Here is a 60,948-nt window from a genome sequence, read left to right on the forward strand (position 1 = left end):
TTATCGCTGTAATTCGACCGCTATTGGCTAAAATTCAAATATTCGAGCTTTTTGATTGGCTTAAATTTTTCGAAGGAAATAGTCACATATTATATCCCAAGTGCAAAAATGTTTATCGGAAATTTTTTTGCTAATGAACGAAAACATCCATAAATGAGGTATTCGGTGGCCGCATTGCTGTCGGAGACAGTGCTCCGAGGTCGCGGTCCCGGCGCTAGTGGCGCGAGGTCGGCAGGGTTCGAATCCCGGCCGGATGGGCCACCCATGGATGTTGTGTTGTGATCGTATTGTGTGTCGTCTAAAAAAGGAGAAACGAGTGGAGAGGGTGGGCGTGGGTGGCCGGGGAAAGTACCCCGGAGCCCCGCCGCACCACCTAAAAAGGAATTAGCCGACCGCAAGGTACCCGATAGAGGATAGACCAAAGGTGAAAGGGGAAGGCTGTATTAAAAAAAAATACCATCCATAAATGAGGTCAGAAGACCAATTATTAGCAAATAAGAGCACGAGACGAAGTCGATAATAATTGGTCTTCTGACCAAATAATTATTTATGGATGTTTGAGTTCATTAGCAAAAAAATTGCCATATTAAAATTTTGCACGAGGGGTATACGGCTGATTATTTCCTGAATAGAATGAAACCAAACGCATTATTTCCAATCTTTTTTATTCAAAATAATTAAAAAAAAAACAGGTACCGACATTTTTTATCAGATTATTGCACATGTGCATTTTAGAGAAATTTTATCGGGTTATTTTTTGTTTTCTCGTTTTGATTGGTCAATATTTGTCACGCAATTGGTTGCTAAACACATGAAGGAAATAATCGCTGATATTGCACTAGAGCAGAATACTCGCTGATATTCGTCCGTTGCTAGGTTATTTCTTTAATATGCATTAATACAACAACAACAACAACAAAATACTTTATTTTGCCCTACGGGCTTTCGGATTCCTGATTACAAAACATAAACATAACAATTTATTGTTCTCCCTCACTCCTCTCGTTCTCTATTCTTTCTCTCCTCTTCCTTATTCTTTCATCCATCTCCCTGCCGTCTTCGCTCCCTATTTCTCCCCATTCCCTTCTCTTTCTCTCTCCCATTTCGCCGCATGTGTTTGATCTTCTCACTATCCTCGCGTCACCTCCTGCACCTTCTCTCTCTCTTCTTCTTCCTCCCCATTCCTGTTCTCTCTCTCCTCGTCCCCACCTCTGCAACCTGCTATCATTTTCCTCTCTCACACACACTCTCTCCCCTCCCTATTGTACTTCGATTCTCTTATTTTCTCTCTCTTCTCTCTTACTTTTCTGTGTCTTTGTCCCTCTACCTTTTTATTCACCTTCTCCTTGTACATTTTCTCGCCGAGTCGTCTTCTTATTCTCTCCTTCTTCTAGCAAATTTTCTTCAATTTCTCCTGTCTCTTATCCCATCTAAACCAGTCCCCGTTTATCTGTATTTTCCTGTATCCTATTTTCACCCTTTTTCCTCTATCTCTCTCCTCTCTGGCCAACTCTCTTAACTGCTTTTGTGTTTCCCTTTCTTCTTTTGTCAAATCGTCATCTATATACATCCTCTCACCTTTTTTTTCCTTTAACTTACTCTTACTTAGCATTATGTTCTTCTTCTGCTCCCAACTTTCTATTTTTGCCAGTATCATCTTATCTTTATTTATTTTAAATGCTTCCTTTACATTCACTTTCACCCCTATCTCCCTTTCTAGCCATTTTTCCACCCCCTCTCTATATTTGCACTTATTACCCCTATTCCAGTTATTATAACATTATTCTTCCTCTCCTTCTTTTCTCTTTGTTCCATCTTTTCCTCTATCATTTCCATCCTTTTCATCCAATCTGCCTTCTCCAACTGCCCTTTTTCTTCTCTTCCTCTTGTCTCCTCTCTCACTGTCGCTAATTCTTTCCTTAGCTCCCCATTCTCCTCTCTCACTGCCGCTAATTCCTTTCTTAGTGTTTTGATCTCCTCTCTCATCTCTCTTATCATGGTTGTTTTCATTTCCGTATCCATTTCCTTGCTTTGATTTCCTTCTTCGCTTCTATTTGGTGATCTTCTCGTTCTGGAACTATTTCTGAGTGGGTTCTTGCCTTCTTTCGACGTTCTACCCTCTTCTCTTTCTCTCTTGCTGCTTTCTTTCCTTACTTCTGACGATTTCAGCATGTCCTCTCTTTCTTGCTCTCCCTCCTTCTCTCTCGCTGCCGCTAATTCCTTTCTTCGTGCTCTGCTCTCCTCTACTATTCCCGCCATATCCTCTTTTATCTCTCTGAGCACTGTTTCTATTTTCTTCTCTATTTCTTTGCTTTGATTTCTTTCTTCGCCTCTACTTGGGGATCTTTCGGTTCTGGAACTCTTTCTGAATGGGTTCAGGCCTTCTTCCGACATCCTACCCTCTTCTCTTTCTCTCTTGCTGCTTTCTTTCCTTGCTTTCGGCGATTTCGGCATGCCCTCTCTTTCTTGCCCGCTGTCTTCTGCTTATCACCTCTCACTCACTCGTTGTTGTTTACGTTTGTTATCACTGCACTTTTTCCACGTCTGCTCGCTATCGCTGCCAAACCAGGAATCCCAGGAATATGCATTAATATGATTGGTTTAAATTTTCTGAGGGCAATAGTCATTTATAATACCACGAGTAGTCCAAATTATGTCGATTATTTTTCAAACTGGTCACGAATTATCAATTGTGGTTGGGAATGAATCCACGAGTGCGTCAGCACGAGTGAGATTCGCAAGCACAATTGAATGAGTGAAACCAGTTTGAAAAATAGTCTACATAATTTGGACTACGAGTTGTATTCGGAGGACTATTCCATGAACCAAGTTTGGCAATTTGGCAGCAAATCGGAAGAAGAAATTAACGCAGAAATCGAAGAAAATGTTTCCAACAACACAAAAAAGACACGTGAGTCCATTTGGAAGCAATTCCCAAGGCATTCATTTGTTAAAAATTACCGCTGGGATCACTAGTGGTATTACCGATACAATTTCCACGAATGGTTATATTCGGTCCAATTTTTTGAAACCATGGTAATAAATGTGTAAAATTGTGTTTTTATTGGTTCATTTTTAACAAATGACAGGTGAATGGAATAGTTAAAATTATTTCATTTGATGTGTCATTTATTCAAATTGGATAAAAAATAAAGCAAATGTTTTTCGTCAGTCACCGCGTATATTTCATTTATAAATTTCTAGTATGGTTATGGGCAAAAATGATCGGTCAGTTGGGGTTGCTGGAGGGACGGACCCGACCGTTTATCTCAAGAATTAAAATAAATTAACCATATTTAACAATTTTTTGGTTTTACGTATAAAGTTTTACTGTAGTTTGTATTGAAATTTGTGTTTTTTCTGACTTACATTTTTTTTAAACATCCATCTTAAGAAACTGTCAGTGAGATAGCACTAGTGCTGATGTTTTAGATATAACATGAAACAGCCGACATATCGTTTTTTTTAAATAAGCGCCATTATTAAACTCCACCCACTTCTCAGCCATTGGTCCCCATTGTTTGGTAGATCCCTGTATGGTCCTCTCCAGTTGAGGCAATTCTGCATTTCTGCCTCGCAGTAGATATTTCGGGCATACCATGGGGAGTTGAACGTGATCCGTAGGTATTTGTTCTGCACTACCTTGTTGACGTGCGTCGCGACGGCGTGTCCCCAAACCGGCAAGGCATACAACAGCGTTAGACGAACGATGGTATTTTACATAAGAAGCTTGTTTGCCGTCGATAACCGACTCCGTTGGTTGATCATGGCGTACAGAATTTACAGCCCTCGGTCCAGGACGACTCCCAGGTATTTGGCTTCGATATTCCATGAAATGGGACATGGTTACCTCGCCTACTGGTTGTGCTGTCCCTCGACGAGAGGCCAATCTCTTGGCGAACAGGATCGTGCTGTTCTTGGCAGCGTTCCCGTCTATTCTCCAGAGCCTGTTTCCGCGTGAAGAATTCGGCACTACAGTGCCTAACTAGAATCGCACTGTCGTTCGCGTAGAGAGCCGTTGTGGAGCGGCGTCTTGTTCGATACATCTGCTGTGAAAATAGAGAACAGGAACGGTGACAGGAGCGAAACTTGGGGTACTCCTCTAGTGATCTCGATGACCTGATTTCTCGGATCTTCAATCTAGAAGATATGATTGCCATCAATCCGGTCTCGATGAGCTTGTGGAGGATTTCTTGCTGTCAGACTTTGTCTAATACCTTGGCTGCGTCCAGAAATATCGATTTGTTCAATGTTCTCTATCCTTGGAGTCAGTCATATGGTGGCAATTTCGCAGTTTGTTTCGGACTGGTTGTGCTTTGTCCTGCTCACCTCCCAGGGTAATAGTACCCCGGATAGTGAACGAAGCTGAAGTTGTTGGCCGCATCTATGTGTGCTTGAAATGCAACGTGTTTGATGATTGCGATGTCCAGGATCTCCGGTCTGCCTCTTCCCCCTGTGAAAGTCGACGAGTTCGGACTCAGGACTACCATGTCTCGTTGTTTCGCAAAGTCGACAGGTCAAGGGGACTTACCGCAAGTTTGTGGTGAATGTAGATAAATATTTCGAATAAATGATCTTGGTAGTTTTTGATGGGATATTATTCAAGGGAACTATTTAAAACCGAAACGTCATTGTGGCAGTAGATACTCGATAAAATCTGACATAAAGGCATTGTTGTCTTTTGGTTGGTTTTAACTATTCATTTACAAATGACAACAATAAAATGTTGCAAAAGCTCCCAAACAGTGGGGCACCATTATAAATTTTTATTTTTGAGAAAACCATTCATGTTGGGAAAAAATGGTATTAGGGTTTTCGACAACATTTTCCCTCACAAACTCACCCTGACATTCCTGTGAGATCATTGCCTAACACTCTGTATATATTTGCTACCAATCGTATAGCGGAGAGATAATTTGCTATTACAACAATAGTTACAAATTATTTGGGAAACAGTATAGTCCACTAAAAGTTAAACGATTTAACTTTGTTGTCAGTAGAATCGGGAATTTTAGACAATTTAGATTTTACGACATAATTAAAAGTTTTGCTTCATTAAATTGTCGCAGAAATTGTAAGGTAAGTTAACTACATTGCAGTTATTAGTTATTATTTGTATGCATAACATTTCATTCCCTAACGTATATAATTATTTTTGTTCGACACTGTCAGAATTTGAGAATTTTCTCCTGCGTGAACGGATTTTGATAAACGTCACAACTTGTCAAAACGAAACGTCAACCTGATTTTAAAGATTTTAAGCCTTTAAGGGGCTCGTCGAACAAAAAAACGTCGCATTCAACTTGTTCTTGGGTAAACGAGCGTTTTTAAAAATGGTCCACTCATGCCATAAAGAGCCCAATTTACATACGAACTCGTTAAATAATATACTAATTTATTTTCTTTGAATTTCGGACGCTTTTTCGTAAAAAATTCAAACAGAAAAAAGTTTCATTTAATAAGCTCTGTTACGTGTTAACATTAACACACGTATTTTAGATACACCCTGTATATTATAAATTAAACTTTTCTCAGGATTTTAATGTAGCGCTGCATCATTTGGAACAATGATTGCATACGTAAAGTTTCCAAAATGATCGCTCGATTTTGTTCTTGGAAAGCATTGGTCGCCCTTTTTAGCCTCTCGAACAATTTTTCATAGTGTTTTCTTTCTGGTGAAAATAAAAACAAAATCACATGGAATTGAGTCTTGACTCTAAGGTGTTCGTTCTAACGACTGATGCCTTCAAGAACTTCATTGTTTCTAGTGCACAGGGTAAGAAGATACCTTGAGCTGCAGGATCTATAAAAAATCTGATTTCTTTCATATTTACATAACGATATATAAAAGTTTCGAGAAGTATTGTGCCAAAATGTCGGTATTCAGAGAAAAAAGAAGTCATCATCTCGAGTTTGACACTTTTCAATACCTACGAGTACTTCATCTTCGCAGCATTTGGAAACATATGATTAGCACACGAGGGTCATATTGATAAATCCTTGCAAGGCACTCGTCTTAACCTAAGCCACTGGTAAAATCAATTCTATCTAACAGGGTATTAAAACAGACATGTCTTTTGTATGCCATAGTTTTTTTCTAACTACTGAAAACCTGAATCTACCATATCTAGATCAATTTACACGTGCATATGGTTAAACAGAGTAGGGAAAAACAAAATTACAATGATTAGTTTCATGTTAACAGAATACATTTTTGCCATAATCTAATCTAATCAACAAAGTGGTGCTTCAGTGCACAAATCCCGATAAAAGTCCCATACAATTCTGTAATTAATTGCTGGTTAAAGAGCCCTAATCACTGATACTTCCTCTTATCGGGGTGTCTTTCAGCCGCCAGATGGCGGCGTAACCCATTCGTCCCCGGTTTCAGCAGATGCCTGACGTCACGGCGCTCAGGTTCTCCGTCCAAAATCAATTGAAAGACGCGCGCAGATTGATTCAATAGTGACCTATATAGTGATGCCGCCATTTGTAGCTAGTTCAGTGTCTCCGTCCTTAAATTTTCACTAAAAACATCATACAAATCGGGGTAAGTCGTTCATTTCACCACAACTAATAAAAAAATCATTACACGAACACTTGCCAGTTACCGCCGGACCGGGGGCGGCACTTCCTCCGAATCAAACCGCAATCAGCCCAGAAATTTTCCTCACTTTCTAATCAAAAATTCGAAATTTGTTTGCACAATACAGTAGAACCAGATTTAAAAAAATGTGAAATTTTCGATTTCATCTTCTCAGAGATCGAATTTGGATTTTGGCGATTGCACGAGAGTGGGCAGCGCTGTATATAATTTAATTCCCCACCCCATTTATTTAAAATGAGCCTGCAATTACGGCTTCAAGGTTAAGAATGTGGACCGTAAGGTTTCACAGTAAGCCTTTAATTTGGCTCAAGATTGCCCATTATGTTAACGCTTGCATGCGATAAAAATAAAATATGACAATTCCACCTCAACCCTTAGAAGTAATCGTGCGATCTTTATTTTGCTCTCAAAAATTACTTTAAAAACACATAAATCAAGCCGAAATCGATAAGGGTCGCGTGACAGCTAAATGAAATTATGTGAAATTTTTCCGGGTATGTGTAGTTCTCTACCTAATGATATTTTAAATGTGTGATTAGTTGCGAGGGTGGGTCGATTTTTTTTCCTTATTAATATTCCAGGGGCGTCCAGGGGTTGGACCGTCCGCTGATGGTTTGGAATAAAGACTTTTTTGGCGACGATACTGTTTAGATAAATGCGATTTTACTGAATTAGGTAGGACGAGGGCGACTCTTTTTTCATTACGCATTTCTTGTCCATGCCGGATATAATTAGAAGCGTACGAGTATGTAATATATGCTTAGTGAGTTCCGTTCTCAATTTGAATAAGTGAATCTCTTGCTAATGAGGGTGGGGGTGGAATTTATTTTTTACGCTGTAGTAATAGACTTAATGATAGTATTGATAGAATTCAAAAGTTTGCTTTTTACAGTTTTGGATTGTATTACGTAGGTTTTAATGATTTTTTGTTTCTTCCTGTACAATAAGATAATGTAGATTAATACAAGTTGATATTTAAACAAAATCTAAGGATACTTTATTTAGCGCTACAAATGTAACTTTTAAATATTAAAAAGGGCTTCCACGTTAAAAACAACTTCAGTGTTTTATGAGAGTTAAACAATAATACTTTCATATTGGATTTACATTTTTCCAACATAAATATCGGGGTTCAATATTTCAGATTATTATTGTAGATAAGGAGTAAAGAGTTCTTTTCTAGTTTTTTATTACACTTTCAAAGTCTTTTGAATTTTTTCAAACATTTTAACCCTTTATTAGAAAAGTGTCACTTTATTAAAATTATGTTTTTATTTATTTTTTTCATTTTTATAGTTGACTAAATCAAAGTATATTTTTGACAACAACGCAAAGTAGGCCACTGTATTAATGATATTAAATTTGTAAAGTTCTTCATTTAAGTATTTAAACAAAGATTGGACTTATATTATATTTAAAGAGTAATATGCTTTTATGTCGTAAATGAAAATTTCGTGGAAAGTGTTATCCCAACCAACAAAGAGATCTATGTCGATACTAGTTATTCCCCATTTTTAAATTAAAGTTGAAAGACAATTTCGTCTTCACTGATTACTTCTTGCTTAGAATATTTTGTTTTAGTATTTTTTTGACAATATAATTCATGTATCACGTGATCATGAATGATCCAATGAAAACGCGTAAAGTCCTTAGTTGCATGGCTATCACAGCGATAATAAAAAACAAAAAAATTATTATCTCATTAACTTTCGTCGTTACGATTTTTGATTGAAATAAATTTGTCAGTTTGACAAATAAATGAATAATTTTGTATTTCATTCATTATATTGTCTCATCAAATATAACACGTGGTATGATTAATCAACGATGATATTAAATTCGTGAAATTTAAGCAGGACATTTCACTCGTCCTTCGGACTCGTGAAATCTCCAGCTCAATTTCACTCATAATATCATCGATAAAAATCATACCACTAGTTATATTATAGCTGAAAATGCTATTGGATGTCTTTTTTTTAATCTAAATCTCCCTTAGTAATTTTCAATAGTAGAAATTATTAATATGATGGCAGTAAAGCCATCAGTTTTCAGTTTTTCTATATTCTAATTACTTTTAATCTTACTTCACTAAGAACCTGTCGTTTATGGACTTAAAACCTCTCTTTTTCTACTTGATACCACAATATGCTACATAACGACAAAAATAAAATATATTTGAATTTTACACGACTCTTGATATACGTTCTTTTATAATCACTTTGTATAATACAAAAATTAAGACATTTGTTTTTGTTTTTCTGCGCCAGATTTAATTTTTTTAAATGTGCGTTAAAGTTGGCGGTCAAAAAATAAAACCCAATCGCTTACTGTCGAATAAATCACAATACCGAAACTGGAACTGGTCAAGTTCTGATGATCAGTATCTGCTGAGACAAATTATTTCGGGATTTGATCATTTTATTTGAGCGTTGTTAGTAGAGATAATTTTTTCATTTAGTTTTTGTAAGTTCATCGACCCCTTGAGATATCAATGTTGCATTTTATCAGGCGTTGTCTTTTGGAAAAATCCGGGAAAATGGACGATAGACAGTTATTGTTTAAGTGGTATTTATTTTTTTTTTATTTGTTTAAGTTTTATTGTAGTAGTTTATTAAGAAAGGCCGTAGTGAGGAAAAAGTACGTACGATCTAAAGAAAATAGACAAATGAAAATTTACTCATAATGTTTTTGATAGAAAAATTTTGTTCCATACGTTCTCTTTTATAATTGTTATGTATCATCGCGTTTATTATTATTTTGACTTCTAAAATATCGAAAAGATCAGACTGTCTTCATTTTAAATGCGGCACACTGCAGTTCAATTCAAGTAATCACGTACAATTCAAGGGATGTAAATGTGGGGGATCAGAGGAGTATTGGATTACTGTGATGAACTGAGTAACTTGAGGCTGGTCCGGAGCTTTCCGTTTTTAATACACTCTTGGTAAAGTCTTTACATCGCCATCATTGTGACAAAAATTCAATTTTTGGATACGCCATATTTGACCCCTCACCAAATCATGATAGATGACTCTTCCCTGTCGTGCATCACTTCAGCAGCTTCTAGAATGTTGTGTATTAAACACGGTCACTCTGCTTAACTCTTCTATTTAGGGCTGCTGTTAGCAGATGTTCTGTACTTCTTGTAAGCTTCCACCATGAAGATGAACATCCTCATAGCATTTCCTTGATGTACCTACTGTTAAATGAAAGCCTCTGACAAATTAAAACGAATTTATTTTGGGTAGATGACCAACATAACTGCATGTGAGCTTGATTACTACTCCCCGATCTTGCCTTTTCTTGATCCGAGCAGAGCGGTGTTCCTCCCGCTGCCTCCGGATCACTGACCTCGACGTCTGGCGGGACATTTGAAATTTCATCTAACACTACCTATTTCTCTATGATTTCTACATACTACAGTTTTGATAACTGAGACTGTCCTAAAACGACGTGAACGTCCTTATCTTGGCCTGTTCTTAGCTTCTTCAATTTCTTTAAAGTTGAACCAGGTGTCTACAGATTTTAAAAGTTTTTAAATTTGTATAGTAGGACTCGGAAATAAATTTAGCTTTGGTAGGAAGTTAGGAATGATGTTAATCATTTTTATACATAGACATAACTCAGGTCTACTGAAAATTTAATTAGCGAATGTAATTGTTTCGTGTTTACAAAAGTTGACAAACCCGAAATACGAGTATGTACCTAATTGCAATCACAAACGATGTCTGACTGACATGCAAAGTATGAGCGATCATATTAATAATATAAATTACGTAACGTGCCGGAAGAACCATTGACGAGAAAGTACGAGTATATTGTTACTGTTTAGAATTTAGAAATGCATTTTTTCTTTTCATTTTTTACTACGAAACAGTTGTACCACAATGATAAAATGAGAAATGTTTTGACATAAATTTATTATATAAATTATATGGAATGCAGTAAATATTAATAACTTGTTTTGCAAAGATAAAGGGAAACATATTTGGTGTAGTAGAAGTCTGATAAGGTGAAATTATGAAACGAATTCAAGAAATGTAGACATAATTCTGATAAAATATTAATGGAATATATTTAAAGGTAGTTGAAAGTTGTTTTATTATTAAGACATTGTTTGTTAACGCTCTGTTAATTTTCGCCAAGTCTTGATGTTTTTTGTCTAAATTTCCAGCATTAGCATAGCATTCCTAACTTGTAGATGCTCAAGTTAATCATTTTGGTGGCGGACATTATGAACTTACCTGAAAGTATTGTTTTAACAGCAGTATTTAAAATAATAATAAAACCCTTTTAATATTTTGCTATTTTATCTGCCAACAGATATTGGAGTTTTTTGTGTGTTCATTTAAATTTCTCTTCAAAATTGGCGTTTAAAAGTCGATTGTGAACGCACCATTCGTCAGACTGCACAATAAACACATAAACAACGCAAACAGTGAGGTTAGATTTAAACAATTGATCCGTGATCTGTAATCCGTGGTGCGTTCACAATCGACTCTTCAATTTTGATGATAAATTTAAATGAACACCCAATATAACTTTGTTATTTATTTGTATATTGTTATTATTAGTTACATTTTAGATATACAGGGTGTTATTGAAATGCGTGGACAAATTTTAACCACGAGCTGGCTTCATGTAGAACTCGGAAAAAATATTTAAAAAATCCTGTCAAAAAATAAAATGACATTTATTTTTTGAGCTACAAATTTTTTTAATTGATTTTAGTCTTCTACGTTGTCTCACAACTTCGTAGGGAAAATTTCGGCACATTTTAAAAATACACCTTGTATATCATACTTTATAAAATATACGGCAATGCAAAGTAGCCTCTAGGAAATATGCTTTAAAACAAAGAATAAACAGGGTGTATTTTTAAAATCTGCCGAAATTTTACCTACGAGGTTGTGGGACAAGTTAGAAGACTAAAAGCAATTAAAAAGTAATTGTAGCTCAAAAAATAAATGTCACATGTTTCATGGTTAAAATTTGTCCACGCATTCCAATAACACCCTGTATAATATTATAGAATAAAATAAAATTTAGACTAATTTATTTAATGTCATAATTAGACCCTAATTTATTAAAAAAAAAATTTTACAGAAATATGTCATTTCCTTTTAACTAGTTATTCGATATGAAGTTTTGTATAGTTTGTTGATATTTTTTATTAAGCAACAATTCAAAGATATGAAAAATGTATGAAGCAGGTGTAAATATGTACATATATTCAAAAAATACATTTACATAGTATATCTCCAACTATTATTGAATTCAGTTCAGAATTGTAATTATATAATAATGGAGACATTATTTTCTTGAAATATCAAAGAATTTGTTGTTGCCGTGATAACTGCCCCAAACGCAAGCTTTCTATCACATGTTTATTATACCCGGGCGATTTTAAATAAAAAAAGTAATATAATTATGTAGGTATTGGTGAAAAATTTGGCTAAATACACAAAAACTCAGAATATCTACTTTCAGTTGGTTCAGTAATAAAAAGCAGAAAATATGTAGATGGTTTCCTAATAGGGAAAACTAATTTATGTTATGACGATATGTGTCTAATCGATACTCGTATTATGTCAATTTAGGCAAGATAACGAGTTATCGCTTACCAGTAAGCTTCGAGCCCATTAAGATTTACTATCATTTGCCTATTTTCGACTTTTGAAATACATACTTTGTTGCAAAATAATTACCGAACAACGAACAATAACGATAATAATTTATTATGTTCTTTTAATTAATAAAATATGACAAAGGGAACATAATCACAATTAATGTCATACATGTTGTAGGTTATGTCTGTTTCACAATAGAGCACTTGCCACTGTGTCAAAGAACAAAGAATGACAACGACGACCAAAATTTATTGCTCGTAATTGTACACTCGAAAGACATTTTTTTAGTGACAAATTCAGAGGATCCATATAAATAAATAAATACGAGTTAATTTTAGAATAGTATATTCTAACCGAGTAACAGACTGTATTTTCTTCACGACCATGTAATAATTTTCCACGACCAGAAAGTATGAATCAAAAACAATTAAATCTGAACAATTTTTGTTTATTTCAATTAAAACTTGTCACAAAACAATTAGGACGTCACATTGATATCTGACACTGACAGTTTTGAAATCCATGGCAATCTATGTATTTCGTTGAACATAATTATGGAATATTCATTCAGTTACTTGTTATGGAATGAAAATACATGCAAAACACATAAAAAGGAAGTGTTTCAGAATAAATATCCCAATCACAAGAGTGAGAATTTTTACTTTCTATTATTAAAAATGATTTCGGAATTATTACATTCACTAACGGTCGTGGAGAAAAAGATATTCTTTTATGAAAACAAGATTTAAGTTGAATTTGCCACAATACTGGGTGTCCCAAAATTCGGGGAACAACTCAATGGGGCAATGTCAACTCATGTTAGGAAATTATGAGAAAAATAATAAAAAAAATCTAGGGCCAGTTTATAGAAAGAAAATTAAATATTTAATTCGAATTAAGTTTTAATGCGCGATTAACCCATGAATCGGAAACTTTGATTGGTTCAGTCTAGTCACGTGTTCAGTTAATCTCGCATTTGATTACGCTTAACTCAATTTCGCTTCTGTAAACTAGCCCTATGTCTTTTAGATTTGAAGATATGGGGGCTCAAAAGGTGCAGCTTTGATCTTGTTTATTTTAAATATTAAAAAAGTAATTTCTGCTCTCACGGTGCAATTGTATAATGCATTTTTTCAAAATGGAAATAGTATATTATTTAATGAGCGGGTAATGGTGGCTATTACTCATGAGGATTTTGTGACGTAATTATGCGAACCTGCGAGTAGAATACTATACTTAACACCATTGCATTAAAATTTGCGATTGGACTTCATAAACTAGTTGCTATGATATTTGCCGTGAGTTTCGAAATTATATTCAGCGAGCCGTAAGTAATGAACCCTGTTATCTAATAAAAAACAATTTAATAATTGCAATATTGATTATACAATAGTAGTAGAAAAACGATGTTATTAAATAAATTTATTATTTACATTCTCAAATGAGCCATTTTGCAACTGTTACAAAGAATTCGTTGCCTTACATTTTTGATATGGTTGCGATATCTTTTGTTTGTCACCAGAAACCATATAGCCTCCAATCTAACCAAATTTATGGCAACCTAGTAACGAATATCCCTAAATCATAGGGAGTAATTTATTTTTGACACAATTTGGACACGCTAACTTTCAGTCTATGTTTCTGGGGAATTCAAATATTATTATTACACGTTCTGCAAATGAATCTGTCCGTTTGTTGCGTAGCTTTTCGTTGGTGAAAATTTCAAGCTAAATTAGATAAACCAAGTTATCACAAATGTGGCTAAAATTAAAACCTAACCTAAAAATTTGACGTCGCTAGCTCTAATCGCACATGCCAAAGAGAGATGCATAGTGGGACGCGCTTGATACAATACGTACAAGAGTTTAATTTATATCCTGTTCACGTTGGATTGAACATCAGCGGTGCAAATCGCACACATTGGGCATTAACTTTCATATTAGTTGTCATAGTAATAGGTCAGGTCATTTGCACCACTGATGTTCCTTCCAACGTGAACAGATATTAGTTTGTTTTACATTATGTTGAAAAGAGATAGCAATATAACAGTTGTTTTCCTTATTAACTGATCCATCGGACTATAACTGAAAAAAACTTTATACAGACTGATTCACATTTTAATTAACAAAAAATATTTCAGATTTCTATAAAAAAGAATTGTCAAGTGATTGCCAATAATGCCAAGTGTTCAGATTACACAGTAAATAGAAGTATCAAGTTATAACTGAATAATGTAGTACTGGCTGCATTTAAAATTTATTAGCGTCGGAAAGTTATGTGGATCAGTCTGTATATGGTACTGCAATTGTTATAGACGTACATTACCTACTGATGTGTGTACAACAATTATAAATAAAATTTGCACGCAATTTTGATAGGTACGAGTACATATATCGAAATCTTACAGTGAGGATCCAAAAATCGTCATGTTGTATCAGCGAGTTATGTTAATTACCTTCAACCGTTTTATGAACCAAAAGACGTAAAACGAATTGTCGTAAAGTGGGTTTAGGCAGTATATAGTAAATAGTACCTGTGGAGTTTATATAAACCCTTAAAAATTTTAACTGGATTTCTTCAATATTAACTTTTTTAAAACATTTTTTTATGTGAATAGTTTTTCATTAATATGGATTAAACTTATTTAAGTATTGAATTTGCAGAATTTGTTTTTGTTAATACTTATTTATTCGAAAGGCTAATTTATTTTATGCATAATACAGAAAGGACAGGGTTATCATAAATGATTGTCCCAACGCGGTAGTGAAAATCTGTCTAGTACAGGGTCATTATAAATGATTATCCCATCGCAGTTGGCGTTGAAAACCCACACAAATTTTGGATGTACCGCCAGGCTCGCAATGTTAGACCAACTAGTAGACAGATTCCACTACCGCCAGTAGCGCCACTATCGGCGATACTAGTCTCACTCATGTATGAGGCTTGCGGCACATTCAACTACGTCACCAACGCCTACTGTGATGGGACAATCATTTATAATGATCCTGTAGTTTGTCTAACGAGATTGGCGCCACATCCACAATTTGTGTGGTCTTCAACGTTAACTGCGGACAATCATATACAGTGAGCGGCAAAAGTATGAAATAAATTCCTTAAAAATTAAACAATTTTTTTTTCAAAAAAATCTTTGGACAGGTCATTTGTTTTCGAGTGATGACGTCATTGATACTTTTTTTAAATGGAAAAATCCTATTTTTTTTCTTGATTCTGATAGCCCTTTTAATTGTCTAAATGACAGTATAGAAATTTTGTTATCTTACATAAGGAAATTTTTGAGAAAAAAAAATAAAGTAAAAAATAAATTTTATAACGAACAAAAACAAGTCAAAAAATCAAGTAGGTAAATCAAACAGTCAAATGTTACTGTCAATTTCATTCGTATGTGTTATTTGTTTTACAAAACGTTTTCGAAAATGACTCATTTAACAGAAACACAACGTATAGAAATTTTAATTTTGGTTGGGTACGGGGATAAAACTAAATAACTAAAACAGGGGGAATTTCTTCATAAACTTGTTCCTTGTCAACAAGCTGGGGGATGGCAATTCGAACATTTAATTCCATAATTTTAAGTACTTACTAACACAGTTTTTGACTTGTTTTTGTTCGTTATAAAATTGATTTTTTCCAACTTTATTATTTTTTTTTCTCAAAAATTTCCTTATGTAAGGTAACAACATTTTTATACTGGCGTTTAGCCAATTAAAAGGGCTATCAGAATCAAGAAAAAAAAATAGGATGTTTCCATTTAAAAAAACTATCGATGACGTCATAACTCGAAAACAAATGGCTGCTTGGAATTTTATTTTCTATTAAAATATTTTTTTATTTTGCTTCATTTTTAACGAATTTATTCCATACTTTTGCCGCTCACTGTATAGTAACCCTGTACATTACGAATTTCTTTCTTTATTAATTTATTAACATGTCTGGTTTCCTTACAAATACATTTTCTCTCTTTTGATGATTTTCATAACATGTGTTTTTAACATAAATCGGACCAATGGTCGGTGGTACAGAAGGTTCTGTAGCCAGCGAAATTAATGTAGGTAGAACAATGCAAAATTTTGCATAATGACAAATTCTGCTGTAAAAATTGATTTGAAGCTAAAAAAGCGTTTGGGATAAATTTTATACACGAGTTATACATTTTCTTTATCGGTTGAAAGCACATTATTCGAGTGTAAAAAAATCAAACAGAATCCAAGTTCTACGTGTTAGCTTATCTTTGTTTTTAAACTAAACAAATTATATTTACAATGAATTAACAGTATATTGTAATGCTAGTGTGGAAGGCGATTCATTGCAAAACGAGTACGAAACTTACGTGTTTTGCAATGGCCCTTTCGGTAGTGCATTACATATAAAGTGTCTCTAAAAGAACGTATATGAAGGCCTGTGGTCTCTATAATTTTATTGTGTTGAACTACGTCGAGCCGTTGAAGCTGTCAAATGTCAAATTATTAAATCGTAACGTCAGTTGTGAGTTCGACGTCTTAATTGTTTTGCTTGTGATTTTCTTCAGTTTTTCTTTATTCTAATTAGTGAATTATTTTTCATCTTACAACAGGCTTTATTATAAATCCGTAATTACATAACCTCTATTTGGTACCACAATAAAAATCAAATACATTCGAATTCCACAGGACTCTTGACATACGTACTTTTAGACACACTTTATAGTATTTTTTATTATTTTTATATATGCATCAAGTTTCTATGACTACGACAAACAATAAAAACATAAATTGTCTAGCTTGAACTTTCAATTAAAATGATTAAAATTGTTCAGTAAATGATTAATCTATTGTTACCGATGAAAGAAGGTCGTGATTTAAATTTGCCAAATACTCCACCAGGTGTTTTTTTTTTTAAATAGGGAACTTAGTAACTATGGCCCTTCAAATAAATATTTTTGTTTTATCTTCCTCACAAGTGAAAATAGTTACTTTCCGTGCTTGTGATGCAACCGACTCCTTTTTCCTTTAAATTGAGTGACGAAAATGTATTTTTTTTTATTTTGCATCTATAACACAGTCAGTATAACACTCAAACGGGTTTCGAAACGGAGCTTTTTTCGATACGCGTTTCAGGAAGATTTACTTACATTTTTAATGTTGGCAGTGACTCATAGTGAGTCACTGCATTTCACGACACTTTAAATTCCAAACTTACAATGGTTCGTCTATTTACCAGCGTTATCAACCCTTATATATTTGCCAAATATAATTTTCCTAGCATTATGTTTTGAACTTTTTTAAATTTAAGGGGCAAAATAGAAAAAATATGGTATTATACTTGCTTTATAAGCCATTTTGTCGTACTTGTTTGCTTTATAGCACTCGTCACTCCACTCCTCGTGCTCTAAAAAACGCGTGCGACAAAATGGTGTCTTATAAAACTCGTATAATAAATAACTATTTCAGACTCGACATTGGAAAAACTCTTTTGTAAATTTGTGTTATACAGTCTGATTTTGAAAGTTGTGCAGATATTTTAACCTGAGGTCGCACGTGTTAAAAGAAGCAAAATAAAACGAACTTGCCTTATACAAATGTTAATGCTTTACACGAGAATCAAAGGATCTCCGAAAAATTTCAAATTTGGCAGGTAGTTTTGACGTACAACAAACTCAATATGTCAAGTTTTTCTGTCATTCAAGGTTATGTTTGGTTTTTATCGTTAAAAGTTTTTTGAGTTTCATAAAGGGTTAAGTAACAAAGTAAAATGATAAAATGACACATCAAAGAAGTTGCTCAAAATGCCTGCGGTCGTTTGCAATGCAAGCCCAAAAAAGACGGACTCGATTCAGAATGTCTCTGTTTTGACGAATTTCCTGAACGGCTTTTTCAACTCGCAGTCAAACTACAAACTAAGAAACTGCCAAATGATTTACAAGAGGCCGAGTACTTGTTCGTGGCTGGTTTCCAATTTCGTAACTAACGAATAAAATGCGATCTTTTCGTTGGCGGCCAAGATCGCGCTTATTCATTTGGAAACGCCCGAAGTCGCGAAGATTATATTATAATAGTATGTCGTTTATTAGCTAATAAGCTATATACAGGGTCATTATAAATGATTGTAGTCCAAGTGGGCGTAAAAACTGAATGTAAAATTTATGGTTGCCGCTCGATATAAAAAACATCAAAATGATGTGAATAAGTGAGTACACACCGTTCACACACAGGAGTTAAATTGAGTGCAAAACAACTTAATATTTTTAGAATTGGTTGCAAAACAACTCAATATTTTTAAATTCAATCGTTAATTTAAAAAAATAAAATAAAACTCTCATCTTCTCATAAAAAATGACAGTGACAGCGACAAAAATTGACAGTTCACATAAAAGTGGCAAAAATTTCATAACATGGGCATGGCCTGCTTCGACTACAATCATTTATAATAACCCTGTACAAACAAAATTCACCACACCCCCCCACAAAAATGCTGCACAACATTTACAAAGGTTCGTGCGTTGAGAAGTATCCTTTGAGGAAACCTTTCAAGCTCTGAATGTCCTTGAGCTTCACCATTATGTCGGTTTTCTCCATGTTACCTATTGTGGAGTTCTACCACTGATTAAAATATCTGCACAACTTTCAAAATTCCCTGTATGTCTGTTATAGAATACCTACAGTCATGTAGAGTTTTCCGGTACAGATAGGCCTGGCTTAACTGGGGCGAGAAAATTCCTCTAGTAAACGTTTTTCCAGTAAAAATCACATCCCGAACAGGGATGCATAGAAATCACAGTTCACCGCTGTGTTTTAACACTTTTGGTGTCTCTATATCCCCACTCCATGTGCTCATCTTACCACTCTATCTTCTTTCTCCACATATCTATTAAAATTTTAGCCGAGACAGACTATAGCATGCGTTGAAAGGGTCCAAAACTACAGCTCTTGCTCTTCTTTCAAATAATCCTTTTGTATGATTTTGTATTAGTTTAATACATGATTCAAAAGCTAATGTCCCGCTTAAGTGTTTTATAACACGAGACTTGCTTTTGTATTCTTTGATCGCTTCCACTTGATTAAATTTAGTACTGCCAAGCATGGAGTAAAAATTGGATTTACGATTCAAGTTTTTACAACATGCTTCCACATGCATTCGTTTGTGCTCTTCGATAACTTGATAAGAACAAAAACAGTCAAAACTCATTCTGACACCGAAACTTCCTTCTGCAAATTTATATTTGGAATTCGTCAGTATTTGATTAGTGATCAGGGTTATTTTTCAGGATAATTGTCCACCACTGACTTTCTGTCAGGTTTGAATTTGGTTGTGTTTCATCATTGTCTGTTAACTTAAAAGGAGGAAAGTTTATGGAAAATTTATTTAGCATAACACATTCCCCTCTTAGACCTCGTTCGCCTCGCAAATTCAATCAATTAGTTACCAAATAACAACAAACTGGAATTTTTTGGAGGTGAAACTATCGTTTTGTGCTGTAATTTGCTTGTTGTTGTCTTGGATTTGTGAGTTGTCAATTTCATTGCCGCACTAGTACGATAATAATTTCATTACCGCACTCATTGGGATAAGAAGACTTCTAAAATGACAGCGATATGAGATAATATAACCCACGATGATAGATAAATAGCTATTTACAATCGAGTGTGGGAAGTTACATTTTGCAGCGCGAAGTTTAATTTGAAGCACGACGCGCAGCGGAGTGTTTCATAAACTAAGCGCTGCAAAATGTTTCACACACAAGGTATGTATAATGCTTTTTGGTCGACGTTTTTTAATTTAAAATGTTAAAAACAATTACTACTTTTCGAATTTTAATGGAACGCACCCAAGGATTGTCAAATTTAAGGCAGAACCGACAGATGGCGCTGCTATTTTCATTTCTTTTGGATTTTATTTTCTAAAACTAATTGAATTCAAAATGTATACATTTTGCATACGTTTTGAGTATTTGAACAAATTCAAATAGCATTACACAAAATTAATTCCACTTTCTTTCATCATCATTAATTTTGTAGCTGTATTCTATGTAGACAAAACAATTATATTGACTTGTATATTATATTTGCGAAAAAAATAAATAATTACGTAGCAAAAATTTGAAAATGAAGGAAAAGAAATCGTTAGCAAAGAATAATTTCCGAATTAAAAATCGACGAAATAAAACTACACGTCATTCTTCCACCACAGCATTCGTTTAAATCGTGGGTTAATTTATAATAGTCCCGTAACACTCCTTAGGGTCTATGGATCTGGAAATGCAATTAAGGGCCGCGGAAGCCCGAAGGTCCGATCTAGAACGTCAGCACGGAGAAGCCTTAGCGGCCCTACGCGGCTGCGGACCAGAAACGCTAGAGGCTAGACAATCTAGAGTTAGAGAACTAGAAAAGAAAGTAGCTCTAGAAACGGTCAGGTACGGATGAGTGAGCAAAGTTTCGGTCACGTGTTCATAAGTCATTCTACAGATGCGAAGAACTGCAATTAGAACTGGCAGCATCACAGAGGGGCAGGACGATGGGGCCGAGCAGTTGCGGCCCACTATCCACCACCGGCCAAAACTGGGCAAATAAAGGTACTGAAATAGAAAGAATTATGGCTAAAATAGAACAAGATAATCGAATATTAGCTGAGTTAGACCATAGTCGATCCACAACGTTGGGTAAGTTGATGTAGATGGATTTCTGTTTTTGTTGTTTGTTGGTGGGTCACGTATTGTCATGTACTGCAGTCCGTCTAAAAAGTGCAAGATCATCTGGAATGGCTCAGGGAGGGTGGGGTAAGTTCGGACTCGATGCCCGAACTTGCCTTTCCTGACTCTAGCTTTCTGGTAAACAGGTACGCAAAATATGCCTGATTTTTTTCATACTGAATTTGGTTAGATTGTGTTTAACTTTTTATACGAACTGTATGACTGTTTGCAATGCAACTTGTTTAGTAGTTGAGCTTTGTAGTTTAAGTTGGCAGTTTTATGCTTCCAGATTTGTTTCCTTGACATGTATGGGTAATTCTTGGTCAAATGCATTATAAATGTGTAAATATATTTTAAATTAACTCTATGTGTTTCTTAATAATAGCAGAAATGAAATATGTATATCAAAATGTAATAAATCACTAGGTAAAAATTTACATAATATACTAATATACATAATTCTAAGTAATAAAACGGACAATATGGAGAAAATGTTGAGACATAAAACAGAATTTACCTGAAAATGTTATATTGTTTGGAATTGTAAGCGTAAGTAAAACCACGAAATTAATTTTTTAAGTGATCTTTTTGTCGGAACAAAATTGAAAATTGGTAGTTTTTTGATGTTTTTTGTTTTGTATTTAACTGAATAATATTAGGTACGTTTCAAAAAACAAAGTATCTTATTCATAGTGAGAGCCAAAAATGTTAAAAAACTAACCGGTGGGTTCAAAATAAAAGTTACTGCTGTGAAAAGACACAAATGTCATCATAAATTTGAAAATGTCAATAACTTAGAACACGCGTTATTTGAAACGAATGTTCATAAGACAATGGTTTTATAAAATAGAATGAGTAACAGTTATTTACGTATAGAGTGCCGAAAGATTAACTTTACGCCCGCGGACGAATTTTGAGGGCCGACGAAGGAGGGCCTTTCTTCGTCCAAGGGCGTAAAGGTCTTTCGGCCTGAGGTACGTACAACGTTTTACGCACAACTGTCCATCAATGTTAATAACAAATTTTTCATTAAAAAGACCAGCCAGCGAATATAATCAAAAAATCTAGGTCGTCTATTTTCCCATTTGTGGGTTTTTTGCTTTGGTCAGATGTAAAATTGAAGTTTCATTCATGGTAACTAAGATGTAAACCAACTTATATTACAGTTGTGCGTAAAGATTTTTTATTCAGCTAGTTAATAATTCGTTGTTATACTCGTACTCCGTACACTGCTAGATTGCACGTTTTTAAATTCTAGTTTCAAAAAATAATGCAGTGAAAAATACTAAACTCTCCATTTCAATTGTTCCACGTTATTTAGGAAACCACTGTAGCGTTGCAGATTAATTCCCGCCAGTAGTAATCCTACGCCTATGATGTTGTTAACAGAATTACAGCTGTCAATCTGAATGCAGTTTCAGTACAAGTGTTTTCAATTGTTATTGAATTTATTGATTCTTCCAATATGAATGATATAACAAATGATGTACATACTTTTGCGCGCTATTCTACTTTTTACCGCGTAGACACTTGTCTCTATGTCTGCCAAAAAACGTGCAATCTATCAGTTTAGTCATGAGTGATTTGAAAAATTTTACGAACTTATGTGCAGACGTTCATTTTCCGCTTGTTGCGAAAATAAGTCTCTGTCATAAATGCCTTCAGTTGAAAAAATCATTTTGTAATATTTGATGTCAGTTTTGACAGGATCTGTTCTTTAAAAAGAATATTAGAACACAAAATGAAAAACAAAGGCATATTTAGTGATAAATTGGAGGTTAAATTTGACAACAGTGATAACAACAGGGTTCATTTGCTACAACATACGAGAAATAAAAAAAAATGTAGCGAAGCAGTCTTGATGAGATTTTTATTTAGACACTCAATACTTATATTTTGGATCCAGAACCAATAAATTTACCAATGAAAAAGAAGTTCCATAAGAGCAGTATTTTAGAAACATTTTAAAAAATGTGTAAAACACCAAGTAGTGGAAAATCTGGACATGAAATTAATGAATCTGGCACCTCTATTGCATAAACTTGAACAATTTGTTCCTAAATGGTACGAACCTATTCCAAGTTTTACATATGAAGTCTGATAGAACTGGAATAGAATTAATCAAAGCACACAGTGCACTGATACAGTACTTTTGAAAGAGGATTAACTATTGATAAAATGATCTTCCTTAACTATTTTTTTTTTTATAAAATGGATTTACTATTGAATAAAATGATCTTCCTCAACTAAAATTAAATTTTTTTGAGAAGAAAATCCTTTTTGATCAGGAAATTAATGTATCCGCAATAGTACATTTTCTTGGAAGATGGTAAAAGGTAGGAATTCGCAAGAAATTTGTAATTAAGTTAGTCTTGGAAATGTCGGTGATTAAACTGCACTGACAATTGTAAAATTGCATTAAAAAAAAAACAGAGTGTGTCGTAAAGACGCACGAGGCACGATAGAAGTGAAACTTTTGTATTACAGGGAAACATTGTAATTATTCATCGATCACTTTCAAATAGCATATTCACAACAAAATAGTATATTTTAATGAAGAAAATAAATTATAAACAACGATAACACTAAACAATATCGAAATGCATAACTCATTGTTCATTTTTAAGCCTCCAAATTAAAAGAGAGGCAAAATCGATAAATGCCGTGAGTGTGACAAAGACAGAAGTATACACAATTTTAAGGGATGTTTGTATCGTGTCAAACGGATTAACTTACATTTAAGTGAGATAGAAATATTGGCGCAACCGTTGTGCGAGACACTGCTCCCACTCGACCCGACACTGTTTACCCCCACCACTTTCGTCACACAAAAAGGTTGCCGATCAGAATTTCAAAACCCTCCCATAAAAAGTTTCACTTCAAAAAGAAAGAAAAATTATGATTAAGTACTGAAAATACGTAATTTTTTAAAGAAATTTGTTGGTGGACATTAATTTTATTCATTTAGAGCAATATGAATTGCATAAACCACTACCAAAGAACCCGAATGCGAGAAAGTGAGATTAGGAAGTTATTTGTTGACGTTTCATGTGTACAGTTGTAGTAAAATTTACAATGAAATACCAACCAAGGGTCTAACGAAAAATTTCAATTAACGCCAAAAAATGTTGTAAAAGCTGCAGTTTCTACGAACATGTTTACATTAATTGTATTAATATCATAAATTATCTAACCTTTCATGGCACTGATATGCTTAATCAATCGAAGAAAATGTGTGCTTCCCTCTCCAAACTGTATCACTTTAGAACGTCATTAATCTTCAAATATTTTTCGTATGTACGAGTATATTGTATCGTACCATTGTGCGTTAACCGTGTATTAATTTCCCAAAATAGCAGTTACGAGTATCTTCTTTGAGAAAAGAGAAGCAATCTTCTTCCCTACTCTTCGAGATTGTCTTACACTGATTATACAGGTGGGCCATCGTATACGCGTACGCGAGAAATCGCGACTTCTAATTAAATAAAATTGTCGAAATTTTTCACACTTACCTGGTTATTGGTGAGGTACATTTCTAATTTTTTGATAATTTTTCACTTACAAACAAACCAAAAAAAAAAAATTAATGTAAATTTCAACCAGAAATTTAAATTCTGATTTTTATACTGACCAACCCAGATTCACTTCCTATAATTATTTACGAAATCAGCGGAAAAAAACACCACTTAGATTTTGAATTAAACGCAGTTTTACATTTCAACTTTCAAAATAATTTTTATTTATGACCTGCTACTTGTGCTGTCGTAAATTTAGGTGACAATGGAAACTGTCATTTTTATGGCAAAGCTGTAAGTAAGAGCGTCACTTCTAGTAGTCATTTTAATAAACGTGTGGGTTGAGAGTGTTGAAAATCACCTCAAAGGTGTGTTTTACCTCGCCGTTTGAATGTTTTATGTTTTTAACCCAAGTTTTGCCCGAATTTGTCGAGGAAATTCCTCTAGCAATTCGACGAAAAATGTGGTGCATCGCCTCATTATTACGTTCAAAACGCCGCTCAGGAAATTCATGAATTCTGAATCGAGTTCGACTTTTTTGGGCAAGTCGTACTAGAGCTTGCGTTGCAAACGATGGCAAGCATTTCGAGCAACTTCTACGATGTTTCATTTCATGCTTTTACTCATAATTACAGTATTTTTACTTTGTTGGTTTAAGCCTTTGTTGTCTTCTGAATCAGTTGCAGGCACTATTTTATCATTACTTTACAAATTTTATCCAAGATTCATGAGGAAACTCAAAAAAACGTAAACGATAAAAGTCAAACATAACCTCGAGTGACATAAAAACTTGATTTTTTAGGTTGGTGGTACGTCAAAAGTGCCCGCCAAATTTAAAATTTTTCAGAGTTTCCCAAACAAAGTGATTCCTTTGATTTTTTTGTAAACCATCAACATTTGTATAAGGCAAGTTGGGTTATTTTGCCTTCTTTTAACACGTACTATCTCAGGTTAAAATATCTGCACAACTTTCAAAGTCAGACTGTATTGAGTTTACGGAGAACTTCCAAGAGCACAGCACGGTTATCTTTTCGATTAAATTACAAATATACATATTCAAATTTGATCTCTTGTTATCATGTTTTAATCTGTTTTAGATCTTCCTGTATTGTACTTTAAGAGTAAATTTATACCATTTGCCATCTTGTTGCTTTTGAGCATTTGTTAAATCAAGGGGTAACTCCCACAACAAAGTTTTCTCAGTCAAGTGACAGCGCAAGATGATGTTAGAAGCAATCACTCCAATGTTCAGAATATTTCTTGTGATCCCAAAGGTCACCTTCAGTAGATCTAGGGTTCTGCAAACATTGATTATTTTTTCTTCAGTAAAAACATAAACTGGTCTTCTTTCACATAGATTATCACCGATCAAACACCTCATTGTATTAGATGTAAACAGTGTATTCAGAAGCGCTTCTTTACCAAAAGCAAAACGAATTATTTTATTAATTGATCTAAGGCTATACGAGTATTGCGCATCTTTTAAGCATTGTCGGGTTACTGCACTTGGGAACATTTCTAGCGAGTGCAGAAGAAGACTTCTTGTTTAGCGCAGATTTTGTACTTAGAATATTCTAATTTAATTAATGTTTAATCTTTTAATTAAGTAGTTTCGTTGTGGTACACTTGAGGTGTTGTTCCTTTTGTCAACAAAGTTTAATGTGTCTTACTCTTGACACTTTAGCGACGCTCTTATTCTACTAAATATTCAGTATGCGCTTTTGGCTCGACCTCGATCTCTGATCGTCCTCACATCGAGGAGCTTACTTTCTTGTGCAATTTTTAGCTTTTATCTTTATCTTTTTTCTTAATGTACTTACTTTAGAATAAAACCCATGATATCGCAATAAAAAAATCAGCAAACTCTTTTGTTATATTCATAGAACCAAAAAACCTAAAACAGAAAGTATATAATTTACAGTTGAATCCAGGGGATAATTTTTAAAAATGTGTTAACGTTTAGTTAGTAGGTATTACATTTAGAAAATGTTTAAAATTTTACATATTGATCCTTCTACAAATATGGAAGTTTTAAAACTGCAACTGTCATATTAAGAAAAACAGCGATGGAATACATTACACCATTGCTGTAATGAATTTCTATTGTACATTTTTTGTGTGGGTTAGTCTGCGTTGGTACCTCTCTAGGAACACCTCGTGCCTCGCCTTTACCCAGTTTCGTTTGTTGCAGGAGGCGGTTTGGCGACTAGCGCCAGCAGTCACGCCTTGGGCGAGTGTAGTCCTCCAATATCCCCTATCACTATGTCTCACACCACCCCCAGCATATACCCGACCTCAACTTCTCTGGGTCACAACTCATACCAAACCGGTACCACCAACATTTCCCCGTTCATGTCCTCCAATCCCGTCACTTACAATCCCACTTCTCAGTACAATAGCCTCAGTCATCACACCTACACCAATAAAAATATGATGGGCAATGCTATGACCCATCACGGCATCGGTTCCACTCTAGGACAGAGCTCGGTGCTTGGCGGTACTCTAGCTCATCAGAATCTGACCTCGTCGATGGGTGGAAATGTAATGGGCACCTCACTAGTGTCGACGGGACTGGGCAGTTCGATAGTACCACCGAGTTATACCACAACTGCAATCTCCAATGCCACCTTCACTAATCCTCTGGTTTCTAATAATCCTTCCGCCTTGCAACCGACTTCCTACAACAATCCAACGTTTACCAATTCCGTTACAAATACTTTGAATCAGTTTAGTTTGGGTTACAATCCTGTTACCACAACGTATAGTAATAATGTTACGTTTTCGAATCCGCTGAGCTCGCAGTTCAATAGTTTGGCGCTGACTGGACCGATGTCTATCAAACTGAAGCCACTGGACGAAGTCGATTTGGGTAAGTTATTAACTAACTCAGTTAAATTTATCTCGTTATACTGTCTTTACAAAAACAGAGATTTTTGAAATATGAGAATTTTTGTAAAAGCTTTGCCCGAAAGGCAAAACCCATCTGGGAAAGGTTTAAATAATAGAAATCTCTTTCTGTAAACTGCGTCTAGACATCTGTCGTTTAAATATTCAGAAGCAAAGCATCAGCCAAGATACTCTCGTAATCTACTTATTGATTCGGCCTCGTACGAGATATCTCCAGGTCGTCGTTTTTCCTCCTCCTCCTCCTCGAAGACGATAAAGTTCTTTGGCGGAAGCATGAACGCGTTATCAACCTCCCACGTATCGTCTTTTCTAAAGAAATTTAAAATCCATCGATCGTTGTATATCACCTTTTCGAACTTCGTCATCGCGTGTTAAGTAAGCGATAGCACGTCAATTGCAGCCACGCGTCACTTCCATTGCACAATTAGCATCTAAACTGGCAACGATCCACGTTAAATCATCATGCAAATGCCCTTCTTGCAGGAACAAGACGTGTCGCCACCCCCGTCACCCCTCATCCGCCGACGTGGGGCATGGGGGCGACGACACTGAGCGGCATCACAGACACGAGACCGAGGATGTTGACTGACGGTATCGATTCAGATTGGAGCGGCTTACACGGAACAGAGAGGAACTACCTCAATGGACATAACCAAGGAGATGGACAAGTTGACATGTTGGATATTCCGGGGAAGGGGAGATGTTCGGTGTACATTGCCAGGTATGTGGATTTGCAATTATTGGATACTTGAAGAGTTTATTTTTAGATTCGGATGGTAGGTGTAGCGTGTGGGTGATAAACGGAGGTGGCAGGGTTGCGATTTTTTTCATTAATGAAAAAAATTAGATCAATATTTAATTTTACTTTACCGAAAAATAAAAAATGACGGAACTATCAATTGCTAATTAATACATAAATGAGAACTTTTATAAGAAGTAGGTAGTCAACCCAGAGAGCCAAACTACTAAAAAAAAAAAAAAGAAAATAATTAAGGAACGGAAGATGAGGGGCACATTTTCTTTGATTGATAAACTGATGTATAAAGTAAATTACATATTTATTTTTGATATGACAAATTTTTACTTACCTACTAAATCTTAAATAAATTGATTTAAAAAAATTATGTAGAAATTGTAAACCTAGTTCGTTTGACAGTAGGTCATACTCATAACTCATAATAACCGTAAGATCCAATGTTACACTGGAATGACTCAAGTCAAGATTACATAGCCAAAGCGCTTTAATCTTTCTCTTTCTACTAGGGGTCCATAACGTTTTTTAACAAAAAAAATCAAAACATGTAAAATGAATCATTTTATGTTCTTCATAGGTATCCGTGTTGTTTTTTATTAACAATCACTAAATCATTGAATGATAATTATACAGTATTCTGTTTCTAGATCGTATTTTATGTCAGTCATGTTCAGATAAATCTGGGACAATTTTATTTTTCGAGGGTAATGTGGGCTGCACATTGAACAATATTTCCATGGATTTTTTTGCTACCAGAACAATTAGCAGATTTCATTTATTTGTCAAAGTTGACAAGTGCAATTTTACTGCAAAATGCCTAATGATAATAAAAAAAATATTTTTTTTTTAAATAAAATGTTAATTAATTAACTGCCTGAAGTCACATAAAAAAATGTTGTCCCAGATTTATATGAACAAGTGAAATTGAGAGCTACGTTACAATAGTTATCCCAGATTTATTTGAACATGGCTGTACTTTGATCTGATCCAGATGGAAACAAGAAATAATACAAAATTTACTTAACCATTTCCAACTACCTAAACTATTATTATTATTGTTTTTGTCTATACCAAATAGACAATAAATTTAAAATAATAAACAAAACAGACCCGAAGTAATCCACTCTGTGAGATGTTACTACAGTTACTACAGGTCTTCTTTACGCTTTTCCACCCTATAAAAGGTGTGGCAAATTAAAAATTACAATGAGTAATCAAGGATGTTCATTTGCATTGCTTAATCGACAAACTTGTAAAAAAAATCTTATAACAGATTTTTTTCTATCAAGCTGAAAATTTCACACCCTGTTGCCTGGAGTATAGAGCCGATTTAAACTCTCTCTTAAGTTAAACAGTTTTACGGCTGAAGAGAATTTTTGACAAAAAAGCAATTGCAGTAACGAAAGAATAGTTTACAATGCATGTCTATAAAAGAGCAAAGATGCATTAACAATATTAGCATTATCTGCCAAATACAGATATCTTAAGTTGAAGTTACGGTACAAAATAAAATTATTTGTTTTATCCTATAATGTTACTATGCTAATAACTCTTTAGCGACGAGTTGCGTAAAGATGTATTTAACAGCACTAGTGTTGTAAAGAAAATTTTAACATAACGATACTTTATTAGTATTTAATCACATACATAAGACGTTATAACACATAAGACATCTTCGGTACGTATTCTGAACTGTTACGCTTCATAAAAGACTTGACTACTGAATAAGAAGAGATGTCTACATTTTCGTACGTTAGCAACATGGTCTCCACCATAGATATTTCTGTCGAAACTGAAGACGCGTCATACTTCTTGGACTAAATAGAAAACCATGATCAATGCAGTCTGTGTAACACTCACTTCAAGACTCACCAATTCAGAAACGTATGCTAACATTACATCCTCATCAATTTTCTCAGCTCCATTAATTTGCCGCCAATTTCTAAAAATTTCCATCTCTTTGTGATATCTCTCTCCGGACTTCTCCGGTATTAGTTTCTTTCTTCCAGCATCTGCCTTTTGCTTTAATATTACAATCATTTCACTAGCACAAGGTACAAATGTGGATTTGACACGACTTTTTTTTCTCAAACAAAAATGTAAACGAGTCATTTGGATACCAGCATAGCTACGCTAGATTTATGTTTCTCTGTTATGAACAGTGTCTTTTCCTTTTTTTTTTTTTGAAGAGATTTAATCATTTATAGGAGAAAATAAAACGTGTTACGATACACGTAACGTTATCAGCTTTCTACATTAAGTACTCGAGAATTTAAAAAAAAACTCGGTCCTGCGTCCCTCGTTTTTTCAAAAAATTCTCTCGTAAAGTAAAATGCCTAATAACGTTACTTATATCGTAAATTACTATAACATGATTATTATGTTGAACCTCTAGATAATTGTCTTTATAATAATGTCTGGAAGACGGAACAGGCTTTGTCTGGAGATAGAGAGTTGTGTTTTTGTTCTGGAGTGTAATGGTGGATGCATCTTTCGTCAGTACTTACAAGTGGAATGGATTTTTACTGAATCGTTTCAAACTCTCCTGTTAAATCCGATTTTTGCAAATAATGTTTTATAATTTTTTTTTAATTAGCATTTTTTTCCAATATACAGGGTGACTGACGAAAAACATTTGATGCTGTATCTTGCTTATTTTTTATCCGATTTGAATAAGTGACACATCAAATGAAATAATTTTGAAAACACTTCAATACCAACTAAGAAAATAAAAAAAAAATATTGCGTCCAGCTTTTGACAGATGAACATCAGCTTCTTTTTTTCAAATAGCACTGTACATTTTTTTAAATTCAGTATTGTAGAGATTTGTCTTCTGAATATAAGAATGCAAAGAACTTTAAAGAAAAGTCAAGAAATTAAAGAGTAAATGTACAAAATTTAAAAATCAAGTGACCAAAATAAACAAGAGAGAAGTTTGTTCTAAATGCTCGAAATGACTAAGTAAGCTCTGAATATTCATTTGTCAAAACAGTTTGATGATAATAATAATAATAATGTTGCTGTGGAAGAAAATTTCCAAAGACGATTTAGTGTTAACGTGTGGTGTGGCATTTTTGGAGATAGAATGGACTAGTGGGTCCCTTTTTTATTGATATCAGTATCAATCAAACAAAATATCATATTATTTATTATCAAACGAAATAAGCAACTTTCTAGATGAGATACCATTAGCAGTGTTGAATAGAGTCGTGTTTCATCAGGCCGGCGCCATACCACATAATGCACACATGAATTTTGTATTTTTAAATAATTTAAATTATGTTGGTGAAAGATGAATGGGTGCTCATAGAGCTATTCGATGGCCCGTTAGATCCCCAGATTTGAATCCATTGGATTTCTTTATATTCGTTGGAAACTTTCGTGACAATGTTTATTTGACCCCACCAGGTACCCAAAAAGAGTTAAAAAAAAGGATCATGCGAGTATGTCAGGAAAAACCCCGAAATTTTTTACTGAATGCAAAGGTGAGCATTTCTAGAAGGTATCGACAGTGTCTGCAACAGCATTGAGGAAATTTTGAGTAACTAGAATAGATTTTGTATTGTTTACAAATTTGATTACTTGATTTTTGATTTTCATTTTTTTTCAATTAAAATACATTTTTTGTTTTTTCTTTTAATGTACGAATATTCAGAAGAAGATTCTTTATAAGAACGAATAAAAAAATATATAGAGTGTAATTTGAAAAAAAAAAGTTGGCTTTCGTCTGTCAAAAAAAATATCGAATGGGATAATAATGAAGTGTTTTTAGAACTATTTCATTTGATGTGTGGTTTATTCAAATCGCATAAAAAATAAGTAAGATACAGCGTCAAAGGTTTTTCGTCAGTCACCCTGTATAAAATTTTTTGAGTAATCAAAATTAAAAACCATGGAATGGGCAGGGTTTAAGGATACATCCTGTGGTGTTCATAAAATTTTCAATCCAGCATTGCTTCAATTTATTATCCTGTCTAGGTCGACTTCTGACTGTTTCATTGATAAAACATGTAAGAAATTATCGATCAGGTAACTACAGCCTCGAAGGTCGACGTTAAGAAGAAATTGCACCCTTAATACCACAGTAGCGTTTCAGTAGCGAAAGTACGTCAACTTTCACTTAAAATTTAATCAACTATTTTATAAGCTTTTTAAAACATTAAAAAGTTAATTTAATGATAGGCGGAGATAAGGAATCCACATTAAAAAAATATTGGCTGGTTCTGATTATAAGATGTAGTAAAAATTTAATATAATTAGCAAGGTTGGTAGAACTGACTAATTTGTATAATAGGTTGTCTCGTTGAAAATTGGGGGGCGGGAGGGAAAGTAACTCGTGACGTAAAATCAACCCAGAAATTTTGAGTGTTCCAATAGAAACCAAGGTTTATAAGCTCCGTGGAGTTTATTGGGTGGCTTTTTGGGCTTTATTCTAGCGAGGGAACACCTAAAGCATGATCTATCTACAGACTCTGTCGTAAAATTTTAGTACATTGTGACGTCACGAGTAACTTTTGCGGGGGGAAAAAATTCAAACTATTGCTTTAAATGGCAACGAGGCAACCTACTATACAAATTAGTCAGTTCTACCAACCTTGATAATTAGGTATTAATTTATTTTATTACTATCAGATTCAAAGTATCTAAACTTGGTACAGGTTGCAAAGACATACTTGTCATTTGCAACAGCATTTTTTTCATATTTCTGAACCAAATAAAGGCACAAAGGGACCAGAAAATTATAGTTTGGGTTGAATATTTTCCATATAAGTACAGTTTTAAAGTAATTTCAAATGATTAATGCCATAAAAGCGCTGTTGCAAATGACAAGTGTGTCTTTGCAACCTGTACCGAGTTTAGACGTTTCATGATAAAAAAATGCAAGTTATCAAAAATAACAGAAAATATTGACAAATTACGTAAAATAGAATAAACTTAAAGGAGACAAAGAAAATAAGATGTTGAAAGATATGAGACGGGATATATAACCTCAATGATTATTATTCATTTAGTTATCAACGGATATCACGAGGATTCACGAAGAAATTGTAATACAAACATACCTAAAATTATAGTATAGCACAGCAAAATAAATGAAATAAGACAAACAAATAATTAACAATAAAAAAACACGTGAGAATGGGAAAAAGACAAAATATTAATAAGAGTTAAAATTTGGTTAGAGAAGTGCCCAAGGTCCGCAAAGGCACTTTCTTAACAAGGTTTGAATACTATTCCCTACCGGCACCACTTCGTTGAAAAAAGTCAAAAGAAGATGGTTATATTCCTGATTAAAACGAAAATTTTGAGAATTGAATAGTAGGCTGGGTTATTTGTTTAATTAACTTGTCATCGCATTTGAAGATTTGACGTTTGTTCGAAAATTTGATATAAACAGAGTAAAGTAATCTACCTACCTAGCTTATCTGTTTATTTTCCAGATTATATGATTGATCTACCAACTTACTTTATTGAATTGGCTTTCATTTATCAATAACTTATTTCACTTTTGACATGTTTGACCTTAGCGAGAAAGTTAAATTTTCTCACCTCTAATGAGGTATCCACAGCCTACATTTCTAACCGGTAGGGAAAAAATATATTTTTTATCATACCTGAATCATAATCCCTGTTTTTGACACTAAAATGCGTACGAAAAAGGGCCCTTAAAACACTAAAGCTTTAACTGGCGACGTTAAAAGCACTCCGCTATGCGTCGTGCTCTTAAACTCGTCGCGCGTGCTTTAAATACTTCCTTATAAACTTGTATCATAATATACTATTATATGTACTGATGGTGGGTTTGTATAACTTGATTACGATCCGAATTGTTGTTTCAAAATATATTCATCCATACTTGCCACTTCCTCATTACAGAATCTACGAAGTGGACTGAAGAAACAACAATTGCTGTGTTACTGTTTTTATAATGTAATAATTGTAGTTAGATTCACGAAAAGATCATTGGAAGAACTGCCATTCCATGTTTTGGTTAAACTAATCCATCACTAAATGTGTTGATCCTAGAATGTATCTATGTGATAGGAAAAAGTTTACCGAATTGATCTGCTTAAAGCAAGATTTTCTAAGAAGAAATGAACCATCACATTTTAAGCGCAAAAATACCATCGTATATTACGCCATATCAAGATGTCATGCATTATAAAATACATTCAGTAACTTTTTTATTTTTAATTTTTCTTCGAAAATTTAATCTTGTTAGTTTCTTTAATGCTTTGTTTAAAGAAGCTCACTTTACGATGTTGAAATTTCGCAGCAGACAGTGCATTAAAATTAAAATTATGGCTGTTGCAGAAGATTAATTGTCATCTGCTTTTTTTTACAATTAGAGAACAAACTCGTATTTATTTTTGATTAAATGATTCTAATAATGCAGTACAGAAATCTGGTTACTATTAAAGTTTTGTGTACATACACAGTATTATGGGTTAAATATGTATTAACTATCAACACTATTATGTTATTTTTACACTCAGTGTAAATAGGCCATTAAACTAACTACTCAATACTTTATCATGATAGCGAACGTCCTCTAATAGCTTTATGGAATAAAGGAAAGGGTGTTAATTTTCATTTGGTTCTGATAATAATTAGAGAAAAAAAAACAATTTTCAAAGGCATTATTTCAACCATGTGCAGTTTTGTTGAAAATAATATTTTTATTATAAACCATTATCTGAAATCGATAACAATACAAAAAACACTAAATAAAAAATAAATGATATTATACAGCGTGTTCCAAAACTATTGCCAAAAATGTTACACAGCAATTTCCCAGGTCAATATTAACGCGAAATCATAATCAAACGTTTTTTTATGCGTCTATATGGTTTTACAGAGGTTTAAATTACTAAAAAAGTGGCGACATTGCACTGTTCTGATTATGATAATAATAAGCATCAGTAATCATAGCAACCATTCTATTATAGTGGACAGTCATAGTAGGTAACGATCTATATATGACAAATTGTAAGGTAAATCAATGTTGCCAAATGTAAATTTAAAAAAAAATAAACGAAACAAGCGTTTAGAAAGCCCGGTAAAAGAAGGAAACCACTTTTTTTTATAATGGAACATGTCAGTTATGTCCATATGCCCATCTTAAAATAATTTAAATACACATAAACACACGATCTCTTTGTGTGATCTTTTGCAACTCTTTATCTTCTGGACCTGGAGACATACAAAATAGTTATTTATGATGTAAGTGTTAAAAGTGGGGTTGGTCAACTCGCTGCGCTCGTTTCCCAATCTACCCCACTTACAAAATAAAATCACTTTTAACACGTCCATCATACATCTATTTTTTATACAACTGGCTTGCATTGCATTAAAAAACGCAGTCGTATTTTTGATGTTTATTTTAATTTCTGCGACAAAAATCAGGTAGCTAGTCTTATATTGACATTTGTTTATTAGAAACGTCAAAAAAGTTTTCATTACGTTTTGTAAAACACTTGCAATTCCACATTATTGCATTCGTAAACATGGAATGCAAAGAAAACGGCGTTAACGATGCCGATATCGACGACAGATTTCCCGCAGATATTGAAAAAGCGGCAAATAGAGCCACTTTAACATTTATAAATAAATAAAAAAATAACTAGTGTTAAAAGTTTTTATACTAGTGTTAAAATAGTATATTAAAGAACGAGTTTTATAAGGGTTGATTTGGCGCACGAGTCTCAAGTGTAGAAAACGACCCGTAGGGGAGTTTTGTATGGGACGAGTGCGCCAAGGCCCTTATAAAACGAGTTTTTTATGTTATTTTTTAGAATTTGCACCCTTGTTTTAATTTTTAAATAATAAATAAAATTCTAGGGAATTTTGTATTAATTGGTAATTCAAGGTAACGGATGCAACTACATCTGCAACATATGTTAATAAGTAGAGTTTGAACATTTAATATTGGAGGTTTTTTGGTGTAAATAACAATAATACACTGAAATATTGATAAAAATTTTCTTCGAGATCTATTAAACTACGAGTGCTTTAAGAGATAGCCATATACGACTCCAAATTGAATACAATAATAGACCTATTAGAGACGCAGATTCTAAAAATACTTTTAACACGGTAAGTTATAAAGAGCAGTTTTTAATCAAATTAGCTTCCACTAAAAACGTCACTTTTAATGTCAGTTGTATAATAGTATATTATGATACAAGTTTATAAGGAAGCCTTTAAAGCACGCGCGACGAGTTTAACGAGTTTAACGTCGCAAGTGCTTTAAAGGCCCTTATAAACGGGTATCATACGCTATTTTTTATTATACCTGCACTACAATCTGAAAATTATAACAAAAAAAGTAAATTGAATTACCTTTTCCGAGGTAATCTGTGTCATTAATCGTTGATATAGAAATGGTCAATTGTTGTTGTTTCGTTGCTATCATAAATCATGTATCAATGTCTATTTATCATTGTTCAAAATGTAGGTGAATTTGTTGTTACCTAAGCAACCCTTAAAGCTTTAGTGTTTTAAAGGCCCTTTTTCGTACGCATTTTAGTGTCAAAAACAAGGATTATGATTCAGGTATAATAAAAAAACTATTTTTTTATAATTTATTATTCAGTATAGTATATTTTATCATGTTTTGTAAAGTTTTAGCGGCAGTTTTGAAACACCTGTAAATTGATCGCACATAAAATACGATGAAAAAAATCGTATCAATACAGTTGTCTCTGAATGTAGCAGCAATATGGAGTGCGTCAATGTTTGCATGGGTGGCCGTTAAGGAATTTCAGTATTATCTGTAATCCGTAAGTTGCAAACTTCGACCTGGATGTTTGTGCGAAAATGAGCATATTGAAAGATAAATGATAATTATTATTTACTATATCATATAATATTTATATTATATGTATATAAATAATTCAAAGGAATTATTATAACTTGATTGAAATATTCCTAATGAGAAATATATCCGGGCTCGATGCTATACTATGCTATTTTAACCAAAGAAATAAAAAATGTAATTAGCGTGCAAAATATTTAAATAATAATTTTGTTTAATTGGGAATTTAATTGGGAATTCTGAATAAACCTAATGGAGCATTACGTAGAAATTTGATAACAGCTATTAGACCCGTCTACCCACTAGTTACCGCTGATTAAAGTCTATTTATAACGGAAAACAACAAGCAAATGGAACAGGCGGTAACAAAACGTATTCACCCTCACTATTAGATACAAAGCACAAAATGCCGAACGAAGCAACTCGGTGCACATTTTTATAGTTCGCTTACCAAATGAAAATCCGATAATTGATTTCTCATTTGAACACTCTACTACCAATAACCATACATAAGTAGGTTTTCTATTAAACCTTTATATACAACAGAGGATACCGACGAGGGCGGCCGACCATACAAATTGAAAATTTATCACGGAAAATATACAAAGTGAAGCTGTTCGTCCTCAATAAAACGTCGAAATGGGAACAGGATAAAATTGGTTTTTTCGTATTTTATTAATTGACGATCGACTTTTTACAATGAACTGCGAAGTTTTCACTTTGTTCCAGTAAATTTTCCCTTAATATAAGTATGTTAATGTCCTTTTAATTATTTGAAAGGATTCAAATTCAGGCCCCAACCCTAACAAATGCGAACTAGTAACAACACAAAAGTTGAGACAAATTTAAACAATTTTATCTTCTAACATTTTTGTCATGATGTAAGTATTTCAACATTCTCGAGACAACATTTTGAACCGCTTTTTGTGCCACCGAAAAAAAATTGTACTACTTTTAATCTGGAAAATAAACGAAACAAATACCATTGCTATAACTGAACAGCACAAAATGTTTTTCACTTGATATCTTTGGAAATTATTTCACAACTATGTAGTAGATTATATCCTTAAGAGTAGAAGTGAGTCTTTTTGTGCTAAGAATAGAGATTAAAGACCTTCTAAATTTTTCACATTTTAAAATTTTCTTATTAAATTGGTACAAAATGTTATGCTGTTCAAGTTTTTTTTGCAGGTTTTCATACGAGCCCGAACCGGACGCAGAAGAAGAACTCAACATTCAAGCTGGCGACTATTTGCTGGTTTGGGGCGAACCCGTAGGACCCGGAGGCTACTTAGACGCTGAGCTCCTCGACGGTCGCCGGGGCCTCGTCCCTTCGCACTTTGTGCAGCGCCTGATCGGAGATGACCTCCTCGAGTTTCATCAAGCTGTTCTCAGCACTCTCAGGGAGGAGGAGATCAACCAGGAAAATTTTGCGGCAGACGTGCAGAGACTCAACGAAATGGCGGAGATGTCCGAAACTCACGACGATGACGGACCAGAAGGTGAGCAAGGTAGGCTTTTGCATGAGTATTTAGGATGCATAGTGTTTTAGGATGTAGGCGATAGCTGATTAGCCCATAGAGTCAAAGGTAAATTTAGTCAGCTCGAAGTTAAATGCAATATAGGTTTTAGAAAGTAAATTGATTAGAAACTAGAAATTAGAAATTAGAGTGACTTAGGAAATTATAGAAGAATTAGAGATATTGCCTTGATTTAGAAAACAAGTGATTGCATTTAATTCGTATTGAATCGAAGTACACATTTCTGAATATTATTGAGTGCATTAGAGTAGAAATTTAGTGCACCATGTTATTTTTTATGCAGGCATCTAAACGAAAATGAGTCTCTTTAATCAACTTGGGCAACATTTATCTTTTAGAAGATGCATAAACACGTCAAGGGGATAACAAAGGTGAACGCATTTTGGCGTATTTGCGTTTGAATTAACTTTCCACCTCTCACGCTTAAATCACACATTCGATTTTTTTCAAACAGGAACATATACAGAGTGATCAACAAGACAACAAATCACGAGTGCTACCTCATCTTTTGTTTTCTCGAAACGTCTGTCTTAGCTTATCGTACACATATGTATACTTGCAAGTCACAGTCGTTTTATTGGTTGCCTACCTCTCGAAAAATCTATTATTAATTAATCAATCACTTTGTGGGGCCTATTCTGTAACTGCTCCGCTAAATTTTAAAGGGCGTTAAATTAAGTTGTCATTGCAATGACCAATCAGGGTTCGAAATGTTAAATTTTAAAACATCCCGTATTTTTACTTTTGTTTATGATTTGAGACAATTCAGTAAAGAAACAAAAACATTAATAGTTACATTTTTACATACAGTGTGTCCAAAAAGTCTGGAAACACCACAATAAAATAGAAACGAATGATTTTAGAGAAAAACGCAAAAACAGGTGAACTAGCGTGTTCAATAAGCTTTCTGTTGATGGTATCTGTTTGCTGTTTTTGATGACCTTGAAAGAGTTATGATGCCATCAGAGGTTTTTTAAATGGCAACATTTTTACTCCGTTTTTAATAGATCTTTTAATTGTCTACCCGCCGGTCAAAAATTTTTTCAATTTACATAAGAAATTTCCTGAAAAACCAATTTTTTTTTTAATAACAATAACTTTTTCAAGGTCATTGAAAAGACCAAACAGACACTATCAGAAGAAAGATTTTTTAAAACATAATTGACCTGTCTAGATTTTTTTCAAAAATTATGCGTTACGTTTTCATTTGGATATTTCCAGACATTTTGGACACACTGTATAATTCACATGGTATTCTTATTTGTAAAAATCGACAATGTGGTTCTGGAGGTGAGGTTGTGGAAATTAAATCAAACACAAATACGCCAACATACTACGTCCTCCTTTGTTATTTTGTATTTCGAAAGTTATTTAAGATGGGTCGTTTTCTTTGGGATACTATATCGTCAATTGTTCTGCAAGTACTGTCGCGAGCAATAAATTTTGGTCGTCAATGTCATTTCAAAATTTGGTTAGATTGTCACAAATTTAAAAAATTTCCCTGCCAGATTATGCCCACGTCAACAAAGTTTCAAAAAATTGAGAGAAAAATGACAATTAATGTCATACAACATGATGATAGGTTATGATGTTTACGACTGTTTTACAATGGAGCATTTTCGATTGCGTCAAAGAATGACCTTGACGACCAAAATTTATTGCTCGCGACTGTACGTAGAATAGAAAATTAAACTTTAGATTAAAAGAGTGATTTTGGTAAATATCGATTATCTGATGCTTCAAAATTAGATTTTATATAATATTTTATAGAAATAACGTACGTTCAGGTGGAAATAATTAATGTTGTGTGACATCTTTATTCTTCTTTAAACTTTATGAATTGATAGATGTACGCGTAGAATACAAGACTGTGCAAAAATTTCATATAATTTTCTGGAACTACTTACTTTAAAAGTGAAATAATGTATTGCGTAATAAGTGCACAAAAGTGTCAATTTCCCACGAGCATAAAGAAGTTGTGGCACGAGACAAAGTCGACTGCCGGAATCACGAGTGAGACATCCAGATCACATATGTAGGTCTTTCCTCACGACCTACAAACTGACTTTTCTACAATCTCTTGTAAAAAATTTAAATTAACTTGTCATGAGATGCGCATGCACAGTGTTGAACATTTTTGCACTACCCTAGTAATCGAATAAAAAGTAGTCATTTTTGCTAATTATAAATTATAATCAGTAAAATAAAAACAGGTTCATGTTGAACAAAATTGAAAGATTATATTTTTTTAAATTCTAATTTGTTTCTGCATTGATTAGTAATAATTATTTAGATGTATTTTCACGTTGGGGTTGAAAGAGCAAAGTAGGAGAAATCATAACAACATTACCAACATTATTAAGTCATTGTTAAACAATGCATGTGTGATTATACAGGATCATTATAAATGATTGTCCCATGGCAGTAGGTGTTGGTGACGTAGTTGAATGTGCCGTAAGCCTCATAACATGAGTGAGACGAGTATCGCCGATAGGTGGCGATACTGGTGGTAGTGAAAATCTGTTTACTAGTTTGTCTAACGTTGCGAGGCACATCAGCACATCAAAAATTTGTGTGCGTTTTCAACACCAACTGCGATGGGACAATACTAATTTATAATGACCCTGTATTATCGATTTAAAAAAAAACATCTAACGTATTGCTTTCAATTTTTTTTTCATTTATTTAGAAATTTTTGAGCAGTCTTGACCTTGTGATATTTAAGTGCACTGCAACTCTTAGATAATTTGCATAAACAGCTTAGCTTGGACTAATTAATTTCATTTTAGCATTAATTTAATTAATTAGCTGCTAGAAGCACTTTCCCTGGTTTACACCATTTTCAAAAGTCCTCCCCTACGATTTCCTTTCTTATTCCTCATATCCTCATACAGAAGTCAGCATATTCTTCAAGCCAATTTTTTTCGATGTTCTTTCTTCTCTTTGTCTTTCTCTCTTTTTCTCTCAGTGTTATTTCATTCTTCCTCTTCTTCTTTATCGTCTTCCTGAAAATTTTTTGTCACGAGCTGGCTAATTACCTCAGGACTGGGTAAACCTGCACAATTTAGCTTTTAGAACTGACACAAAATGATCTACAGCTGACCTATTCTTCTCGGTGTTAGTTCCGGCTCCAAGACAGCTCACGTTGGAGAGGCAACTTAACAAGAGCGTACTGATCAGCTGGACTACTCCGGATGTGGGACCCGGAAATCACATTGAGAGCTACCATGTCTACGTAGACGGTGTGCTCAAGACTACCATTAAGGCTACGGAGAGGACCAGGGCTCTGGTTGAAGGCGTTGAGAGCAATAGGGTAAAGCACATTTTATTTGCATATTATTTCACATCTTCCTTAAACTCCTTTGGTCATTGTTCCACTAAGAAAGCATTTAATTACAGCCTCACAGAATCAGCGTTCGATCAGTCACAGCTAATCGACGGACCTCCCGTGATGCCGCTTGTACCATGATCATAGGCAGGGACACCCATCAACTAGGACCTAGTGCCGTCAGAGCCTCTAACATAACGTCAACATCGGCGGTGATTAGTTGGTTGCCGGCAAATTCCAATCACCAGCACGTAGTCTGCGTCAACAATGTCGAGGTCAGAACTGTCAAACCGGGGGTATACCGACACACCATCACAGGGTTGGCGCCCAACACGCAGTACAGAGTGACGGTGAGGGCGAAACATCATAGGTCGGCTCAAAATGTGGCCAATTTGGCCGAAGATTTGCCAATGCCGGCGGCGGCGCATACGGACTTCAGGACTTTGCCCAAGGGGTTGCCGGATCCACCAAGTGATATTCTAGTGGAGCCAGGTGAGTCGACAAGATACTTTCGACGAAGTCTCAAATATGTCCTTCGTGCTACGTTTATTTAATTTTATCTAATCCCGTGGGATAAATGACACTTATCCCACTCAAAATGAGTGGGATAAGAACTTCATTACCGCACTCAGTGGGATAAGTGAGCTTCATTACACATCCAAGTATGTCGTCTGGGAGTTTATAAAAACAGAATGCATCTTTTTCTTATTATTAATAAATTAATTGATTTTGCAGGACCTCAAGATGGTACACTGTTAGTTACATGGCACCCTATTCTAACACCCCACCACCCTGGTTCAACAATAACAGGTTACGCTGTCTATGCGGATGGTAAGAAAGTAACCGACGTGGACAGTCCGACAGGAGACCACGCTCTTATAGACATCAGTAAATTACTAGGACTCAATCCGAAACACGTGACAGTGAGGACCAAAGCTCGAGACAGTCAATCAGCTGACTCGCTACCGACACCAATACCTATCAGCGTGTTGCGAGGAGGAGTTAAGGCCAGACAGCAGCCTCATTCGGCTGTGATGCCGGCTCACATTCGACAGCAGATGCCTAGACAACAGCAGCAACAGCAAGGGCAGCAGGTTTGTGACCAGGACTCTTTCGTAAACACTTATGTGTACTGGTTTAATTGTGACAGATCATCGAACCTGACGAGAACCTAAGCGACAAGGAAATATTCCCTAGTTCCAATCCACATCGGCAGCAGTCGGGTATTCCATCAATTGGTAAAAAGTTTGACTTTAATCACAATCAAACAAAATTATTCTTAATTAGTTAGAGTAGTGAGAAGGATAGGACTAATATAAATATTGGCATGGCATAGGTAGTTTAGAAGCTTCATTATAGACGTTAGGCCATTGGCTTAGGTAGAATTGGTGTCAAATCCAGAAAAACTAATGATTTGCTTAGACGCTTATTTCTAAAAAATAGCACAACGCTCCATTGCAGAAATTACGAAAGAAACGTACGAAGCTAATTTATCAGAAGACGAATTGTTGGATAGGAGAAATCAGAGACAGTACCATCAGCAAAGACAATATAGGCAAGGGCAACAACAGAGAGAACAAAACCAACAACAACAGCAGCAGCCACCACAGCAACAACAGCCACAACAACAACAATATTACCAACAAGGTAAAAAAAGGGAGAGACAAAAACAATACATTCAGACACTTAAACAGAGACACACAAAAGAAAAAAAAAGGTTGATTGAAAGCCGAGGTAGGTGAAGTAAGCACATTGTTTTAAGATATGAGGTAGGTTCCGAAGTAGGTCGTATTGTATTAAAAGTTGAGGTGTTCTCGGCATGTTATTAGCTCTGTGGTACACACTAGAGCATGATTTTCTTTACTCTGGTATATGACAGTAATAGGTATAGGACTACTATAGCGATCTTATATACATTACATGATTTGCCACACTTCATAGTTTAAGCGGAGGTACAGTGCGATTTAAAGAAGGCGATTAATTTTCTAGATGAAAAGCTACACAAAAAATCTCTTCTGAATCACACTGTACGTACTGCATAGATAAATCAAGCCAAACTTTCTCCTTTTAGGTCAATCGAACCAAAGAAGCGCCATGCAGAACATGCGCGGACAACAGATGCAAGGAGCGAGAGCCGGCCCCAACAACCCTCAAAACAACCCGAACAACCCACCCAACCCACAAAAGCGGGCGAGATGGTTTGTTGCCCTGTTCGATTACGACCCCTCAACTATGTCTCCTAATCCGGACGCTTGCGACGAGGAGCTACCCTTTTCAGAGGGGGATACTATCAAAGTGTGGGGCGACAAGGATGCCGACGGATTTTACTGGGGCGAGTGTCGAGGCCGACGGGGTTACGTGCCTCACAACATGGTGATGGAGGTGGAGGGCAATCAGAACAGAGACAGGTGGGGCGACATTTACGCCAACATGCCAGTGAAGAGGATGGTGGCGTTGTACGATTACGATCCTCAGGAGTTAAGTCCCAATGTGGATGCCGAGGTGAGAAACTAGTAAAAGATATACCTAGAATAAAAAGATGTACTTCAAGAGTTTAGAAAAACTTGTTTTGATTTCAAGCCTGGCTACAAAATTTAAATGTTGCAAAATCCTTCATTGTCAGTTGTGAACTAAAAGCTCTACCAAAACCTTTCCAAACAACTGCAGGTGGAACTGAGCTTCGCCACTGGCCAAATAATCAACGTTTACGGCGAAATGGACGACGATGGATTTTACATGGGCGAGATCGACGGAGTCCGCGGCTTAGTTCCATCGAATTTCCTGACGGAGGCACCCGAACAGTACAGCGCGGGGCAGACGTCCCAGACCGGGGGCGGCTCGATGGGAAGGGGTCAGCGTGGTAGAGGAATAGGACCAGGTGCTCGCGGGCCACCGCCTCCCCCTCGGGAGAATCAAATGAGGCAAAGAAACAAAGGTACATTGCAGTATTTTTGAAAATGAGCTGGAGGGGGCGTTCTCAAATTTTTTTCTGGACTGACTCTCAAGACGTGAGTTTGGGAACGCCTCCTGAACATACTTGGCCAATTAGAATTGATCTACCTGAGTATTTCTGAGTATTCGTTGGTTGGCTTTATAAGAATCAACTTGGCTGGTTATATATAATGAAAGACGATTATACGTTACCTTGACGACAATATCATCACACACTTGCTCTGTCACATTTTTTTCTAGGACTGCTTGATTAGAGGGGCAAGTATATTGTAGATCACAATTTGCTAACTCGCTAATTGCTAGGCTTGTTACGTACTAACTGCCTCAAATACTTCGTCCCTCTAATATTTAGTACAAGTCGACAATTTACCAATCGAGACAAGAACAAATCAACACAAACCAAGTGAACACTTGCCTACTGATCAGAAGACCGAATGCCGCAGGCATGAGGTCCTCTTCTTGTATTTTTAATATATTTTTACATCTCCTTGAAAATGTCTTTTTTCGGTGTACCGCAAGCGTGTGATGTAAAAACAAAGTTTATTTCTTCGTTTTTGCTATTTTTAACGCAATCAAAAATGACATGATCGTAAGAAATAAACTAAAAGCTTTAACTGTTTCTCAATGTCCGGTTTGCACTAATCGAAAATGTATGCCAATCGCTAGCTCTATCTCTTTCTCTCTCAGCTGGTTTTTGACACAATAAGACTCGTCGCCACACGAAAACTGCATGAGGGTTTTATTTTTTCTTTATTATTATTTTATTTGCGTATCTTTCGAACAAAGTCAGATGGAAGTTTAAAGGTATCTGTGAAGAGATGTCTGTGACGAAAGACATCGAAGACGAAGGGCAGCTCATGTTTGATAAATTGGGTAAGAAGGAAATACACACCGTTATTTACATACGAAAATAGAAGAGAAAATATACATAAAAACGGCGGCAAAAAACATAGTTTAATTCGAAAACTGTTAAGAACAATGAGTCAGCTGATGAAGACTATTATTTTTAACATACAAGAATATCTACTAACCAAGAAGAAACCAACTAACACTGTAACTAACACTACAAAAAAAGTTTCTAATGCAATATAAAAGTATAGGAATTTTTTTTTAAATACCAAGAACATACTGCAGAATTCAGAAGAAAACAGAGGACAGAAAAATATGCTTAGAAGCACATAATTTCATTTAAATGCATTTGCAATTGGGAAAACTCCAAAAATTAAATAAGTTGGTCTGGTTCAGTATTCATCAAACCACATGCAAAATCCGTGTATAAGAAAAATTGGATGGATTTTCGTGACTCCTCATTTCAATAATTTTTTTCTCCAAACTTTTCAAGTCGTCTGGAATGTATTGCTGAAGAATGCAGAATTACGGGGCAGTAAATTGTCTCCAATCATCAAAATAAACTGGATCACACCGAAAATTTATTTTTGTGTAATTTTGAATGGAGTTGCTTTTTTCAAAGTAGATGATCATTTTGTTCCACTCCAAATCTCCTTGAATACTTGCTATTTTAGTATCATGCTTTTAGTATGACGGATAGATAATGCTCTCGCAGACAAAATCTGACGTATTTTAGGGTTGTAGCATTACAGAAAGGATACATCAGTGGGCAATGGCTCTATTTCCTGTAGTCGAGTAGTGGCAGTTGCCTCCAAAGCATATCCGTCTCTTCCGTTCTCTTCCTCAAAAGAGAAAGTAGATTTGGTTTCTTAATTAACTCAGCATAACGGGTGTTGTGGACACCACAGCAAAATGCTAAGAAGAAAATTATCTCCCATGGTCGAGTTGGTCCCATAAGGTGTTCTTTTTGATGAGTGCATTTCCGCAAACTTGTATCCTCATATGCGGCTTTACAAGAATCGGTGTGCAGGTGTTTTCCACAATATGGCAATAGTTAAGAACTGTTTAAATTTTGTACTGTACGTCAATCTACAAAATTTTTGGTCTTGAAATTACTCTCATCATCTTTGTTGACGAAATGTTGAGAAGTCGTGGGATAACTCTTCTTTGTGGCAGAGCTGTACGCCTGGTGACGGTTTCGATGAAAAAGACATTATAGCATCCGTTTGATGGCAATTTCAACATCTTCTAGGAAACGCTAGCTCAGCCAAATCGCAACACCTGGATGAAAAAAATAACTTTTGATTTTTATGATTATATGTTTGAAGACGATGTCCATAAAGCAACATTTCCTTCGATTTGTCGTTTTGTTTCTTTCTTCTTGTTGTCTCGTCAGTTCCTTTCTTCTTGTTCTACACCCTGATCTCATACGCTTAGTACCGACCACATTTGCATTGATGTCTTTGTCAGTTTTTCCTGTTTTTGGTTCTACTTGCAAGTATTCAAATGCGATTTCCATCGATCGGAGTTACTAAGGTATCTTTTTATTCGATATGAAATTTTTTTCTTTGAATCAACCACAAGACTAGCATTAACGATAATGACGGGTGAGGCAAAATTAGAAAATGCTGTCCCTCTGTTTGCAGAAGCGGAGGTGCTGCTTACAGTTTAGTTTGCAAGGGCAGAAACTCATCTTTGTTTACAAAGGATTTGTTGCTTATTTTCTTGGTAGTTTCTTCTTTCTTATATTCATCGATCTCATCTTCGAAGTCGGTTTTTCTTCTTTAGGAAAAAGAACTAGTGAGAAACGGCGTGAAGGAGGTTCTTACTAGACCGAATATATTGGCGATTACCTACTTGTTTTTATATTTTCTTTCTAAATGAAAGGACTTCTGATTTATCAGACAATATAGATGATCCTATCTGGAGTGATGAATAGATTAATAAAAAAATAAAAAAAAAAGATAAAAGAATAAGAATGCATAATAAAAGAATGTACATTAGGTAAGGAGTGGAAACGCTAACGAAGGGAGGATAATTTTGGAAACGAAAAATTGGCAGCACAAATTTCAGATAGGAACTAGAGGAGAGAGATAGAGATAATTCTGAACCATAGAAAATTTGAGATTTAAATTGACCCGACCCAAGAAATTTGAGAAAACGAAGATATCCTGTCTAGCTTTTCGTAAGAGCATCGATATTTTTTTTTCGAGGGCAGGTAAGCAATGAGACCGAAGCATAGGGATACCATGTGCTATCATTTTTACCGCACCCACCTTTTCATCAACGAAAAGTACATAGAGTAGCTGTTTTCTTTTCCTCGCTCTCGTGCACAGATACCATCCAAATCAGCATCATGCTTTGTCCAAAGAAATTTGATGATAAAAAGACGAGTCTTTTTGTGTTGTAAGGCAGCGTCTGACTGTACTGTGTGTTGTCTGTTGCTAGATGCCTGCCCTGTGTTACCCTCTCAGTTAGACAATGCTATCAACACTGCGACACCGAATACACAAGTCTTCACCGAGCACAATCAGGTATTTACGCCAATACTCGCTCTCTCTATCTCTCTCTATTATATTAATATAAAATGATAGAAGATTACGATAGGGCTATATCTCTCTGTTTCATAATATACCATGTGTATGTTGCTGTGTGTTGTGGTTCTTTTCTTTTAAAATATTTTCTGTTCATTTACGATCAGTGTTACATAGTGGCAAAACGCGCTGCATGATTACAAAATTGACATATATATATATACACGGTGTTGGGATAAATGTTGCAGTGTGAGAAGTAGTTTCTTAAGCTTTTTATGTTTGGTCCATATAGGTAAACCACGATACGGTTCGAAATGTGTGCATGATGTACAAATATTTTTATGGGTTAGATCTAGAATACATTTTCATAGCGAGGTAGTCAATACATAACACTAGAAAATGTATAAACAGTAGGCAGCACAAGACAAGAACTAACAGAAACATGACTACAAATTGCCCTAAAGTAAGACAATAACTTCACCTGACATAAATCTGAGGTTAATTCTTACAGCGCTGCTTTGAATTAAATCTGGGTCGGCTTGCACATTTTACAAAGAATTATTATTGAAGGTAATATAATACATTTTCTCCATTTTGTGCTCGTTCGTTATTAAGAGTCTCTCCTTTGGAAAGTTGAAAAGCATTCCACATACATGATTCATGACTGAAATTATTAAACCAATTTAATATTAGAGAATCTCCTTTAAAAAATGGTTACAATTTATATCATTATTCTTGTGTAAGATTCTTGGAGGAGATAAAACGAAATTAAAAATGAAGCTTGTTATTTGTGTTCAGTAATAAAATTCAATAACGGTGCGACAAATAACATGCTACATTTATTCATAAAATATTTTGTATTTTCAAAATAGTTATGAGAGGGCAAAACAAATAAAATTAATTAGTATTGGTGAAAAGAAAACAATTATTTTATTATTCAAAGGATTCAAATTTGTTCTTCTTTATTTAAAAAAAGGATATTAACATTATTTAACGAAAAGGTTATTTTGCTTCAATCAAGAAAACATATCGATTTTTTTTTTTTAGATTTTACTACGTATTACTAACATAGTACAAAAACGTGGTTTTTGGTTTTAACAATAATTGTATACTAGCAATGAATGATGAAAACTGTTTTCCTACATAACTTATACAATAATGCAATATTAAAAAAAATATATTAAACCATCTTTCAAATAGTCCATATACAGGGTTATTTTACAAAGCATTCATTGTGTTTTGCTATTTAAAAGTTAAATCAGGAATCCAAGTAGGTGTTCTATTAATTTGAAAGATATATCTGTCATTGCATTTTCCGTTCATATTTAGTATTTGAAAAGGTTTTCCAACAAAGACAGAACAGATATGATCCTACTTACCCTTTACTTTTGTGATTTTAATTGCTTATTATTGTTATTAAATCATATTTTGTTGAGAGACGTCTTTTTCTGTCAGAAATTGACATTCATTAGGCTAAGGTTAAAAGCTAGGTATCTATGTTTTATGCGCATTATGATAATGCCGGATAATGTAATAGAAATCGAGATTGCTTTGTGAATTGCCTTTTGTGTTGCATTTTTACCTGGTCAGGCTCGTCATCTTATGTGAATAGCCCTGTATAATATATTTTCATTTTGATTTAATTTCAAAAATGTATACATTAATTTGTTCACTTGAGATAATATAACATTTAGAATAACAAAAGAAATATTTTGGAACGATCTATTTGCATTATTGTGAGTCACAAAAACGGTGTATATTTACTTAAGAAGTTTTTAGAGGTGTTGAATTCTCTCATGGGCTGCGACCTTGGAAATATCTGTACGAAGGCGGAGGGATAAACCAGTGAGAAATCTGTGAATGAAAACTGAAAACTTTCACTACTTTAGCGACGCGGTAAACTTCAGAGAAACACTATCTACTCTTAGAAATTAACGTAACGAATGACGATGTTTTCCGTTCGGTTTGTAGCGCCTATTTGAGACTGATGTTCGTCGTTTGCGCAGATATGATTCATAGCCCATGAGAAAATCCAATACCGCTAACAATTTTCACTTTAAATTACTAATACATATGCGGGGACATTTTTTTAACAGTGAACATTGTCCATACTTAGTCCCTATGTTCAATTTAAAAAGCACAGATCAATGCACGCGAGTATTTGCTATGCAACCAATTATATCACAAACCTGTCTCAAGTGGTCGAAATGTTGACCAGAAATGTCATTCAAGATGATCCAAGCAAAGTAAATTGATTTTTTGCATATCGTAACGAAAGTAGCACTTGTTTACACGAAAAATCTTAATGAAAGTAGCACTTTTTTAAACGAAAAACCATAGTGAAAGTAGTACTTTTTTGCATCATTTTATTCCATCTTCTTGGAGATGTTTGTCAAGGCATGCTTACTTTTTTTTTAATTTTTCACAAATCCTTTAAGGCCAAATTTGTCAACTTACAACGATATGCAAAAAATAACGTGTACAACACTTTATGAAAGTCTCTTTTTTTACTCATTCACTTGATTCACCAAACTTCAAATTCATGAAAAAAAGTATGACTTTCAGAACTAGTTGTACAATAGTTATTTATGTAATATTTATTAATCAGCTAACAGGAGCGGGTAAGAAATGATAAATTACTTCAATAAATATTCGAAATGGCCACCTTCACACCTTCACGTTCTAGATCTAGAATCTAGACAATATGCCAGCCTGTTATATAAACTTTGAATATCTACCATTTCTGATGATATTGGGATTAATCTTGAATTGTCAAGTATCTATTTTGACGTAACATTTACAATTATATGCATTGACTTGTGATGTTCTTTTGACTGTACATAGGGACTTAGAAGTAGATTCACGAAACTCAGATTAATTTGCAAATCGTTAACGAAACGGCAAATACAATGCTTCAACAATATCAGTTGTCATGGTTTTGAATTTGCAATGTCTTATCGAGCCTTATCGGGTTTCGTGAATGACTATGGACTATGTTTAAAAAAAAAGAATGCGCGCTTAAAGCCGCACAACAGAAGTGAAAACTTCTATGACGTTCGTAATTGATGATTATATTATTATTAAATACTATATCCAACATTGTAAAATGTTTGTCGTGTCTTTATCGTTTTTATATATGCAGCTCTGCGCTGACGTCGCTTAAACTTAAGCAACACAATGAAAACACAATAAAAATTTGAAAGTGACGCACAGCTGACTGTTACTCGCTCGGCTAAACTCGGCACCCCCGAACTTACTGGAATGAGCCTTTCACCTCGGAGCGTGTGACGTGACGCGTGACGGCGTGATGGTGAAACTAATTCGCTGCCCGGGAATAATGTCGCGGTGTGTCTGAAGAAGTTTCCACTTCAAAAATATCCCGGTATATCTATTACCACAAAGAGGACACGTTTTACTTCAAGATCTTTTATTGCAGATAAATCTGTAAAACCATTGAACACATACTTATTTTGCGTCGAAAAACATAAAATTCTTAAACCACCTTCCTTATACTTCAAATACAACATCTCATGATTTTTATTTAATTTAAAAAATAACGAAACGAAAAATAAACTTTTGTGCGAGCAAGAAAGAAAATATGTTGAAAAATAAGAAAGTCAAACTAAAAGTCAACAATTTCTAGCCCCTGTATGTTTTGTTTAACATTTCCAATTTTTTTGTTAAAAAATATATTTAATAAACAATGCACTAACACTCCTTTAGTTATGAATACAGAACGTTATATTTAATGACAAAAACAAACAGTTTACAATGATATCCAAGAAAGAAGAATGACAAAACTACCACATTCTTTAGGAACACTTCAAATGATTTAGTTGAATTCATAATTAAGTTAATCTGTAATACCTATGGCTTGAGTAGCATTGAATATAAAATTAATCGAATTATTTGATGACTTATGATAATGAACAATTTTCTAAATATTAGTTTGTTTTCTGAACGCGGTGAATCATTTAAAAATCCACAAAATATTTTTAAATTGTTGTGTGCTGCGGCTTAACCGTACAAACATTTCCACCAATGGCTTTAAAATATTTTAGGAACTACATATTATACATGTGTAGCATTTCCCGGCTCTTTAGTCTATATTTGTATGTATAAAACGCTCCAGCCCCATCCGAGTCTAGCACAACCGTCTTAGTGTAGCCTAGCCGTAGCGTTGCCCAGTCCAGATGAAACCTAATAGTCGTGTACAATTCGCAATAGTCTTAAGAAACGTTTCGTACATGTCCTGCCTCCTCAGGAAAAACCTGTTTTTGAAACGACTCCTGAATTTTTAGGGGAGGGGGAGAGGCATGTTGAGGCTAGGTGGTAATCAGCAGCAGCAGGCACAGCAGCACCAGCAGCAGCAGCAGCATCAACAACAACAGCCCGGCATGCTTCAGCAGGCGTTCAATCAGGCATTCAACCCAACAAACACCACGACAACAAACCAGAACAGCGGCGGCGGCATTTTCGGCAGTCAACAGCAGCAACAACCGCAAGCTTTCAGCGGCCAACAGCAACCGTTCACCGGCCAACAAAACCAATCCAGGATGCAGCACAAGGGTGTGCCACAGGTGGTGCCTAACGTGATGATGGGACAAAGTCAGCAGCAACAGCAGCAACAACAACAGCAACAGCAACAACAAGGGCCCAATCTGATGCAGAAACTGAACGAGATCACAGCGCCCGGTGGTGATATCCTGTCGAAAGGCAAAGAACTAATTTTCATGAAATTCGGACTTGGCGGTGGGAAATAATATTATTTGTCGTTGTTTTCGTTTTAATCATGTAGGTAGCTGTTTTTGGAACCGTTTCAACGCTGAGTTTTCCGAATCACACTTATTACAATACTTAAAGAAAACATAATGTAATATCGCTAAAGTGTTCAAATTGCGGAGCAGCTTATGTATGTGATGTCGTTTCAATTTTACGGTTATTTATTCATATCTAATATACAAATCTATGTAAGCTGCAAATAATCATTCAGTATTATCATACCTATATAGGGAAAATATTTAACTTAACGTACTAAGTACAAAAGTGACCAATATCATTACTAGCTGTTACTACTTATCATTAAATTGTTAAATTTGCTTGCTATTATTGTTGATATATAAACTACTTTTCATTGAAATGTATTACTAAAACCCATTATCATTATCAAACATACCGAACGGGTCCGTTTCTCTTTATTATTAAAAAAAATTTCAGCGATCCCTCTCTGATCTACAGACAGGTAGGTATTGCTGTTGTGAACAGCAAATTCTAAATCATTCGCGAATGTTTAATTAAGTTATTGACTCCATTTTGTTTTTTAATTTTTAGTCTAAAATTGCTGCAAATCAGTTGTATTTGATAACAACTTGGGTCTAGTGTTCTATTTCAGATATGTTCGTCTTTCTGCCCAGTTTAATGACAATAGAGTGATTTTTAGGGATTTTTTGCGAAATTTCTGTTAATATAAGTGAGACTGTTGTGATTTGAACGGTCCAGTCAGATGCACATCTGCGAAGTACTACGTGCCACCTGACAGTTCCTTTTGCTCGTTTAAATGTTTAGGTACAGTTTTCCCCAAAAACGACGTTCTTGTCGTCGGTGCGCGGCTGACTGGTCCAGTGTTAGGTTTAAAATAGGTTTAAAAGTTGTTGAATAGTATATTTTTCTTCCATATATGGGTTTCAAAAACAGCTGTTAATAATCGGCACAACTGTCATAAGTTATTAAAGAAAGAACTTAGATGTTGTACATGATTTGTTTTTAAATGTCAGAGATTTCGTGTCCACCGTTTTTTGAGATCTGTTCCTAAAATCCGAGAGTTTTGAGTGTCTCACATTTGACAACAAATCATTTGAAGTTTGTTGTGCCTTCTTCTTTACACGCACAACCGCCAACGTTTCGGCAGTTTCGGCGAATCATCAAGGTTTGTCGAAATGTAAACCGACTCGTTCCGGTATTGGCACTTACGTTGTGTTTCTTTTTGTACAATAAAATCTGTTATGTAAGATATAAATGAATAGATATAAATATCGATGTTGAGACCCTCTTTGTCTTCGAGACGCGTCACGTGATCCGACCTGAGACTGCTGCGACGGATGGACTATAGTATTATTATTATTTTGTATTTTTTGCCTCGGGTCGGTTCGGGTTATGTCGTCTGGGGATTAGTCTGGTTCCCTATTGTATATAATTCTTTATGCAGCTTTATTGAATCTTGTCAACAGATAATATGGATTCTGTCCCGTTGACAATATGGCGGGTTTTCGGTGTGTTTTATTGCAAACGGGACCGAAGTTATTTTTATGCAATTTGTGAGGGAGAGTGAGAGATATGTCTGAGTGTGCTGACGGGTTGTGAATTGGTCACATATCAAATAATGGCCATTGGTTGGTATATATTTCGCGGCTTGATTGTTATCTATCTTTCATGTATCATACACTGTACCAAATAAAAAATGATAATAATAAATAAAATCATTTACAACGTTTGCTCGACCATTATTCTTAGAAAGAGTGGACGAATCTTTAATATTTACCTACTTTATCTTTAAAGAAGTTGACATTTTTTTATAATCTATTCTCCCTCAAGAAACATACTAAAGATATCTGTGCAGCTACCAGTGCCGTTCTCAAGTTCATCTGTGAAGAGGCTTATACAGTTGAAACAGATTCGACAACATGGTGGATTGACAATTGAGCAACGAGGCATGTAACAACTGCTCGAGTTATTTTGAAGACTTTCAAAAGTTTGATCGTCCCTGTGCAATCAAAGCAGCTGGAAAAGAAACATTAATGGTAGTGGGAAAGTAGGAAAGTTCAAAAGTTATCGACGACTGGTGATTGCAAAGCAACCCTGAAGAATGTTTAATAATATGTTCCACAGTTATCCAGAAAATTGTTTTCAGTGCTTGCTGCTCAAGACCAAAACGTTGACGGCGAGTTTAGGCCGACGGCAACAGAGTGTTGGCTTCTAAAACTTCTCGACATATCTCATTCGCAAGCACTTGAATTATTGTATGCGATCTGCTAGACTATTTTAATAAAACACATGGACTTGTTTTTGTTGAGATGGTTTAAAAAGTTAAATTTTTGAAGCAACATTTGTAATTTTTTCAAAAAGATTGTTATGTAAGGTACTATTTTTTTTTCATTCATCGTTATGTGGTAGGAAAGTCTATCAAAAAGACAAGAAAAAAGTGGGAGTTGCCATTTAAAAAAATTGGTGATGACGTCATAGCTCAGAAATAGATGACGTCATGAACAAGTGGAGTCACTTAAAATAAACATTATCAGAAATAAAAATCGACTTGTTTCAGCATTTTCGACAGATGTCATTAGTTTTGAAATTACTGAATTTATTCCATAAGTAATTTCCACACTGTATAAACCAGAACTTGGATAACGGATCTGCACAGTTATAGAGGAAAAATATTAATCTATTTTAATGAAATGCTAGAACATACAATTTACTTCCGAAATGTAGTATATTTTGACATTTGTAATTTTGAAAAATTTTGAAATAATTTTTCACAGAATTGAAAAGTGTAATATAGAGACGGAATAACATCATTGAACTAAATGTCTTTGCAAAATAAAATCAACTTTTTTTTTTTTTTCTATTATAATAAATTTTAATCCATATTCTATGCAGTACAATTCTGGATGTATGAATGAAACGAAGTGAAGGTTACATCAAACAAAACGTCTACAGACATTTACATACTTGTACTAATAATTACAGTCGTCCCTCTTCATCTCAACAGTGTTGCATATTAATAAGGCAGAAAAAATATGTCGGAGATGCGTGCACTGCAAGAAAATTCATTTTCAAATTATAAGTTTATAAGTAGGTACAACGTTGTTGAATGTATCTTCACTACTAAGTAGGCCCCTAGTGAACACAGCTACTTTTTAAGAAAAACACCCCGATTTTCAAGGGTAAACTAAAAAGCAGAAAAAGCGTGAAAACACCCCCGTTTTTAAAGCCTGCATAAACCCATTTTTGAAACTCGATGGCTTGTGGTAATTTAGATCTCATAATTAATGAATAAACCCGGTTCGTTAATAAATACTGTTTTGACATCAATTTTCTTGACGCCCTGTTTTAGGGTGTCTGGAAAATCTATCTTTTTAAGGCCAACAACCTGATTTTCAAGGCAACTCAAAAAGTGCAAAATTTATAATGTATCCCTCAGAACATTTGCCCTGTTTTCATAAGGTAGAAGTCATGCTATACAAACTCATGTAGATGGGTCTGTTCAGTACAACAGTTCAAATTTAATGACTCTAGAAATCAACCCATTGAACAAAATTTTGATAAAAAATTAAACATATAAGGCGCCTTCAGACTCTTTGTTTTTTAAGCATTTTGACTTTGTTTTTTTATTGGGCCACTTCAGTACACATATGAATATGATTTTGGCGAAACTGATTCATCTGACACATCTGACACATATATTCGCGACGGCCGCGTGTGCATGTCGTGCGTGTGTGCTCCGTTGTTTTCGCTTTTTGTCGAGTGTTCCCTGGGATTTTTGGGAGCGAATTCAGCATAGCTGCATAGGGCCTGTGTCCTCTCGTCTCCTTTTTTTTGTTTTTTTTTCTTCTCACTGCTGGGTGAGTTTGTTCCATTTTATACTTTTTTCTTATTGTTGATGGTGGAAATGTGATTTCGTGGCGGCAAAAACCACCTTTTTTGCGCTACTGATAGTATTGTGCTATCAGTGCTATCACACTCTACTGAATTTACTGCCAATTTTGTTTCTCGTCTCTCTCGCTTATTGCTTGTATCTGCATAATGCCTGCTTGCAAATTATGTAGCACAATTTTGAAACATTTCGATAAATGCATCGAATGTTACGTGTGCAAATCTAGATTTCACATAAAATGTTTGAAATTTGATGATAATGATGTAAAGGTCTTTAATAAATATAATAATTTTCAATTCGTTTCTGATGAATGTCTTGCAATTGAGAGCTCATCTAAGCTTGATCTGTTGACTGAATCCGTAAATAAATGTGTGTCAATTGTTGAAGAACAGAGTCAAATTATTACAGTTCAAAATACTTCGATAAAAGACTTAAAGAATACCAACACGGTTGAGCTCGGAGCAGTTACCAATGATCTACCTCTTTCTTACTCGGAAGTCACTAAAAAGTCATCTGTCATTCTAAGACCGAAAAATGAAAATCAGACTGTTTCCGATATCAAGAAACATTAATTTATCTGTATCCCAAGATAAATTGCTAGAGTATATATTGAGTCAGAACAAATCCCTCTTCAGTAAAAGCTTTAAATGTGTTCCGAAAAAGTTTTCTCCGCTGCGCAACAATACCACCCTTAATCAGACGTTGTTGGAGGTGGATGTTGCGTCTTATCGTAACATTTTGGCTGCGGGTAAACTTCTCATTGGGTACGATTACTGTAGAGTGTGGGATGCTGTTGATCTTCGGCGTTGCTTTAATTGCTCGGGCTTTCAGCACCTTTCGCGACAATGTCGTCAGACTGAACCGATTTGTCCCAGGTGTGCTGGTCATCATTGTATTAAGGACTGTACATCCACAACTTTAAAGTGTATTAACTGCTCGACGCTTCGAGATGAACATCCGGACATTGACTGTATCCATGCGGCATGGGATAATTCCAAGTGTACAACTTACAAATCACAACTTGCTACTTTCAAAAGCAGGGTCCTTAGTCTCGAATAGCAACCACTGCATTCGTATCATCGGGGGAGAGATGTTTCACTTTCCCACAACCCATCTGTTATGAATGATACAATATCACAATCTCGCTCTACGTTTGTTTTAAGCTTATACTACCAAAATGTTGGTGGTATGAATAGTAAGATTAATTCTTTTTTTAACTCAGCTTCTACATCCGACTTTGATTTAATAGCCATTTCTGAGACGTGGTTAACTGACTGTGTCTATTCCTCCGAACTTGTTAATCATGATTTGTTTTCTGTATTTCGATGTGACAGAAATTTTGCTACTCTGGGTCTGTCTAGGGGTGGTGGTGTCTTGCTGCTAGCTCGTAACACTCTTAGTGTTGAAATGGTTGATGTATCGGCAATTCGTACGATTGTGCCTTCTCTTGATGTGGTTTGCTGTAAGGTAATGTTGAACTCTTTGACACATATTTATGTGTTTGTTTTATACTTTCCTCCATTTTTGACTATTTCGGATTTTTTAACTGCGCTGGAGTGTCTTGAGTTGATGATTAGTTCTCTTTCTTCAAAAGTCCTATACTCAATTTCATATAAATGTGCATCTAAGGAAGCCATGAAAATCAGATTTTCTGTTGGTAGTAAAGCTAAAGCTAGTGACTTTGACTTTCAAAGTTGCTTGTTCTGCGCGAACCCGATTTGACTAATTTTTCAGTTTTTGTCCATTTTAACATTGCTGATTTCAAAAGCAATGTTACGTCTTTTTACTGATTAAATTAAAGTAATTCTTATTTGTTTTTGTCTTTGTATTTTTACCAAGTAAAGATTTATTGGGCATGACCTTCATAAATGTGACTTTTGTAATGTAACTAAATTAAAGGTGCTTTTACAAATGCACAGCTCACTTGATGAACATTTATATGAAATCAATTATACTTGTTGGTGACTTCAATGCTCCTGGGTTTGGATGTGTCGATGGTTGTGTGTCTGATTCCAGATGCTCAGCTGTTACAAACTTTTTGAATATATTGAATCTTTCTCAACATAATGTCGTTTACAATGATTTAGGTAGACTACTTGATCTCTTGATTGCTGATTTCAACTGTGAAATACATCATGATTTCTTGCCGATGTTGATTGAAAGCAGACATCATCCTGCCCTGTTCTGTTCCTGTACTATTGAGGTTGCGAAGTCGTTTACTGCACGTCAGATTCCTGATGTTGCCGCTTACAATTTTAGGAAGGCTGACTTTGTAGGTTTGTATAGAGAACTTATGGATGTTGACTGGAGCTTCGTATCAGCTTGTGATGATGTTAATGTTATGTGTGAACGTTTCTATTCTAAACTATACGAAATTTTTGATCTTCATGTACCACTCAAGAAATGTACGACGCGGCACTATCCTGTATGGTTTAATTCTGCGATCATTACTAAAATCAGGAAGAAGAGCAATGTTTTCAAAAAATATAAGCGCACTGGTCTTCCATCATATTTTTTAGAATTTAAGAACTTAAGACGTGACGTGAAGCGTGAAATAGATGTGGCTTTCCGTGATTATATTCTGTGGCAGTCGTGAAAAAGTAGGTAAGTCGAAAATGTTAATTTTTCAGGGCAACGATTCAAAATTCCACATCATTCCTAAAATCCTGTAATTAAATAGAAACTTCTTTCTACCTGTACTTGCTTTCAATATAAGTAAATTTTAAACTGTGAAAATCTGAATTATTTAATTCCATGATTTATTATTAAGGTGTAAACATCGTTAACTCATTTTTGAAATTATTTGACTTACCTACTTTTTCACGACCGCCACAGATTTCTAAAGTACAAGAAAACTTGGTCGGTGATCCTAAGAAATTCTGGTCATTTGTTAACAACAGGAAGGGTCGGAGTAAGATTCCTTCCCGTATGAGCAATGGTGGTCATTCTTTGAACTCATTTTCTGAAATTGTGAACAGTTTTGCGACTCATTTTAAGAATTCATACGATACTGCAGATGCTCCTGCGAATTTAATAGATGTTCTTGGAAATGCTACATTCCATTTGTATACTGTTTCGGATGCTGATATTTTGGAGTCCATTGGATTGCTTAAGTCGGGTCTATGTTCGGGTGATGATGGAATTCCTGCTTTTTTGATTAAAGAGTGTAAGTACTTACTTCTCCCTCCTCTTCGTGTCTTGTTCAACCTTATTCTAAAGTCGGGTGAATATCCAATTATGTGGAAGGTTGGACGAGTTGGCATTCCACAAGGATCGAATCTTGGTCCCTTGCTTTTCTTGTTGTTTATAAATGACATTAATGAGATTTTCACCGTTGATTCCCTTTTATATGCTGATGACTTAAAGTTATATTCGAGAATACATAACATGCATGACTGTATAAAACTACAATCGAATGTTGACTTGCTGTCCGATTGGTGCTCCAGAAACAAATTACTTCTGAATAAGGACAAGTGCATTTCTGTTTCGTATTGGCGTAAGCATGACATTTGTCGATTTGATTACAAGATAGACAACCATAAGTAAGGTCTAGTCGTTCTTCCACCAAGGACCTCGGTATTTGGTTTGATTCTAAGCTGGTTTTTGATGTGCATATTAGCTCTGTTGTTGCTGCATCGTTGAAACTTCTCGGATTTTTATTTAGATCTTGCAATGAGTTTCGTTCCGTACGTTGTATTTCTCGCTTGTAAGATCTCGTTTGGAATATGGTTCTATAATATGGTCTCCATATTATTATTATTATTATTATTTGGTATGTTGGTTAACAGGTTGTACACCCAAACAAAAACCAACAGTAAACAGCGTTATACAATGCAACAGCTCAAAAAGCAACTGTGTACCCGTTACGGGAAACGCTCAATTAAACCTCTGAAATGCAGGTAATCAATCTCTTAAATTGTCCAAGACTAATCACAAAAATATCGCACTCACTACAGTTGCTATTGAATAATGTGCAGGCAGTATAAAGAGGGGAACGATGCAGTATATTAGTAACTGCTTGCGGAACATTAAAAAAACGACCAGATCTAAGATTTGCCCGAGGCACATTGAAATAAATTTGGGATAACAAGAAGGGAGAATTAATAATGCCGTGTATGATCTTATATAGAAATATCAGAAAGCTATCATTACGTCTCATATTGAGAGAACGCAGATTTG

The 60,948-nt window shown here is 34.9% G+C and overlaps 1 protein-coding gene across 11 annotated transcripts; it reads left to right on the forward strand.

Moving 5' to 3' along the window:
- The first annotated feature begins 6,348 nt into the window (after positions 1-6,348).
- On the forward strand, positions 6,349-54,609 carry Rbp (RIM-binding protein). Of its 11 annotated transcripts, none has more exons than XM_069045198.1 (15): positions 6,350-6,550; positions 20,473-20,644; positions 20,697-20,890; positions 26,627-27,304; positions 27,826-28,063; positions 38,095-38,426; positions 41,555-41,769; positions 41,856-42,276; positions 42,520-42,878; positions 42,935-43,022; positions 43,228-43,431; positions 43,856-44,286; positions 44,452-44,719; positions 48,034-48,119; positions 52,421-54,609. In XM_069045198.1, the coding sequence occupies exons 2-15, from the start codon at positions 20,478-20,480 to the stop codon at positions 52,880-52,882; spliced, it is 4,143 nt and encodes a 1,380-aa protein (XP_068901299.1). In that variant the 5' UTR covers positions 6,350-6,550; positions 20,473-20,477; the 3' UTR covers positions 52,883-54,609. The 11 variants fall into 11 exon arrangements, with proteins under 11 accessions (XP_068901310.1, XP_068901299.1, XP_068901300.1 ...); XM_069045199.1 differs by having other exon boundaries at positions 38,095-38,417; XM_069045206.1 differs by having other exon boundaries at positions 20,697-20,803.
- The last annotated feature ends 6,339 nt before the right edge of the window (positions 54,610-60,948 follow it).

The sequence above is a fragment of the Tenebrio molitor genome, chromosome 4, assembly GCF_963966145.1.
Source record: "Tenebrio molitor chromosome 4, icTenMoli1.1, whole genome shotgun sequence".
Taxonomy (NCBI): domain Eukaryota; kingdom Metazoa; phylum Arthropoda; class Insecta; order Coleoptera; family Tenebrionidae; genus Tenebrio; species Tenebrio molitor.

Coding starts and splice junctions, on each gene's coding strand:
- Rbp (XM_069045198.1), top strand. CDS start 20,478: ATGGATCTGGAAATGCAATTAAGGGCCGCGGAAGCCCGAAGGTCCGAT. Junction 42,277..42,519: donor TGATATTCTAGTGGAGCCAG/GTGAGTCGACAA, acceptor TTGATTTTGCAG/GACCTCAAGATGGTACACTG. Junction 43,023..43,227: donor GTCGGGTATTCCATCAATTG/GTAAAAAGTTTG, acceptor TCTAAAAAATAG/CACAACGCTCCATTGCAGAA.